The sequence below is a fragment of the Ranitomeya imitator genome, chromosome 6 (assembly GCF_032444005.1).
Source record: "Ranitomeya imitator isolate aRanImi1 chromosome 6, aRanImi1.pri, whole genome shotgun sequence".
NCBI classification, from domain to species: Eukaryota; Metazoa; Chordata; class Amphibia; order Anura; family Dendrobatidae; genus Ranitomeya; species Ranitomeya imitator.
Window position 1 is genome coordinate 318274992 of NC_091287.1, and position 72089 is coordinate 318347080.

Here is a 72089-nt window from a genome sequence, read left to right on the forward strand (position 1 = left end):
CAAAGTTTGGAGGAACTTTGGGGTAAAGATGGGGATGGAGTTGAAAAATGTAGCCTTGTTATGTCTATAAACAGATTCAAGATTCTAATTCGTTGCCTTCGGTTTGACGACAGAACTTCCCGAACCGAACGCAAAACACATGACCGACTTGCTCCAATTCGTGATATATTTCAAAGATTTGTTGTAAACTGTAAACAAAGTTATTACCCTGGAGAGAATCTCACTATTGACGAAATGCTCCCTGGTTTTCGTGGTAGATGTGCCTTTCGTCAATATATTCCATCAAAGCCAAACAAATATGGAATAAAAATGTATGCCCTTGTTGATGCCAGTAAGACCTACACTTACAACCTGGAAGTTTATGCAGGAAAACAACCAGAAGGTCCTTACTGTGTGAGCAACAAACCCATTGATGTTGTAAAAAGACTGGCTGAACCCTTATTTGGATCGGGTCGCAATATTACAGCTGACAATTGGTTTACAAGTTGTGATCTGATTGATTATCTGAAAATTCAGAAGCTGTCATATGTGGGAACTGTAAGAAAAAACAAAAGGGAATTGCCGCCACAGTTTGTAAGTGTGAAAGAGAGACAACAGTACAGCAGTATGTTTGCATTCCATAATGGAAAGGCTTTAGTTTCCTATGTACCACATGCCAAAAAAATCGTACTTCTTCTATCAACACTTCATGATGATGCTGCCATCGATCCTGGGACTGGGGCAGAAAAAACCCCGGAGATAATTACATTTTACAATGCCACCAAAGGGGGTGTGGATACAGCAGATCAGATGTGCTCCACTTTCAACGTCAGCAGAAACATCAAACGCTGGCCAATGGTCATATTTTTTGCTATGTTGAATTTGGGTGGTATAAATTCACAAGTAATTTATCTTGAAAACAAGCTTGAACCACTCCGTAGACGATTGTATCTGAAAAAATTGGCCCATGAACTAGTACTTGGAGAGCTACGCAGGAGAAGCGTGAAAACAATCGGTATCCCCTCTCGCCTTCAAGTTCAGCTCAAAAGGTTCCGCCGAGAAGATGATGGTGAAAAGTCACCATCTGCACCACCTCACAAAAGAAGGAGATGCACCACCTGCCAAACGGAAAGCGGAACCAGAAGGCTTTCAAATTATGAATGTCTCAAATGTCATAAAGCAATTTGCCTGACACATGCAAAAATGGTGTGTAATTCTTGCTATTTGCTCTGCAAGTGTGACTTTTCTGGGGAAACCTCAGCATCTACTGCTGATTGAATATGTTTTTAATAGTACTTAAGGTACCTTAAAATTAAGTTTGTGTTCAAAAATTTTCTTTGTACATTTTTTTGAGAGAGTCGAACTGGGGACTATTTGGCGGGAGTTTTGAAAAGTTTGTATTTCATAGTTATTAGTTTTATGTTAAGTAAATGTTTTTTTTTGCAACTGATTATGTGTAGTCTCTTTTATTACATCCCTATGAAGGTCACTTTTAGAGCACTGAAATTGCAAACATTAGATATTATAGGTATTTTTCCAGCAGGCGCCTGACAGGCACATTGTATGTGAACTCGTTAGTCCGAATATTGTATGTGACGGAGGGTTAAGCCTCGTTTCATTGGTCCATATAGGATTTCTGAGGTTCTTAATCCTGTGTCCAGGGCCGGCGTCAGCACCCGGCACTCTGGGCAAATGCCGGGGCCCTGGGGAGAGAGGGGGGCCCACTTACAGCTGGGAGAGCAGAGCAGGAGATAACATGCTCTCTCCGCCCACAATGTCACTGCTGGCTGCGTTCTCTTAACCCCTATGTGCCAGCTCTGACACAAGCATCTTCTCACTCAGTCAGTGCAGCCAGGCAGGCACACATAGGGGTTAAGAGAAGGCAGCCAGTGTGACTGTTTGTGGGCGGAGAGAGCACGTTCTCTGCTCTCCCCCCTGGGTGGCTGCAGACAGTGCTGAAGTTTATCAGGCAGATTCCGAGGAGCTCCATCCTACCAGTGCCTGAGTGAGTGTTATGGTATCCAGCAGTGGTTGAAGTTGTGGCTCAGTCTGCTGCTGTCTGTCTCTGCTGCCTAAAAATGTGGGTGATGTCTGGAGGAGCAGCTGGTGGGGTGCAGCCTGTAGCCACCCAGCTCTCCCAGAATACATGCATGCTGCACCAAACCTGCACCAGTGGGATAGCAAGAAGCTTAACCCCTTCCCATCTGTATAAAGGTTATTGCTAAACCTTAAAGATAACAATCCAACCCGCATAAATGGGGTTAACCAGATGCCAGGAGGAAGGGGAGCTGCTGCCATGCATAAAACTGAGCTGTGGGCTGTACGTTGGGGCCCTGTGGCCCCAGGCTGGTAACTGGAGGGACTCTGCCCAGTGCTGGCATGTGGGTGATTTCTGCTCCGGAGTCTCAGCTTCTCTCCTCCACATCACACTGTGCAGTCACAGCAACATTGGTTGTGTCTGTCCAGGTCCCAGCAGCTGCCACTGCTCCCACCAAGGACATGGCATCACTTAACCCTTCCCCTGCAGCCACTGGCAACAAATCCACATTATTCCTTGATTAAATCAGGTTCCAACCCAATAGAGGAGCAGACATTTCCTGCTGCCATTAGGGTCCGGGAGGGGGTGACATTGGCTGCCCTGCTACTCTGTAGTGGGGGGTGACAAGTGTAACATGGGGTAACGATGACGGAGAAATGCACAGGGTAATAGTGAGCGCGACAGAGGGCAGTGTATGGTATGGAGCAGTCAGGGGGTGGGCTGCAGGATCCCGCCATACTGTACATGACTGCCCGGGACAGGGAGGCGTTTAATGAGCTTCTAATGACAGGGCACTAATTGGGTCATTAGGGTTTGTGGAAAGGATTCAGCATCAGGTCCCTCATTAATGCCCGAGCCGCCTGTTACTTTGTAGCACAGATCTGTTGGGGCCGCAAAACCAAACAACGTTGTTTATGTAGAAAAGTCTTTGTTTCATAGAAAAACTCAAAACAGAAAAGCACCTCTCCTGTATATATACACTGCACAGCACCTTTCCTCCTGTATATATACACTGCACAGCACCTCTCCTGTATATATACACTGCACAGCACCTTTCCTCCTGTATATATACACTGCAGAATTTACAATAGCTGTCACTCATGTAAGAAGTGAAATCTGGCATTGTACTATACATTTCTCTGCCGTATCTGTGCATCATAAATCGGGGTATGTGTTAAAGGGGGGGCCCACTGAGACTCTTTCGCCCGGGGCCCTCGAAAACCTGGAGCCGGCCCTGCCTGTGTCTTTTCGTTTGACTCTTCCAGCTTCCTTTCCCTCCATAACGTGTTCCATAGGTCATTGTTGCGGAGATACGTGGCACCTGTGGTTCCATCTATTGATCCTCCTGCTCCGGTTTTGGTTGAAGGGGAATTGGAGTATATAGTGGAGAAGATTTTGGATTCTCGTGTTTCGAGATGGAAACTCCAGTATCTGGTTAAGTGGAAAGGTTATGGTCAGGAAGATAATTCCTGGATCTTTGCCTCTGATGTCCATGCTGCTGATCTGGTTCGTGCCTTTCATGTGGCTCATCCTGGTCGGCCTGGGGGCTCTGGTGAGGGTTCGGTGACCCCTCCTCAAGGGGGGGTACTGTTGTGAATTCTGTGACCAAGCTTCCTCCTGTGGTCGTGAGTGGTACTTCGGCTGGTTCTGTCTATGAGCTTCCTTTGGTGGATGAGAGTGGTACTGCGGCTTCTGAGCTTCCTTCCTCAGGTGATGAGGTTAAGTCGTTAGGTGCTGCTCTATTTAACTCCACCTAGTGCTTTGATCCTGGCCTCCAGTCAATGTTCTAATATTGGTCTTGCTTCCTCCTGGATCGTTCCTGTGGCCTGTCTATCCTGCATAAGCTAAGTTTTGCTTGTGTTATTTTTGTTTGCTATTTTTTCTGTCCAGCTTGCTATATTGGTTTTTCTTGCTTGCTGGAAGCTCTGAGACGCAGAGGGAGCACCTCCGTACCGTTAGTCGGTGCGGAGGATCTTTTTGCCCCTCTGCGTGGTTGTTTGTAGGTTTTTGTGTTGACCGCAAAGCTATCTTTCCTATCCTCGGTCTATTCAGTAAGTCGGGCCTCACTTTGCTAAATCTATTTCATCTCTGTGTTTGTATTTTCATCTTTACTCACAGTCATTATATGTGGGGGGCTGCCTTTTCCTTTGGGGAATTTCTCTGAGGCAAGGTAGGCTTATTTTTCTATCTTCAGGGCTAGTTAGTTTCTCAGGCTGTGCCGAGTTGCATAGGGAGCGTTAGGCGCAATCCACGGCTACCTCTAGTGTGGTGTGATAGGATTAGGGATTGCGGTCAGCAGAGTTCCCACGTCTCAGAGCTCGTCCTATGTTTTTGGTAATTGTCAGGTCACTTTGTGTGCTCTGAACTTCAATGTCCATTGTGGTTCTGAATTACCTGTTCATAACACAGAAGTAGTAAAACTGTATAAATTTGGGATTGTCATTATCTTATCGAAATGTAGACTAAAGATATGTCAGTTAGGTTTCTTTTTGTTCATTCCATCTCTCAAAACGTAAAATAAAATGTTGTTAAAAAGTCACCATCTTTTCTTCCTTTATTAACAAAAAATAAAACAAAAAAATTTGAGCATCACTATGTTTCTATTTCTTCTCTGAACGCAAAAAAGCACAGACTAACGAACAGCCCTTTATACTTTAATCGCTTTGTGACCACAGACGGTAGATAAACATTGGTGCTAGCAGGGCTTTGTGCAGTGACGATGTTTGTCTATGGTCAGCGGTTTAGTGCTCACCGGGACCCCCACGTATCTTATAATGAGAGGATTCTGGTGCACAATGCTTTCTGTGACTCCAGACCTTATCGAAACATGATTTGTTCAGGTCCCGATGATGTCAGCATCACACCAGCCAATGAGACAAATCACTTGGAAATTTAGTTGTAGCAACGAACTTTCCCAAGCAATTTGCCTCATAATAATGCTGTTTCTCCTCTAATCTCCTCTCAGTGAGCGATTAGAGGAGAAACAGTGTGACAAGTGCTGCTGGCAACAGCTGTGCCAGTCAGCGATGTTGTTATAAAGCAAAAAAAACGGTAAGGCAGGTTAGGGTTAGTGATAAAGTTAGGGTTAGTGTTAAGCTAAAGTTAGGGTTAGGGTTTATTCTAAAGTTAGGTTTAGTATTAGGATAAAGTTAGGGTTGGGGCTAAAGTTAAGGTTAGGGTTGGGGCTAAAGTTAGGGCTACGGTTGGAGCTAAAGTTAGGGTTAAGCTAAAGTTAGGGATAGTGTTAGGCTAAAGTTAGGGTTAGGATTGGGGCTAAAGTTAGGGTTATGGTTGGGGCTAAAGTTAAGGTTATGGTTGGAGCAAAGTTAGGGTAAGGGTTGGGGCTAGGGTTAGGATTGGGGTTAGGGGTGAGTTAGCATTAGGTTTATGGTTAGGGTTATGATTAGGGTTGGGATTATGGTTAGGGGTGAGTTGGGGTTAGGATTGTGGCTAGAGTTAGGGGTGGGAATAGGGTTAGGGGGTGTTGGTCTTAGGGTTGTGTTTAGGGTTATGGTTAGGGTTGGGATTAGGGTTAGGGGTGTATTGGGGTTAGAGTTGGAATTAGAATTTGGGGGTTTCCACTGCTTAGGCACATCAGGGGCTCTCTAAACGTGACATGGTGTCCGATCTCAATCCCAGCCAATTCTGCGTTTAAAAAGTCAAAAAGTGCCCCTTCGCTTCTGAGCTCTGCTGTGTGCCCAAACAGTGGTTTACACTCACATATGGGGTAGCAACATACTCAGGACAAATTGGACAACAACTTTTGGGGTCAAATTCCTCCTATTGCCATTGTGAAAATAAAACATTGGGGGCTAAAAGATCTTTTTTGTGAAAAAAAATGATTTTTTTATTTTTATGGCTCTACATAATAAACTTTAGTAAAACACATGGGGGTCCAAAGTGCTCACCACACATCTAGATAAGTTCCTTGGGTGGTCTAGTTTCCAAAATAGGGTCACTTGTGGGGGTTTGTACTGTTTAGGCACATTAGGGGCTCTGCAAACGCAACATGATGCCCGCAGACCATTCCATCAACGTCTGCATTCCAAAACATCACTACTTCCTTTTTGAGCCCCAACGTGTGCCCAAACAGTAGTTTTCTTCAACATGTAGTGTACCAGCGCACTCAGGACGAATTGGACAACAAAGTTTGGAGTCCAATTTCTCCTGTTACCCTTGTGAAAATAACAATAACATGGAAAAAATTCTGAGCCATTTTTTTTTCTGTGCACTCTTTTGTCTTTTTTTTCCTCTTGACATTTGGGTGGTGCAGGATTTGTGCTCTGGCATGGATGTTCAGGGTTTGTTTTCTCGTGTGGATCAACTTGCTGCAAGAGTACAGAGTATCCAAGATTATGTTGTCCAGACTCCGGCTTTGGAGCCTAAAATTCCTACTCCTGATTTGTTTTTTGGAGACAGATCCAAGTTTTTGAACTTTAAAAATAACTGCAAATTGTTTTTTGCTTTGAAACCCCGTTCTTCTGGTGATCCCATTCAGCAAGTTAAAATCATCATATCCTTACTGCGTGGTGACCCTCAGGACTGGGCATTCTCCCTTGAATCAGGGGATCCGGCATTGCTGAATGTAGACGCATTTTTTCAAGCGCTCGGATTATTGTATGATGAACCTAACTCTGTGGATCATGCAGAAAAAAACCCTCTTGGCCTTGTGTCAGGGTCAGGAAGCGGCAGAATTATACTGCCAGAAATTTAGGAAATGGTCTGTGCTCACTAAATGGAATGAGGATGCTCTGGCTGCTATTTTCAGAAAGGGTCTTTCTGAAGCCCTTAAAGATGTTATGGTGGGCTTCCCTACGCCTACTGGTTTGAGCGAATCTATGTCTCTAGCCATTCAGATTGATCGGCATTTGCGCGAGCGCAAAGCTGTGCACCATATGGCAGTGTCCTCTGAGCAGAGTCCTGAACCTATGCAATGTGATAGGATTTTGACTAAAACAGGACGGCAGGAATTCAGACGTCAGAATGGGCTGTGTTTTTACTGTGGTGATTCTGCTCATGTTATTTCTGATTGCCCTAAACGTACTAGGAGGGTCGCTAGGTCTGTTACCATTAGTACTGTACAGCCTAAATTTCTTTTATCTATGACCCTGATTTGCTCATTGTTGTCCTTTTCTGTCATGGCATTTGTGGATTCAGGCGCTGCCCTGAACCTAATGGACTTAGAATTCGCCAGGCGCTGTGGTTTTTCCTTGCAGCCTTTACAGAGCCCTATTCCTTTGAGGGGCATTGATGCTACTCCATTGGCCAAGGATAAACCTCAGTACTGGATGCAGATGACCATGTACATAGCTCCTGCACATCAGGAAAATTGCCATTTTCTGGTGTTGCATAACCTGCATGATGTTGTTGTACTGGGTTTTCCATGGTTACAGGAACATAATCCGGTGCTGGATTGGAATACTATGTCTGTGACTGGTTGGGGTTGTCAAGGGGTACATAGTGACGTTCCTTTGATGTCAATTTCCTCTTCCCCCTCTTCTGAGGTCCCTGAGTTTTTGTCGGATTTCCAGGATGTATTTGATGAGCCCAAGTCCAGTTCCCTTCCTCCACATAGGGACTGTGATTGTGCTATTAACTTGATTTCCAGGTTCCCTAAGGGCCGACTTTTCAATCTGTCTGTGCCAGAGCATGCCGCCATGCGGAGCTATGTTAAGGAATCTTTGGAGAAAGGGCATATTCGGCCGTCTTCGTCACCATTGGGAGCGGGTTTCTTTTTTGTTGCTAAGAAGGATGGCTCCTTGAGACCCTGTATAGATTATCGTCTTCTTAATAAGATCATGGTCAAATTCCAATACCCCTTGCCTTTGCTTTCTGAATTGTTTGCTCAGATTAAGGGGGCTAATTGGTTTACTAAGATTGACCTCCGAGGGGCATATAATCTTGTTCGTATTAAACAGGGTGACGAATGGAAAACTGCATTTAATACGCCCGAAGGCCATTTTGAATACCTTGTGATGCCATTCGGGCTCTCTAATGCTCCATCTGTGTTCCAATCCTTCATGCATGATATTTTCCGCAATTATCTTGATAAATTCATGGTTGTACAGTGGGGCAAAAAAGTATTTAGTCAGTCAGCAATAGTGCAAGTTCCACCACTTAAAAAGATGAGAGGCGTCTGTAATTTACATCATAGGTAGACCTCAACTATGGGAGACAAACTGAGAAAAAAAAATCCAGAAAATCACATTGTCTGTTTTTTTAACATTTTATTTGCATATTATGGTGGAAAATAAGTATTTGGTCAGAAACAAACAATCAAGATTTCAGGCTCTCACAGACCTGTAACTTCTTCTTTAAGAGTCTCCTCTTTCCTCCACTCATTACCTGTAGTAATGGCACCTGTTTACACTTGTTATCAGTATAAAAAGACACCTGTGCACACCCTCAAACAGTCTGACTCCAAACTCCACTATGGTGAAGACCAAAGAGCTGTCAAAGGACACCAGAAACAAAATTGTAGCCCTGCACCAGGCTGGGAAGACTGAATCTGCAATAGCCAACCAGCTTGGAGTGAAAAAATCAACAGTGGGAGCAATAATTAGAAAATGGAAGACATACAAGACCACTGATAATCTCCCTCGATCTGGGGCTCCACGCAAAATCCCACCCCGTGGGGTCAGAATGATCACAAGAACGGTGAGCAAAAATCCCAGAACCACGCGGGGGGACCTAGTGAATGAACTGCAGAGAGCTGGGACCAATGTAACAAGGCCTACCATAAGTATCACACTACGCCACCATGGACTCAGATCCTGCAGTGCCAGACGTGTCCCACTGCTTAAGCCAGTACATGTCCGGACCCGTCTGAAGTTTGCTAGAGAGCATTTGGATGATCCAGAGGAGTTTTGGGAGAATGTCCTATGGTCTGATGAAACCAAACTGGAACTGTTTGGTAGAAACACAACTTGTTGTGTTTGGAGGAAAAATAATACTGAGTTGCATCCATCAAACACCATACCTATTGTAAAGCATGGTGGTAGAAACATCATGCTTTGGGGCTGTTTCTCTGCAAAGGGGCCAGGACGACTGATCCGGGTACATGAAAGAATGAATGGGGCCATGTATCGTGAGATTTTGAGTGCAAACCTCCTTCCATCAGCAAGGGCATTGAAGATGAAACGTGGCTGGGTCTTTCAACATGACAATGATCCAAAGCACACCGCCAGGGCAATGAAGGAGTGGCTTCGTAAGAAGCATTTGAAGGTCCTGGAGTGGCCTAGCCAGTCTCCAGATCTCAACCCTATAGAAAACCTTTGGAGGGAGTTGAAAGTCCGTGTTGCCAAGCGAAAAGCCAAAAACATCACTGCTCTAGAGGAGATCTGCATGGAGAAATGGGCCAACATACCAACAACAGTGTGTGGCAACCTTGTGAAGACTTACAGAAAACGTTTGACCTCTGTCATTGCCAACAAAGGATATATTACAAAGTATTGAGATGAAATTTTGTTTCTGACCAAATACTTATTTTCCACCATAATATGCAAATAAAATGTTAAAAAACCAGACAATGTGATTTTCTGGATTTTTTTTTCTCAGTTTGTCTCCCATAGTTGAGGTCTACCTATGATGTAAATTACAGACGCCTCTCATCTTTTTAAGTGGTGGAACTTGCACTATTGCTGACTGACTAAATACTTTTTTGCCCCACTGTATATTTGGATGATATTTTGATTTTTTCCGATTTTTGGGAGTATCATGTGAGGCAGGTCAGGATGGTGTTCCAGATCCTTCGTGATAATGCTTTGTTTGTGAAGGGGTCTAAGTGCCTATTCGGAGTTAAGAAGATCTCTTTTTTGGGTTTTATTTTTTCTCCCTCGTCTATGGAAATGGATCCTGTTAAGGTCCAAGCTATTCATGATTGGATTCAACCCACATCTGTGAAGGGCCTTCAAAAAGTTTTGGGCTTTGCTAATTTCTATCGCCGTTTCATTGCCAACTTTTCCAGTGTGGTTAAGCCCCTTACTGATTTGACGAAGAAAGGCGCTGATGTGACGAATTGGTCCTCTGCGGCTGTTGAAGCCTTTCAGGAGCTTAAATGCCGATTTACTTCTGCCCCTGTGTTGCGTCAGCCAGATGTTTCTCTTCCTTTTCAGGTTGAGGTCGACGCTTCTGAGTTTGGGGCAGGGGCCGTTTTGTCTCAGAGGGAATCTGATGGTTCTTTGATGAAACCGTGCGCTTTCTTTTCCAGAAAGTTTTCGCCTGCGGAACACAATTATGATGTCGGCAATCGGGAGTTGTTGGCTATGAAGTGGGCGTTTGAGGAGTGGCGACATTGGCTTGAGGGAGCTAAGCACCGCGTTGTGGTCCTGACTGATCATAAGAATCTGATTTACCTCGAGTCTGCCAAACGGCTGAATCCTAGACAGGCTCGATGGTCCCTGTTTTTCTCCCGTTTTGATTTTGTGGTCTCGTATCTTCCGGGATCTAAGAATGTTAAGGTCTGATGCCCTCTCTAGGAGTTTTTCGCCTGATTCTCCTGGAGTCCTTGAGCCGGCTGACATTCTAAAGGAAGGGGTGATTCTTTCTGCCATCTCCCCTGATTTGCGACGGGTGCTTCCGGAATTTCAGGCTGATAGGCCTGACCGCTGTCCTGTGGGGAAGCTGTTTGTTCCTGATGGATGGACAAGTAAGGTGATTTCTGAGGTTCATTGTTCAGTGTTGGCTGGTCATCCTGGGATTTTTGGTACCAGATTTTTGGTTGCTAGGTCCTTTTGGTGGCCTTCCTTGTCACGCGATGTCCGTGCTTTTGTGCAGTCCTGTGGGACTTGCGCCCGAGCCAAGCCTTGCTGTTCCCGCGCCAGTGGGTTGCTTTTGCCTTTGCCGGTCCCTGAGAGGCCCTGGACGCATATTTCCATGGATTTTATTTTGAATCTTCCTGTTTCCCAGAAGATGTCTGTTTTCTGGGTTGTTTGTGACTGATTCTCTAAAATGGTCCATCTGGTACCTTTGCCTAAGTTGCCTTCCTCCTCAGATCTGGTTCCGTTGTTTTTTCAGCATGTGGTTCGTTTGCATGGCATTCCGGAGAATATTGTGTCTGACAGAGGTTCTCAGTTTGTCTCTAGGTTTTGGCGGGCCTTTTGTGCTAGGATGGGCATTGATTTGTCTTTTTCTTCGGTGTTTCATCCTCAGACTAATGGCCAATTTGAGCGTACTAATCAGACCTTGGAGACCTATTTGATTTGCTTTGTGTCTGCTGATCAGGATGATTGGGTGTCTTTCTTGCCGTTGGCCGAGTTTGCCCTTAATAATCGGGCTAGTTCGGCTACTTTGGTTTCACCTTTCTTTTGTAATTTTGGTTTTCATCCTCGTTTTTCTTCTGGGCAGGTTGAGCCTTCTGATTGTCCTGGTGTTGATTCTGTGGGGGACAGGCTGCAGCAGATTTGGACTCTGTGGTGGACAATTTGACGTTGTCTCAGGAAAGGGCTCAACGTTTTGCTAACCGCCGTCGGTGTGTTGGTCCCCGGCTCCGTGTGGGGGATTTGGTTTGGTTGTCTTCTCGTTATGTTCCTATGAAGGTTTCTTCCCCTAAGTTTAAGCCTCGGTTTATTGGTCCTTATAAAATTTCTGAAATTATTAATCCGGTGTCTTTTCGTTTGGCTCTTCCAGCCTCTTTTGCCATTCATAATGTTTTCCATAAATCTTTGTTGCGGAGATATGTGGTGCCCGTTGTTCCCTCGGTTGACCCTCCTGCCCCGGTGTTGGTTGAGGGAGAGTTGGAATATGAGGTTGAGAAGATTTTGGATTCTCGTTTTTCAAGGCGGAGGCTTCAGTATCTTGTCAAGTGGAAGGGTTATGGCCAGGAGGATAATTCTTGGGTTGTTGCCTCCGATGTCCATGCCACCGATTTGGTTCGTGCTTTTCACTTGGCTCGTCCTGATCGGCCTGGGGGCTCTGGTGAGGGTTCGGTGACCCCTCCTCAAGGGGGGGGTACTGTTGTGAATTCCGTTCTTGGCTCCCTCTTGTGGTTTCAAGTGGTATGGCTGCTCCTTGGATTTAGCTGTCTTCAGCTGCTTCCACTGATTGTCTTTTCTGCTCGGCTATTTATGCCTGGCTCTTTCTTCAGCCAGTGCCACTTTTAAATGGTTCCTGGTTGGATTCACATCTCTTTGGATTTCCCTGTTTTCCTGACCAGTTCAGCAAAGCTAAGTCCTTGCTTGCTCTTTTCTGTCCACAGGTTGTGGACTTATCCGTTCTGTGCTTGCTATGTTTGTCCAGCTTGTCAGTATGATTTAATTCTGTTCCTGGAAGCTCTGGGAAGCAGATTTACCCTCCACACCTTTAGTCAGGTGTGTAGATTTTTGTAATCTCTGCGTGGATTTTTGTAGTGTTTTATACTGACCGCACAGTATTCCATCCTGTCCTCTCTATCTAGCTAGACTGGCCTCCTGTGCTCATCCTGGTTTCATTCTGTGTATGTCTTTTTCCCTCTCCTCTCACAGTCATTATTTGTGTGGGGCTAATCTATCCTTTGGGGATTTTCTCTGAGGCAAGATAGCTTTCCTGTTTCTATCTTTAGGGGTAGTTAGCTCTTAGGCTGTGACGAGGTGCCTAGGGAGAGTTAGGAGCATCCCACGGCTACTTCTAGTGTTGTGTTGAGCTTAGGGACTGCGGTCAGTACAGATACCACTTCCTTTAGAGCTCGTTCCATGTTGCTCCTAAACCACCAGATCATAACAGAGTGCACTGTCACTGTGCATATTGCACAGTGACGAGATCATATTGAGCATACATTAGAATTGACAACCAACACATGCACAATAAAGCAGGGACAAGCTCAAACCCTGAAACAGACGTCACAGATGATTTTTTGTTTCAGTGTCCTCAACCTCTGCCCTCTGATAATGGCTCGTTTGAGCATCCCAGCATGAATTGGAAGTTCGCAAACAAAGTGTCATCAAACAGAAAGATAAAAAAACAAAAAAACTGTAAATATGTAGGTGAGGGAACAATAGAGGCTTTTTAATTAACCCCTTTCTGCCATTAGACGTACTATTGCGTCCATGTGGGGTGGGCTTTACTTCCCAAGGACGCAATAGTACGTCATATGCGATCGGCAGCGCTCACGGGGGGAGCGCCGCCGATCGCGGCCGGGTGTCAGCTGTTTATCGCAGCTGACATCCGGCACTATGTGCCAGGAGCGGTCACGGACCGCCCCCGGCACATTAACCCCCGGCACACCGCGATCAAAGATGATCGCGATGTGCCGGCGGTACAGGGAACCACCGCGCAGGGAGGGTCTCACCTCCCTCCCTGCTCCCTCCAGCCCCGGATCCAAGATGGCCGCGGATCCGGGTCCTGCAGGGAGGGAGGTGGCTTCACAGAGCCTGCTCAGAGCAGGCACTGTGAAGGCTGCAGCGCTGCATGTCAGATCAGTGATCTGACAGAGTGCTGTGCAAACTGTCAGATCACTGATCTGTGATGTCCCCCCCTGGGACAAAGTAAAAAAGTAAAAAAAAAAAATTTCAAATGTGTAAAAAAAATAAAAAAAAATATTCCAAAATAATGAAAAAAAAAAAAAATATTATTCACATAAATACATTTCTTTATCTAAATAATAAAAAAAAAACAATAAAAGTACACATATTTAGTATCGCCGCGTCCGTAACGGCCCGACCTATAAAACTGGCCCACTAGTTAACCCCTTCAGTAAACACCGTAAGAAAAAAAAAAAAAACGAGGCAAAAAACAACGCTTTATTATCATACCGCCGAACAAAAAGTGGAATAACACGCGATCAAAAAGACAGATATAGCTAACCATGGTACCGCTGAAAACGTCATCTTGTCCCGCAAAAAACGAGCCGCCATACAGCATCATCAGCAAAAAAATAAAAAAGTTATAGTCCTGAGAATAAAGTGATGCAAAAATAATTATTTTTTCTATAAAATAGTTTTTATCGTATAAAAGCGCCAAAACATAAAAAAATGATATAAATGAGGTATCGCTGTAATCGTACTGACCCGAAGAATAAAACTGCTTCATCAATTTTACCAAACGCGGAACGGTATAAACGCCTCCCCCAAAAGAAATTCATGAATAGCTGGTTTTTGGTCATTCTGCCTCACAAAAATCGGAATAAAATGCGATCAAAAAATGTCACGTGCCCGAAAATGTTACCAATAAAAACATCAACTCGTCCCGCAAAAAACAAGACCTCACATGACTCTGTGGACCAAAATATAGAAAAATTATAGCTCTCAAAATGTGGTAACGCAAAAAATATTTTTTGCAATAAAAGGCGTCTTTCAGTGTGTGACGGCTGCCAATCATAAAAATCCGATAAAAAACCCGCTATAAAAGTAAATCAAACCCCCCTTCATCACCCCCTTAGTTAGGGAAAAATTTAAAAAATGTATTTATTTCCATTTTCCCATTAGGGCTAGGGTTAGAGTTAGGGCTAGGGTTAGGGCTAGGGCTAGGGTTAGGGCTAGGGTTAGGGCTAGGGTTAGGGCTAGGGTTAGGGTTAGGGCTAGGGTTAGGGCTAGGGTTAGGGTTAGGACTAGGGTTAGGGTTAGGGCTAGGGTTAGGGTTAGGGCTAGGGTTAGGGTTAGGGCTAGGGTTAGGGCTAGGGCTAGGGTTAGGGTTAGGGCTAGGGTTAGGGCTAGGGTTAGGATTAGGGTTAGGGTTAGGGCTAGGGCTACAGTTTGGGTTGGGGCTAAAGTTACAGTTAGGGTTTAGATTACATTTACGGTTGGGAATAGGGTTGGGATTAGGGTTAGGGGTGTGTCTGGGTTAGAGGTGTGGTTAGGGTTACTGTTGGGATTAGGGTTAGGGATGTGTTTGGATTAGGGTTTCAGTTATAATTGGGGGGTTTCCACTGTTTAGGCACATCAGGGGCTCTCCAAACGCGACATGGCGTCCGATCTCAATTCCAGCCAATTCTGCGTTGAAAAAGTAAAACAGTGCTTCTTCCCTTCCGAGCTCTCCCGTGTGCCCAAACAGGGGTTTACCCCAACATATGGGGTATCAGCGTACTCAGGACAAATAGGACAACAACTTTTGGGGTCCAATTTCTCCTGTTACCCTTGGGAAAATACAAAACTTGGGGCTAAAACATATTTTTTGTGGGAAAAAAAAAGATTTTTTATTTTCACGGCTCTGCGTTATAAACTGTAGTGAAACACTTGGGGGTTCAAAGTTCTCACAACACATCTAGATTAGTTCCCTGGGGGGTCTAGTTTCCAATATGGGGTCACTTGTGGGGGGTTTCTACTGTTTAGGTACATTAGGGGTTCTGCAAACGCAATGTGACGTCTGCAGACCATTCCATCTAAGTCTGCATTCCAAATGGCGCTCCTTCCCTTCCGAGCTCTGCCATGCGCTCAAACGGTGGTTTCCCCCAACATACGGGGTATCAGCGTACTCAGGACAAATTGGACAACAACTTTTGGGGTCGAATTTCTCCTCTTACCCTCGGGAAAATACAAAACTGGGGGCTAAAAAATAATTTTGGGGGGAAAGATTTTTTTTTTTAATTTTCACGGCTCTGCGTTACAAACTGTAGTGAAACACTTGGGGGTTCAAAGCTATCACAACACATCTAGATGAGTTCCTTAGGGGGTCTAGTTTCCAAAATGGTGTCACTTGTGGGAGGTTTCTACTGTTTAGGTACATTAGGGGCTCTGCAAATGCAATGTGACACCTGCAGACCATTCCATCTAAGTCCTCATTCCAAATGGAGCTCCTTCCCTTCCGAACCCTCCCATGCGCCCAAACAGTGGTTCCCCCCCACATATGGGGTATCAGCGCACTCAGGACAAATTGGACAACAAATTGTGGGGTCGAATTTCTCCTGTTACCCTCGGGAAAATACAAAACTGGGGGCTAAAAAATAATTTTTGTGGGAAAAAATTTTTGTTTTATTTTTACGGCTCTCCATTATAAACTTCTGTGAAGCCCTTGGTGGGTCAAAGCGCTCAGCACACATCTAGATAAGTTCCTAAGGGGGTCTACTTTCCAAAATGGTGTCACTTGTGGGGGGTTTCTACTGTTTAGGTACATTAGGGGCTCTGCAAACTCAATGTGACACCTGCAGACCATTCCATCTAAGTCTGCATTCAAATGGCACTCCTTCCCTTCTGAGCCCTCCCATGTGCCCAAACAGTGGTTCCCCCCACATATGGTGTATCATCGCACTCAGGACAAATTGGGTAACAACTTTTGGGGTCCAATTTCTTCTCTTACCCTTGGGAAAATAAAAAATTGGGGGCAAAAAGATAATTTTTGTGAAAAAATATGATTTTTTATTTTTACGGTTCTACATTATAAACTTCTGTGAAGCACTTGGTGGGTCAAAGTGCTCACCACACCTCTAGATAAGTTCCTTAGGGGGTCTACTTTCCAAAATGGTGTCACTTGTGGGGGGTTTCAATGTTTAGGCACATCAGTGGCTCTTCAAACGCAACATGAGGTCCCATCTCAATTCCTGTCAATTTTGCATTGAAAAGTCAAACGGCGCTCCTTCCCTTCCGAGCTCTCCCATCCGCCCAAACAGTGGTTTACCCCCACATATGGGCTATCAGCGTACTCAGGACAAATTGTACAACAACTTTTGGGGTCCAATTTCTTCTCTTACCCTTGGGAAAATAAAAAATTGGGGGCGAAAAGATAATTTTTGTGAAAAAATATGATTTTTTATTTTTACGGTTCTACATTATAAACTTCTGTGAAGCACTTGTTGGGTCAAAGTGCTCACCACACCTCTAGATAAGTTCCTTAGGGGGTCTACTTTTCAAAATGGTGTCACTTGTGGGGGGTTTCAATGTTTAGCCATCAGGGGCTCTCCAAACGAAACATGGCGTCCCATCTCAATTCCAGTCAATTTTGCATTGAAAGTCAAATGGCACTCCTTCGCTTCCGAGCTCTGCCATGCGCCCAAACAGTGGTTTACCCCCACATGTGGGGTATTGGCATACTCAGGACAAATTGTACAACAATGTTTGGGGTCCATTTTCTCCTGTTACCCTTGGTAAAATAAAACAAATTGGAGCTGAATTAAATTTTTTGTGAAAAAAAGTTAAATGTTCATTTTTATTTAAACATTCAAAAAATTCCTGTGAAGCACCAGAAGGGTTAATAAACTTCTTGAATATGGTTTTGAGCACCTTGAGGGGTGTAGTTTTTAGAATGTTGTCACACTTGGGTATTTTCTATCATATAGACCCCTCAAAATGACTTCAAATGAGATGTGGTCCCTAAAATAAAATGGTGTTGTAGAAATGAGAAATTGCTGGTCAACTTTTAACCCTTATAACTCCCTAACAAAAAAAAATTTTGTTTCCAAAATTGTGCTGATGTAAAGTAGACATGTGGGAAATGTTATTTATTAAGTATTTTGTGTGACATATCTCTGTGATTTAATTGCATAAAAATTCAAAGTTGGAAAATTGCGAAATTTTCATAATTTTCGCCAAATTTCCGTTTTTTTCACAAATAAACGCAGGTACTATCAAATAATTTTTACCATTGTCATGAAGTACAATATGTCACGAGAAAACAATGTCAGAATCACCAGGATCCATTGAAGCGTTCCAGAGTTATAACCTCATAAAGGGACAGTGGTCAGAATTGTAAAAATTGGCCCGGTCATTAACATGCAAACCACCCTTGGGGGTAAAGGGGTTAAAGTATATTAGAAAAAAAGATACATAAATACTTGTTGTTGTACTTTAGACTAAAGTTGTACTTTAGTCAATTTATCTGTTTGATGACAACTTTGTGCACACGATAATGCTGTTTTATTTGCTTAATTGGTAAAGACCTTTGGTTAAGAACCTGGCCTAATAAAAAAGATAATCTGGGCCCAACTTTGTTGATGGACAGTACACAAAGAAATTACATAATTTAAAACCCTGAGGAGAATCAGTTTCACTCAATTAGCTCTTGAGAGTTTCATCTTTTTTGATATGTTTGAACAGGTTAGATTATTCTTCCTTCTTATTTGCTCATTTTGGAAGATAGTTTGAGGCTGACAAGCTCATTCATTTAGGTCTTCTTTTATTTCATCAAACGGCTACTGCCATCATGGTGTTCTAGAAGAGTTATCAGACATGAGCTTGTTGTATCCATTTTCAAAAATATACGGTTGACATACTGGCTGTGTAAGGGATAAACATGATCAGTCTTATGTTGCAAGATATTTAAAGTGCTTCAAAATATGTATACCTTCTTTATATAATTATATTGGCATTTGATTTAGGAAAATTTACAAACTAATTTTCCTAATGAAATAAAACTTTTTTCTTTATAATTTAAATTCTAATTAACTTCAATATAATATAAAAACATATGAGCAAATAACAGGTGGTTTTTTTTGTTCATCTACCAATACAATTTTCCCAGTCTTTAAGTGATTGTAATAGCAATTGACCATTTTAAATGGCCAAAAATAAACAATATAACGTAAAGATTTACTGTTCATATTGATTGTAAAGTGTTATGAGTTACTTTCCATCCACCAACTGTACGGATCATAATGAAAGAAATATTAATCAGTCCTTTACAAACATTTCAAACCTTTGGTCATTCAGCATAGACATTAAAGAGAAATGAGTCAACAGAAAATGACCTATTAGAAAAGGAACAATGTGGAATATATGTTTTCTGCTGATTTAGACTAAAATAGGCTTGCTGATTTCAAAACTGCGGTTAGTTTTCTTCTATCAAGTCAGATTTTTTTCCTCTACAGCTAATTTTAAAGTGATTAATCTAGGCTGGATATCAAAGAGAGTATCCTAGTCTCTCATCAGCCACCGTAGACATCCATTGAACTGAAATCCCAGTTTCGGTTTTCCTTGAACTTTCTTCTTTTCATGAACAGCATTATGGTGAAGAACAAAGTGACAGCAATGATGAACATTTTGAAATTGAAGATTTCTTCGTTCGAGAGGGATTTGACCAGCATGAGCTGAATAATTTGGCATGGGATTTGGGACTATGAAAAAAAGCTTCTGAACTCCTAGCATCAAGTCGGCATGCAAAAAAGTTGTTTGATAAACATAACATACATGGTTTAATTGATGAATTTGGAATTCTAATATATAGCTCAAATGAATGGTAACTGTTCATCAGTAGCTCAAAGCGTAGCTTAACCCCTTTCTGCCATTGGACGTACTATTCCGTCCATGTGGGGTGGGCCTTACTTCTCAAGGACGGAATAGTATGTCCAGAGCGATCGGCCACGCTCACGGGGGGAGCGCAGCCGATCGCGGCCGGGTGTCAGCTGCCTATCGCAGCTGACATCCGGCACTATGTGCCAGGAGCGGTCACGGACCGCCCCGGCACATTAACCCCCGGCACACCGCGACCAAACATGATCGCGGAGTGCCGGCGGTATAGGGAAGCATCGTGCAGAGAGGGGGCTCCCTGCAGGCTTCCCTGTGACCCCCTTACCTTCCTCCCTGCAACAGCCCCGGATCCAAAATGACCGCGGCATCCGGGTCCTGCTGGGAGGGAGGTGCAGGCGCTTGGTAAGCCTGCAGCGCTGTAAGTCAGATCGCTGATCATATCAGTGATCTGTGATGTCCCTCCCTGGGACAAAATAAAAAAGTTAAAAAAATGTTTCCACATGATTAAAAAAAATAATAATAATAATTCTTAAATAAAGAAAAAAAATAAATATATTTTTCCCATAAATACATTTCTTTATCTAAATAAAAAACAAACAAACAATAAAAGTACACATATTTAGTATTGCCGCGTCCGTAACCACCCAACCTATAAAACTATCCCACTAGTTAACCCCTTCAGTAAACACCGTAAGAAAAAAAAAACGAGGCAAAAAAACAACACTTTATTATCATACCGCCGAACAAAAAGCGGAATAACACGCGATCAAAAAGACAGATGTAAATAACCATGGTACCACTGAAAACGTCATCTTGTCCCGCAAAAAACGAGCTGCCATACAGCATCATTAGCAAAAAATAAAAAAGTTATAGTTTACTCAGAATAAAGCGATGCAAAAATAATTCTTTTTTCTATAAAATAGTTTTTATCGTAAAAAAGCACCAAAACATAAAAAAATGATATAAATGAGGTATCACTGTAAACGTACTGACCTGAAAAATAAAACTGCTTTATCAATTTTACCAAACGCGGAACGGTATAAACGCCTCCCCCAAAAGAAATTCATGAATAGCTGGTTTTTGGTCATTCTGCCTCACAAAAATCAAAATAAAAAGCGATCAAAAAATGTCACGTGCCCGAAAATGTTACCAATAAAAACGTCAACTTGTCCCGCAAAAAACAAGACCTCACATGACTCTGTGGACCCAAATATGGAAAAATTATAGCTCTCAAAATGTGGAAACGCAAGAAAATATTTTTTGCAATAAAAAGCGTCTTTCAGTGTGTGACGGCTGCCAATCATAAAATTCCGCTAAAAAACCCGCTATAAAAGTAAATCAAACCCCCCTTCATCACCCCCTTAGTTAGGGAAAAATTAAAAAATTTAAAAAAATGTATTTATTTCCATTTTCCCATTAGGGTTAGGGTCAGGGCTAGGGTTAGGGTTAGAGTTAGGGCTAGGGTTAGGGCTAGGGTTAGGGGGGTTAGGGTAAGGGCTAGGGTTAGGGTTAGGGTTAGTGTTAGGGCTAGGGTTAGGGCTAAGGTTAGGGTTGGGGCTAGGGTTAAGTCTACAGTTGGGGCTAAAGTTAGGGTTGGGGCTAAAGTTAGGGTTAGGGTTTGGATTACATTTACGGTTGAGAATAGGGTTGGGATTATGGTTAGAGGTGTGTCTGGGTTAGAGGTGTGGTTAGGGTTACCGTTGGGATTAGGGTTAGGGGTGTGTTTGGATTAGGTTTTCAGTTATAATTGGGAGGTTTCCACTGTTTAGGCACATCAGGGGCTCTCCAAAGGCGACATGGCGTCCAATCTCAATGCCAGCCAATTCTGCGTTGAAAAACTAAAACAGTGAACCTTCCCTTCCGAGCTCTCCCATGTGCCCAAACAGGGGTTTACCCCAACATATGGGGTATCAGCGTACTCAGGACAATTTGGACAACAACTTTTGGGGTCCAATTTCTCCTGTTACCCTTGGAAAAATACAAAACTGGGGGCTAGAATATATTTTTTGTGGAAAAAAAATATTTTTTATTTGCACGGCTCTGCGTTATAAACTGTAGTGAAACACTTGGGGGTTCAAAGCTCTCACAACACATCTAGATGAGTTCCTTAGGGGGTCTCCTTTCCAAAATGGTGTCACTTGTGGGGGGTTTCTACTGTTTAGGTACATTGGGGGCTCTGCAAACGCAATGTGACGCCTGCAGACCATTCCATCTAAGTCTGCATTCCAAATGGCGCTCCTTCCCTTCCGAGCCCTCCCGTGCGCCCAAACGGTGGTTCCCGTCCACATATGGGGTATCAGCATACTCAGGACAAATTGGACAACAACTTTTGGGGTCCAATTTCCTCTGGTAACCTTGGGAACAAAAATTGCAGGCGAAAAGTTCATTTTTGTGAAAAAATGTTTGTTTTATTTTTACGGCTCTGCATTATAAACTTCTGTGAAGCCCTTGGTGGGTCAAAGTGCTCACCACACATCTAGATAAGTTCCTTAGGGGGTCTACTTTCCAAAATGGTGTCACTTGTGGTGGGTTTCAATGTTTAGGCACATCAGTGGCTCTCCAAATGCAACATGGCGTCCCATCTCAATTCCTGTCAATTTTTCATTGAAAAGTCAAACGGTGCTCCTTCCCTTCCGAGCTCTCCCAAGCGCCCAAACAGTGGTTTACCCCCACTTATGGGGTATCGGTGTACTCAGGACAAATTGTACAACAATGTTTGGGGTCCATTTTCTCCTGTTACCCTCGGTAAAATAAAACAAATTGGAGCTGAAGTAAATTTTTTGTGATAAAAAGTTAAATGTTCATTTTTATTTAAACTTCCCAAAAATTCCTGTGAAACACCTGAAGGGGTAATAAACTTCTTGAATGAACCCTCCCTTCAGAGGTGGTGCAGGTACCCACCTGCGTTGGTGACTTCCTCCTCTGCCTCTACCTTGTGCTTCCAGTGAGCCTAAAATGTCAGGCAATAAAGGTGCTATTGGGTCAGGAGAGTCCCAGACACAGAAAATTTAAAGTAACTTTGAAACAAAATTGAAAAATAAATTCAAACTATCATAATAATAATAATAATTTTATTTATATAGCGCCAACATATTCCGCAGTGCTTTACAAATTATAGAGGGGACTTGTACAGACAATAGACATTGCAGCATAACAGAAATCACAGTTCAAAATAGATACCAAGAGGAGTGAGGGCCCTGCTTGCAAGCTTACAAACTATGAGGAAAAGGGGAGACACGAGAGGTGGATGGTAACAATTGCTTTAGTTATTTGGACCAGCCATAGTGTAAGGCTCGGGTGTTCATGTAAAGCTGCATGAACTAGTTAACTGCCTAAGTATGTAACAGTACAGACACAGAGGGCTATTAACTGCATAAAGTGTATGAGAACATGATTTGAGGAACCTGATTATGTTTGTTTTTTTTTTTTTTATGATAGGCCACACAGGGATCATTGGGTTAATGTGTTGAGGCGGTAGGCCAATCTGAACAAATGAGTTTTTAGGGCACGCTTAAAACTGTGGGGATTGGGGATTAATCGTATTAACCTAGGTAGTGCATTCCAAAGAATCGGCGCAGCACGTGCAAAGTCTTGGAGATGGGAGTGGGAGGTTCTGATTATTGAGGATGCTAACCTGAGGTCCTTAGCGGAGCGGAGGGCACGGGTAGGGTGGTAGACTGAGACCAGAGAGGAGATGTAGGGCGGTGCTGAGCCATGGAGTGCTTTGTGGATGAGGGTAGTAGTTTTGTATTGGATTCTGGAGTGTATGGGTAACCAGTGTAATGACTGGCACAAGGTAGAGGCATCGGTGTAACGGTTGGTGAGGAATATGATCCTGGCTGCAGCATTCAGCACAGATTGGAGTGGGGAGAGTTTGGTAAGAGGGAGGCCGATTAGTAGAGAGTTACAATAGTCCAGACGAGAATGAATAAGTGAAACAGTAAGAGTTTTTGCAGAGTGGAAAGTAAGAAAAGGGCGAATTCTAGAAATGTTTTTGAGGTGCCGACAAGAAGAGCGAGCCAGTGATCGGATGTGGGGGGTGAATGAAAGCTCGGAATGAAGGATGACCCCAAGGCAGCGGGCATGTTGCTTTGGAGTAATGGTGGAACCGCACACAGAGATGGCAATGTCAGGCAAAGGTAGGTTAGTAGAGGGAGAAAACATGAGGAGGTCAGTTTTTGACAGGTTCAGTTTCAGATAGAGGGAGGACATGATGTTAGAGACAGCGGTTAGACAATCACTGGTGATTTCTAAAAAGGTTTGCGTGATAACAGGAGAAGAGGTGTATAATTGGGTGTCGTCAGCATAGAGATGGTACTGGAAACCAAATCTACTGATTGTTTGTCCAATAGGGGCAGTATACAAAGAGAAGAGGAGGGGGCCTAGGACGGATCCTTGAGGAACCCCAACAGAAAGGGGAAGGTGAGAGGAGAAGGAACCAGCAAAACATACAGTGAAGGATCGGTCAGAGAGATAGGAGGAGAACCAGGATAGAATGGTGTCCTTGAGGCCAATGGAGCGGAATATATTGAGGAGGAGCTGATGATCCACAGTATCGAATGCTGCGGAGAGATCCAAGAGAATTAGCATGGAGTAGTGACCATTAGATTTAACTGTTAGTAGGTCATTAGAGACTTTAGTGAGGGCAGTTTCAGTAGAGTGTAAAGAGCGGAAGCCAGATTGAAGAGGGTCGAGAAGAGAGTTATCTGGGAGATAGTGGGTAAGACGGGAGTGGACCAGGCGTTCGAGGTGTTTAGAGATGAAGGGAAGATTAGAGACAGGTCTATAGTTAGCGGCACAGTTTTGGTCGAGGGATGGTTTTTTAAGTAATGGAAGTATGATGGCATGCTTAAATGAGGAGGGAAAAATACCGGAAGTGAGAGAAAGGTTGAATATTTTTGTTAGGTGAGAGGTGACAGCCGAGGAAAGGGACTGGAGGAGATGTGACGGAATGGGGTCACTGGTGCAAGTGGTTGGGCAAGAAGATGCAAGGAGCCTGATTACTTCTTCTTCTGTAACTGGTTCAAAGTCAGAGAGCGAACTAGATGCAGTGGGGGAGGTAGGACAGTGCATGGTATGAAGAGATTGGGAGATGATTTCCTGTCGAATGTGGTAAATTTTTTCTTTGAAGTACTTGGCCAGATCGTCAGCACGGAGATCCGTGGTTGGGGCCCGCACTCTTGGGTTGAGTAGGGACTGGAAAGTGTCAAAGAGACGTTTAGGGTTATTTGACAGTGAGGTGATGAGGGTGTTGAAATAGGTTTGTTTGGAGAAGTGAAGGGCAGAGTTGTATGTTTTTAGCATGAACTTATAATGGATGAAATCTTCGGGTAGGTTAGATTTTCTCCACAGACGTTCGGTGCACCTGGAGCACCGCTGCAGGAAACGTGTTTGCAGCGTGTGCCACGGTTGTCGCCATCTGTGTTGAGTTGTTTTATGTATAGGAGGTGCAGCTTCATCCAGAGCACTTTGCAGAGTTTCATTATAATGCTTCAGAGCAGAATCAGGACATGAGATGGAGGAAATTGGGGCCAATGAGGACTGCAAGTTCTTCATAAGTTTCTGGGTGTTAATGGCCAGTATGTTTCTATAAGTGTGGAAAGGTGGGGTGACCTGAGCAGGATGGCAGTTCTTCATAGAGCATGAAAGAAGGTTGTGTTCAGAGAGCGGGAGAGGGGGGTTTGTGAAATCATCCACTGAGCAAAGCCGGAAGAAGACCAAGTCAAGGAAGTTTCCATCTTCATGTGTTGGAGAGTTAGTATGCTGCGAGAGCCCGAAAGAGGAGGTTAGAGATAAAAGGTGAGAAGCAGATGGGGAGAGGAGAGAAGCAATGGCGATGTTGAAATCACCCATGATGAGGGTGAGGGTGTCACAGGAGAGAAAGTGTGGAAGCCAGGTGGCAAAGTGATCCAGGAATTGATGAGAGGGGTCGGGAGGACGATACACCACCACCACTCACATGGAGAAGGGGACGTAAAGTCTGACAGCATGAACCTCAAAGGAAGGGAAGACAAGTGAGGGCATTTGGGGGATAACTGGGAAGGTACATTTGGGTGAAAGGAGCAGACCAACGCCTCCACCTGCTCTGTTGTCTGATTTTGGGGTATGAGAAAAGTGTAGTCCACCATATGAAAGAGCAGCAGCAGCGGTGGTGTCTGACTGCTGGATCCAGGTTTCAGTAAGGGCCAGGAGATTGAGACAGTTAGAAAGGAAGAAGTCATGAATGAAGGAGAGTTTATTACACACAGAGCGAGAATTCCAAAGGGCACAATTGAAAGATACAGAAGACATGCATGGAATATTAATAAGGTTAGAGGGCTTTCTGAGTGTAGCAGTTGGGAGGTTTGACTGGCTATAACATGGGGGGCCGGGGTTGGGAGAGATGTCTCCAGCAACTAGGAGAAGTAGGATAGAAAAAGTGAGCAGATGGTTAAGTGATTTGTGAGAGCGTCTCTTGTGTAGGATGGTGGGACTGAATGGATCTGTGCTGTTAAGCAATGTGAACAGAGCATGAGTGCTATACATAGGAGAGGCAAGGACAGAGGGGCCGATATGGATGGAGTGTAAAGAGTTTATGCAAGGGCGGTGAATGTGAGTGAATGCGGCAGTCAGGATATATAATATACAAATACATATGGTGAGTATTTGTTCTGTTTCAAATGAATAGTGAATATATTTACAGTAGTTTACAGTGCCTACAAGTAGTATTCAACCCCCTGCAGATTTAGCAGGTTTACACATTTGGAATTAACTTGGCATTGTAACATTTGGACTGTAGATCAGCTTGGAAGTGTGAAATGCACTGCAGCAAAAAAAGAATGTTATTTCTTTGTTTATTTTTTTTTTAAATTGTGAAAAGTCTTTTCAGAGGGTCATTTATTATTCAACCCCTCAACCCACCAGAATTCTGTTTGGTTCCCCTAAAGTATTAAGAAGTAGTTAAGGCACAAAGAACAATGAGCTTCACATGTTTGGATTAATTATCTCTTTTTCCAGCCTTTTCTGACTATTTAAGACCCTCCCCAAACTTGTGAACAGCACTCATACATGGTCAACATGGGAAAGACAAAGGAGCATTCCAAGGCCATCAGAGACAAGATCGTAGAGGGTCACAAGGCTGGCAAGGGGTACAAAACGCTTTCCAAGGAGTTGGGCCTACCTGTCTCCACTGTTGGGAGCATCATCCGGAAGTGGAAGCCTTATGGAACTACTGTTAGCCTTCCACGGCCTGGACAGCCTTTGAAAGTTTCCTCCTGTGCCGAGGCCAGGCTTGTCCGAAGAGTCAAGGCTAACCCAAGGACAACAAGGAAGGAGCTCCGGGAAGATCTCATGGCAGTGGGGACATTGGTTTCAGTCAATACCATAAGTAATGTACTCCACCGCAATGGTCTCCGTTCCAGACGAGCCCGTAAGGTACCTTTACTTTCAAAGCATCATGTCAAGGCTCATCTACAGTTTGCTCATGATCACTTGGAGGACTCTGAGACTGACTGGTTCAAGGTTCTCTGGTCTGATGAGACCAAGATCGAGATCTTTGGTGCCAACCACACACGTGACGTTTGGAGACTGGATGGCACTGCATACGACCCCAAGAATACCATCCCTACAGTCAAGCATGGTGGTGGCAGCATCATGCTGTGGGGCTGTTTCTCAGCCAAGGGGCCTGGCCATCTGGTCCGCATCCATGGGAAGATGGATAGCACGGCCTACCTGGAGATTTTGGCCAAGAACCTCCGCTCCTCCATCAAGGATCTTAAGATGGGTCATCATTTCATCTTCCAACAAGACAACGACCCAAAGCACACAGCCAAGAAAACCAAGGCCTGGTTCAAGAAGCAAAAAATCAAGGTGTTGCAGTGGCCTAGTCAAGTCTCCTGACCTTAACCCAATTGAAAACTTGTGGAAGGAGCTCAAGATTAAAGTCCACATGAGACACCCAAAGAACCTAGATAACTTGGAGAAGATCTGCATGGAGGAGTGGGCCAAGATAACTCCAGAGACCTGTGCCGGCCTGATCAGGTCTTATAAAAGACGATTATTAGCTGTAATTGCAAACAAAGGTTATTCCACAAAATATTAAACCTAGGGGTTGAATAATAATTGACCCACACTTTTATGTTTAAAATTTATAAAAATTTAACTGAGCAACAAAACTTTTTGGTTTGTAAGATTTATGCATCTGTTAATAAATCCTGCTCTTGTTTGAAGTTTGAAGGCTCTAACTTATTTGCATCTTATTAAACCTGCTAAATCTGCAGGGGGTTGAATACTACTTGTAGGCATTGTATATATAGTAATATATTTAGTTTCATCAACATAAGCAGAAATATGTTACTTCAAAATACATAGAAGGTCAATGTCTGAGATTGACCAGCTTTAGAAATATTTCAATTTATTCAGTGCTGGGGTCTATGTGACCCCATGGTTCCACAGCAGGGTTAACTATGTTAAGTTGCTGGTCCACTCTGAACTTGACACTTGAAAGTCATGTCAAGGTACCTTGCTTTCTAATCCAATCATTCCTTATGACAAGACACAGGGTAGCTACATTTTTTAGGAAGAAACACAGTCATGTCCCTAGCTCTTTTATTTTGTAAGTATAATGCCAGAAGCAAAAGTAGCAACCATAGACCTCTTTTGGAACTTGTGTTTGAAGCATTACACTTTGCTACTGACTATTTTTTTTCAATTTATTGGTAACTAAGTTTTTTAACGGTCAAGAAACAAAGTTGTCGAGGACTACCATCACACTATGCCAAGGAGACAGTGAGTTCAAGCAGCTGCGTTTGCTTCTGTTTTCATCAAACTGACCTTCTAGTGATCTGCTTTAATATGTACACCTGTTGACAAGAAGCACAGATCTGGCACATGCAGCAAACATTACATCTTTTTTTATCTAACCACAAATTATTTTCGCTCTACAAACAACACTCAGTTAATCCAGATAGAATGTGACATGCTGACACTATAATAAAGCATGTAAATCAATTAGCAAAACTTAACAATTCAACCAAAAATCTCATTATTTCTAACTAGTCTTAAGTCTGAACTGTAGGTTCATGGCTGTTTCACTGCCAGATAGTTGTTTTAATTTAAAGCCATTGGTATTCATTCTGTTAAACAGCCAATGTTGCATGTGCTATGTAATTATAAGCTGCTTATGGTTCTAAAGATGTAATTGCCAAAACTGTTGAACTAGATTATGAAATTTTGTAGATAATGCTCAGAGGATTGTTCCACAAAAGGGTGCACAACATTTTTTGCTTCAAGGACCTAATTGCTAAACTGAGCCAATTCCATTACCACAAAAAATATAAAGGGATACTTGCATTAATACATAATCAGGACCACCATCAGTACCTTAATACATCACCAGAACCAAGTTTTGAGTATTTGAGGGAAATTTGGAGAGTTTCTTCTAAACAAAAATAAGTGTGCACACCCTAACTTAAACTGAGTTTTGGGAGCAGAAACTCATCAAATCTTCCTCATAATCTTAAATCTCTTAAGTTTTGAGCATTTTTAAAATTTTATCATAACCATGAAGAATGTTATGGATTGCTACATGTATTAAAAATCATATACCAAACAGAGACAAAGGTATGCAAAACAAAACGGGATCACCAACACAATGAAATGCTAGATAACAATTAGTTTATTGAGAACACACAAAGCACATTTTAAAAACATTTAAAAGGCCTCCACCACATAGGTAGAGGTGGCGGGTCCACACTACAGGTTAACAAACAGCAATATATTATACAAAAAGTACACTGGTGGGTCTTTATACATCAACAGTAGTCCTTAATCACAGTTCTAACATATATTAGGTCAAATGACCATATATAATGATTCAAATGGATACACATGCCACACAGTATCTCAATATACACAACAGGAGCAAATTAAATAGCCCAAATAGGCCTAACAGGCTATAGTACACAAAAATGGTCTAGAGAGGAGGCTCAGCAATGTGAAAAATATATAAGGTTGCCTCCTAACAACTGTACCATAATCTCCAATCACCCATTGTCGGATATGGACCACCAATAGTATGCAAAATATTGCTATAACACCTACAGCCGCTTGCATGGGCTTAACTAAGTGTATAGAGTAAACTCCAGCTATAAGCCCTGCAGGGTATCTCACCAAATAGACCTGTTAGCTCTCTGCTGTGCTGGGCATAATGTGTCCCTAAGACCCCATCAGTGTCCTGGACCAACGCGGTCTTAGGGACACATTATGCCCAGCACAGCAGAGAGCTAACAGGTCTATTTGGTGAGATACCCTGCAGGGCTTATAGCTGGAGTTTACTCTATACACTTAGTTAAGCCCATGCAAGCGGCTGTAGGTGTTATAGCAATATTTTGCATACTATTGGTGGTCCATATCCGACAATGGGTGATTGGAGATTATGGTACAGTTGTTAGGAGGCAACCTTATATATTTTTCACATTGCTGAACCTCCTCTCTAGACCATTTTTGTGTACTATAGCCTGTTAGGCCTATTTGGGCTATTTAATTTGCCCCTGTTGTGTATATTGAGATACTGTGTGGCATGTGTATCCATTTGAATCATTATATATGGTCATTTGACCTAATATATGTTAGAACTGTGATTAAGGACTATTGTTGATGTATAAAGACCCACCAGTGTACTTTTTGTATAATATATTGCTGTTTGTTAACCTGTAGTGTGGACCCGCCACCTCTACCTATGTGGTGGAGGCCTTTTAAATGTTTTTAAAATGTGCTTTGTGTGTTCTCAATAAACTAATTGTTATCTAGCATTTCATTGTGTTGGTGATCCCATTTTGTTTTGCATACCTTTGTCTCTGTTTGGTATATGTTATATGAGTATGCAATAGGTGATCCCATTTCTTTATATTGGATGGTGCCCGCTCTAACATTTATTGTCTGGATGTATTAAAAATCAGAACCACCATGAGCACATGAGTGTGGCACCAGAACCACCATTAGTACATGAATGCAGCACCAGAACCACCTTCAGTACATTAATGCAGCATCTGCATGTGTTTGAGGATGTGGAAGGGTTGCCAACAACTATGTCAATAATTTCTGAGTGTAGTAGGGCACTTCTTCATCCAGAACACTTTTGAGTATTATTTTGGTGGGAGATTGGAACAGGAGATTGAAAAGATTTGGGCAATGATGATAATAAGCTGCTGGGTGTTAAAGGCATGAAGATTTCTGTGTATGTGATATGTAAGGGAATTGTGAGAGTGGGGTGGCCAAAAATCTTAAAGACAAAGGAAAAAAGGTTGCATTCAAACAGGGGAGTTAGTAAGGTTAGCAAAGTGGGAAGAAGACCAGGTCCAATGAATTTCCTTCTTCATGTGTTGGAGAATTAATAGGTGTCTTTGTGAACAGAATTTGCTAGGCAAATATGGAGATTCAACTATGAACAAATAAATTAAACACACCATTGATGATAATTGGAAGGTCACAGTATAAAAAATGGATGAGCCAGGTTGAAAAGTGATACTGGAACTGGTGGGGTTGACCTAGAGGGTGGTATGACCACCTCTGAAAGGCAGAAGGGTTGGTAGAGTCTACAGAGTATGATAGATTGGATATAAAAGTAGGACAATGTGACTGAAGGTATTAGGAGATGACCAAAATGCATTTAGAATTTTATAAGTTCAATCTCAAAAGATCTATTTTAACTGTCCCAGTAATCTTTTCTAAAAGTCATCCTCATTTCTATGGTTACATTAAATAATACATAAGCTTTTTGGCATTCTTTAAAAGGAATTTGCAACAAGCTGTGATAAGCAGGAAAAGGAAAATTTTGATGTCGCCATCACAATTCTAATGCTGGTTGGAAAATAATTCAGTAATTACAATCTTTGTGCCCAGAAGTGTAGGAAATATTTACTGAGCAGCTATACAGTTATTATGTGGAAGATGGACAGACAATTTCTGAACAGATACAACATTATTGGGATCTTGACATCCAGTATCATTTTAATGTTTCCAAATATTCCTCTCCTATAATCCAGTGTTACTCAAACTCCAGCCCTCGCGGCCCCCAACATGTCATGTTTTCAGGATTTCATTAGAATTGCATAGGTGTTGGAGGTATCATCGAGTCTGAGCGATTGTCCTGAGCCAGAGTCAATGGGTAGAAATCATATCAATGGTCTATACAGCTTGTCTGATTTCAGTCTGACAGGAGACTCTCTAGCATACACCTTACTCTTGAATGTCCAGGACACAATAACAACTTTCCCAGTATCCTCTGATGCTGAGGTAACCTCTCCCTGTCTGCTATAACCATCTAACTCCTATAGTTGCTGCATGATTCTAAATCAACAGTTCAGCTTCTGTCACACTCTTCCCTACTACAGTATTTTAATGTCGTCCTTGACATTTGTCTTCTTTCTAGTTGGTCTGACCAACCCCTAGGAGTTATTCTCCCTTAACTGTACTTTTGGAAAAGGTGGTGAAAGTCATGTACAGTAACACTGTGTGTATGTTGAACACTGTTCAGTTAGCATTCAATTTAAAACATTACAACAATCTTATCCTTACTAACTTGCTTGTAGATCTCCTGCAAGAAATAAAACAACTTACACAATCAGCATCTCTTCAGCTGAAGCTTTTCATCCGTCTTTAACTAGCTAAGGTTAACTAGTCTTGAGTACTTTTATCATTCTTTGTTATTACAAAGTCTTTGAGTTTAAGTTAAGGCAAAGAATCTATTCACTCAGGTAAAGTCTTTTGTAAAGTACATCATTGAGAGATACCACTGAGGTTGGTTTACTTCGCCTGTAGGCAGCAATACCTGTTTCACCTTAACAGTCCTTGGTACTTTACTCAGTTAAACTAATGTATCATATGTCAGCATCACTGGTCTTCTTACTTCTCAAGTTGAAGTCCTCCTGAAGGTCTGTTCCTCTTAGGCTATGTACACACATTCAGTTTTTTTCGCATTTTTATCGCGGTAAAAATGCTATAAAAACTCATTAAAAAAGCATACATTATGCATCCTATCATTTAGAATGCATTCTGCATGTTTTGTGCACATGATGCATTTTTTTCCGTGAAAAAAACGCATCGCGGTAAAAAAAAGCAGCATGTTCATTAATTTTGCAGATTTTCTGTGTTTTTCCCGCTATTCTATGCATTTGGGAAAAAACGCATAAAAAAAGCACCAAAAACGCATCAAAAACTTGTGAAAAAACGCGGTAAAATCGCAGTAAAAACACATGCGGATTTCTGGCAGAAATGTCCGGTTTTTGTCAGGAAAATTTCTGCAAGAAATCCTGACATGTTCACATACCCTAATACTACAGATTCCTATGTTACAGGGGTTTCTTCCTCTTCATTCATTTCCGGTACTTCCTCCAATGCTCTTGTAACTACATTTGTAGCTTCTAGTTCTTCTGTCGAATTATCCTTTTCTGTATGGTCTGATGATTCCTCCAACCCTAGGTTTCTATAGATATCTTTGGCAACTGGTGTTTAATCATTAGATCTGAAATGAACCTTTGTTGTATTTCTTGGTATGATCTCTGGAGTTTCAGGGCTACGTTCACGTTCATGAGGATGGTAAGTTTCACTTCTTGTCGATCTGGTGTTCTTCAAATGGACTCTCAAGGTCACTGTCCACGTCAGAAGCTTCAGTTTGTGGTAGTCTCTCATTTGGTTTTGGTCAACGTTGATCCACTTCCGGAATGTCTTGTTGTGGTGGTAGGTAATCACAGGGAAGTAGAAAGTTCCATTGTACTATTTCTGTTTTGCTGTCTCCTGTTTCCAGTCTGATTTCAGAAACTGGCCTGTTGTCTGACTTCCTCTCGATGATTACATACTCCTGGACCACCTTTCTCACGTACCTTTTTGACTAGCTCACTACTTCCAGGCATCAGTTCCGCTCCATGACATTTCCGATCATAATATTCTTGGCTCTTGTGTTGCCCTTCCGTGACCACTTTTGATGCTATTTTGTATGCTTCTGCCATACGTTCTTTCCATTTCAAGTAGAAACTCAAAACACTGCACTCATCCAGTTCAGGTTTGCTAAAAGTGAGTATATTTATTGAAGACGTGGAGGTGGAGACGAAAAACAGTAAGGCAACAAATTTAACGTTTCGGCCACTCAGTGACCTTGATCACAAATGGTGCTGTAACAAAAATAGAGTATAAACATAACATATATATACAAAGTTCAAAGATTAGAAAATATATACAAGGCTATTTACAAAATCATAGGACAAAATGGAACACATGTGATGCATCCTAGAAAAACAGGTAACGGTTCTTGCAATCCTGTAAACTATGCTAGATACAAGGACATAAGAATAAAGGATGGGTTTGTAGAAAGATTGTGTATCTACATGGAGAAAGACACTACAGGAGGTAAAGACGGATTGACCTACCCTTAATAAATGTTCGTCGAGCGTCATGTGCAAAGTGGAGATTTATAGTGTATTCAAAGGTAGAGGTAATCCAGTTCTCCCCTGTTTGAGAAACATAGGGGAATATGTGGCGGTACCGCTATCCACATAGAAAAGAAGAATATAATTAACTTGGGTGTATACAGAGACCAATGTGGTCTGTAGAGTGAATTATATATACAGGTTCATGGCATATATATATATATATAAAAAGGTATTTACCCAAGGTAGTGAATGTAATGTCTTTTACTTTCAGTAGCTCCCGTCAAAGGACAGTCAATCTGTGATTTAGAGACATCTGTCAAAGGTAGACTGGCTGTAATACAAATAATATAGGGTGTATGTAGTATTGACGTCATAAGGTCTGGCAACAGGTTATGTATGGCATGAGAATTACTACCTTAATAATTCCTATATTTCATATGGTCCAGTGAACACAAGTCACAAAGGGGGAAGGTAATGGAGGCAAGGATACCAGCGCTGAGTCTGTCACCTTTAGTATAGGGTAAATGTACCTAGTGGAGACTATAAACCAGTATATATTATGCACAGAAAAGAGTCATGGAAACTTATCTGTTGGTACGTCCGTGGTCTCACATAAAATGGTGGCGTAGTGAGGGCGCAAACAGGGATCATGAAATCCGCATGCGCAAACAGGGATCATGAAATCCGCATTGGTGGTCCAGCGGGGAATGCCGACACAGCCTGTGTCCTGGCGAGGAGAGCGGTGGTTCTTTGTTTGAGCAGAGCGGCTCTATATGTGGCTCAGAACGGTCTTGTGACCGGAAGTACGGATGGACGCCGGCGCCTGCGCAGAGCCCCGTGTGCTGTGTATCTGGCTGGTATTTGCACACTGGGGAGAAAACCGGCGCATGCGCAGTATACACCGGGAGAAAACGGAGCCGGCCAAGCATAAAGTGGCTGCATCAGAGCTTGCGCTTGCATAGGAGATACTCAATGAGCGCCAGTGTTTTGTGAAAGTAACTACTGTGTGTCTTGATATCAAGCCCTAATGAAAATAAGGGTAAAGGCATAGCGAACACTTATATGGATGATAGGTGATATAATATAGTAAATATGTGTTGGGGGTATAGTAGAGGCTGAGCAGCAGACAGGTAGAGAAAACGAAAAAGAAAGAAAAAAAAGGGGGGGCTATACCGCAATGTCCCTATTACAAGACGCTAAACAGGGAACATCATAATAAATAGAAACAAGGCATGACAATAAAGTAGTAGGAGTCCAAACCAAAATTGATTATTCACAGTGAAGGAACCTTGAGTTGAATGGGTTAAAAGCAAAATACCAAGTAGTTAAATACATATAAATAAACGAAAACTGTAGAAAAAAAAGGAAAAATGAAAACAATGAAAAAAATGAAAAAAACTGAAATGAATGAAATGAAAAGAAACAAATGAAATGAATGAAAAAAATGAATGAAATGAAATGAATGAATGAATGAAAGAAATGGATGAAAAAAGTGGATGAAAAAAAAATAAAGTGGATGAAAGAATGAAGAAAATGAATGAAAAAAAATTGAATGAAAATGAATGAATGAAAAAATGAAAAAATGAAGAAAAAAATAGAAAAAAATAAGAAAAAAATGGGGAAAACTGTAAATGAAACTTGAGGGACTCCTAAAGGGTATGCGTCTTACCATCCTGTGGGAGTACGATACGAGTTCTACAAGTGCAGTGAGTTAGTTCGCCTAAGGCCGGGATCACACATACGCGAGATACGGCCGAGTCTCGCAGGTGAAAACCCAGCTGTGGCGCCGGCACTCCAGAGCGGAGCGTGCAGCTCCATGTATTGCTGTGCGGCTGCATGCTCCGCTCCGGAGTGCCGGCGTCAGAGCTGGGTTTTCACCTGCGAGACTCGGACGTATCTCGTGTATGTGTGGTCCGGCCTAAGGCCGGCTTCACACTCAGCGTATGAAAATACGGTCCGTATATTACGGCCGTAATACGCTGAAATGTCCCGAAAATAGTGGTCCGTAGCTCCTCCGTAGGCAGGGTGTGTCAGCGTTTTTTGCGCATGGCATCCTCCGTATGTAATCCGTATGGCATCCGTACTGCGTGGTTTTCTCGCAGGCTTGCAAAACCAACATACCGCTATAGAAGTGATCCATGTGTCCCAAAAAGAAAAAAATATATATATATACTGTCTATATATATATATATATATATATATATATATATGTCAGTAGACACATATATGTATATATATTAATATTTTTTCCAGCGCTATACAGCTTGAAAGCCGGTAATTCAATTACCGGCTTTTTCCTTCTCCTTCCTAAAACCCGACATGATTTGAGACATGGTTTACATACAGTAAACCATGTCTTCTCTCCATTTTTTTTGCAGATTCCACACTACTAATGTCAGTAGAGTGTATCTGCAAAATTTGGCCGTTCTAGCTCTTAAAATAAAGGGTTAAATGGCGGAAAAAATTGGCGTGGGCTCCCGCGCAATTTTCTCCGCCAGAGTAGTAAAGCCAGTGACTGAGGGCAGATATTAATAGCCTGGAGAGGGTCCATGGTTATTGGCCCCCCCCCTGGCTAAAAATATCTGCCCCCAGCCACCCCAGAAAAGGCACATCTGTAAGATGCGCCTATTCTGGCACTTGGCCACTCTCTTCCCAGTCCCGTGTTCTTCTTACCCCATATCCCACCGCTACACGGGAATGGGAAGAGAGTGGCCAAGTGCCAGAATAGGCGCATCTTACAGATGTGCCTTTTCTGGGGTGGCTGGGGGCAGATATTTTTAGCCAGGGGGGGGCCAATAACCATGGACCCTCTCCAGGCTATTAATATATGCCCTCAGTCACTGGCTTTACTACTCTGGCGGAGAAAATTGCGCGGGAGCCCACGCCAATTTTTTCCGCCATTTAACCCTTTATTTTAAGAGCTAGAACGGCCAAATTTTGCAGATACACTCTACTGACATTAGTAGTGTGGAATCTGCAAAAAAAATGGAGAGAAGACATGGTTTACTGTATGTAAACCATGTCTCAAATCATGTCGGGTTTTAGGAAGGAGAAGGAAAAAGCCGGTAATTGAATTACCGGCTTTCAAGCTGTATAGCGCTGGAAAAAATATTAATATATATACATATATGTGTCTCACTGACATATATATATATATATACCTATTCTATGTGTACACATTTATTCTACCTATTCTACTGTAAGCTGTCAGTGTGATTTTACTGTACACCGCACTGAATTGCCGGCTTTTCTCTCTAACAGCGCTGCGTATTTCTCGCAAGTCACACTGCTTGTCCGTGTGTAATCCGTATTTTTCACGCTTCCATAGACTTTCATTGGCGTATTTCTTGCGCAGTACGGTGACAAACGCAGCATGCTGCGATTTTGTACGGCCGTAGAAAGCCGTATAATACTGATCAGTAAAATACGGCAGATAGGAGCAGAGGCATAGAGAATAATTGTGCCGTATTTTTTGCGAGTTTTACGGACGTAGTTTCTGCGCTCTTACGTCCGTAAAACTCGCAAGTGTGAAGCCGGCCTAAGGGAGAGAAAATCTGGTTAAGTTAGCCAATCCAATTCCCTATTTAGACCTCTAGGGTGAAGGGTATCTAGCGTGTAAATCCAGAAGATTTCCCTCTGTTTGAGCAACTGGATGTGATTACCCCCTCTCCTAGGGCGAGGGACTCTTTCAATGACCTGAAAACGTAGTAGAGCAACTGTGTGTTGAGCTTCCTTAAAGTGGAGAGGTAGTGGCAGCCAGGTCTTCCCACACCTAATGGTGGATTTCTGGCTCAAAATCCTATTCCTAATGGCCTGGGTGGTCTCCCCCACATAAAGGAATCCACATGGGCAATCGGTTGGTTTTACATATAAATCCGTGCTCAAATTACCGGACATGTCTTTCAGGATTTTGGTGTCTAAAAATGCAAAGACATGTCCGGTAATTTGAGCACGGATTTATATGTAAAACCAACTGATTGCAATAGCTTATTGCTCTACAGTAGTTGTCACCCTAAATCTACCCGTGATAGCCTCCCCAGATCTCAATTCAAAAGGGTAGCTAGAATTGTCTCTAACTCAGTGACTAGGAACACTAGAGTACAGGAAATGGCTGACAAATTTAAGGCACATAATTATCCTACGAGACTCCTTGAGTTGGAATCTTCTAAAGCCCTTGACCACACTGAGGATACAGTTTTAACTACATGTAAGAACCCTAGACTTCTGTTTGTCCATAATCACCACCCGACTATGCACAGAATCCACAACCTCATCCGAGGACATTGGCCACTCTTGACAAAGGCCTACCCACATATTCCGATCTTCAGAGATCCTCCCCTGATGAGCATGAGATGACCTCGTAATGTAAGAGACAAGGTAGTACGAGCTGATCTAGGTACATCCAGAATTCCACCACTTAGAACACTCACAGGCCAGAAAAGAACTGGCACATTTCCCTGCCTTAACTGTATGTGTTGCTCAAACATTATAAAGGGCAGTGAAGTACTACACCCCCGCACCGGAAAGGCTTTTCCGATTAAAGAATACCACACGTGTGATTCCAACTTCGTGATATATATCATCAAATGCCCATGTGGATTGCTTTATGTGGGGGAGACCACCCAGGCCATTAGGAATAGGATTTCGAGCCATAAATCCACCATTAGGTGTGGGAAGACCTGGCTGCAACTACCTCTCCACTTTAAGGAAGCTCAACATACAGTTGCTCAACTACGTTTTCAGGTCATTGAAAGAGTCCCTCGCCCTAGGAGAGGGGGGAATCACATCCAGTTGCTCAAACAGAGGGAAACCTTCTGGATTTACACGCTAGATACCCTTCACCCTAGAGGTCTAAATAGAGAATTGGATTGGCTAACTTAACCAGATTTTCTCTCCCTTAGGCGAACTAACCCACTGCACTTGTAGAACTCGTATCGTACTCCCACAGGATGGTAAGACGCATACCCTTTAGGAGTCCCTCAAGTTTCATTTATAGTTTTCCCTATTTTTTTCTTATTTTTTCTATTTTTTTTCTTCATTTTTCATTTTTTCATTCATTCATTTTCATTCAATTTTTTTCATTCATTTTCTTCATTTTTTTCATCCACTTTATTTTTTTTTAATCCATTTTTTCATTCATTCATTCATTTCATTTCATTCATTTTTTTCATTCATTTCATTTGTTTCTTTTCATTTCAGTTTTTTTCATTGTTTTCATTTTTGCTTTTTTTTCTACAGTTTTCGTTTATTTATATGTATTTAACTACTTGGTATTTTGCTTTTAACCCATTCAACTCAAGGTTCCTTCACTGTGAATAATCAATTTTGGCTTGGACTCCTACTACATTATTGTCATGCCTTGTTTATATTTATTATGATGTTCCCCCTTTAGCGTCTTGTAATAGGGACATTGCGGTATAGCCCCCCCCTTTTTTCTTTCTTTTTCTTTTTCTCTACCTGTCTGCTGCTCAGCCTCTACTATACCCCCAACACATATTTACTATATTATATCACCTATCATCCATATAAGTGTTCGCTATGCCTTTACCCTTATTTTCATTAGGGCTTGATATCAAGACACACAGTAGTTACTTTCACAAAACACTGGCGCTCATTGCGTATCCCCTATGCAAGCGCAAGCTCTGATGCGGCCGCTTTATGCTTGGCCGGCTCCGTTCTCTCCCGGTGTATACTGCGCATGCACTGGTTTTCTCCCCAGTGTGCAAGCGCCAGCCAGATACACAGCACACGGGGCTTTGCGCAGGCGCCGGGGCATCTGTCCGTACGTCCGGTCACAAGACCGTTCTGAGCCACACATAGAGCCGCTCTGCTCAAACAAGGAACCTCCACTCTCCACGCCAGGACACAGGCTGTGTCGGCATTCCCCGCTGGACCACCAATGCGGATTTCATGATCCCTGTTTGCGCCCTCACTACGCCACCAATTTATGTGAGACCACGGACGTACCAACAGATAAGTTTCCATGACTCTTTTCTGTATATAATATATACTGGTTTATAGTCTCCACCAGGTACATTTACCCTATACTAAAGATGACAGACTCAGTGCTGGTATCCTTGCCTCCATTACCTTCCCCCTTTGTGACTTCCGTGTTCACTGGACCATATGAAATATAGGAATTATTAAGGTAGTAATTCTCATGCCATACATAACCTGTTGCCAGACCTTATGATGTCAATATTACATACACCCTATATTATTTGTATTACAGCCAGTCTACCTTTGACAGATGTCTCTAAATCACAGATTGACTGTCCTTTGACAGTAGCTACTGAAAGTAAAAGACATTACATTCACTACCTTGGGTAAATACCTTTTTTTGTATACATATATATATATATATACACAACCTGTCTCCTCCATACATCTGTGACCTCGTCTCCCGGTACTTTCCTGCACGCAACCTCCGATCCTCACAAGATCTCCTTCTCTACTCCCCTATTATCTCCTCTTCCCACAATCGCATACAAGATTTCTCTCGTGCATCCCCCCTACTCTGGAATGCTCTACCACAACATATCAGACTCTCGCCTACCATCGAAACCTTCAAAAAGAACCTGAAGACCCACCTCTTCCGACAAGCCTACAACCTGCAGTAACGACCGATTGACCAAACCGCTGCACGGCCAGCTCTACCCTCACCTACTGTATCCTCACCCATCCCTTGTAGATTGTGAGCCCTCGCGGGCAGGGTCCTCTCTCCTCCTGTACCAGTTGTGACTTGTATTTTTCAAGATTATTGTACTTGTTTTATTATGTATACCCCTCCTCACATGTAAAGCGCCATGGAATAAATGGCGCTATAATAATAAATAATAATAATAATAATAATAATAATAATAATATATGTATGCCATGAACCTGTATATATAATTCACTCTACAGACCACATTGGTCTCTGTATACACCCAAGCTAATTATATTCTTCTTTTCTATGTGGATAGCGGTACCGCCACATATTCCCCTATGTTTCCCAAACAGGGGAGAACTGGATTACCTCTACCTTTGAATATACTATAAATCTCCACTTTGCACATGACGCTCGACGAACATTTATTAAGGGTAGGTCAATCCGTCTTTACCTCCTGTAGTATCTTTCTCCGTGTAGATACACAATCTTTCTAGAAACCCATCCTTTATTCTTATGTCCTTGTATCTAGCATAGTTTACAGGATTGCAAGAACTGTTACCTGTTTTTCTAGGATGCATGACATGTGTTCCATTTTGTCCTATGATTTTGTAAATAGCCTTGTATATATTTTGTAGTCTTTGAACTTCGTATATATACCGTATTTTTCGGACTACAAGACGCACTTTTTCCCCCCAAAAAAAGGGGGGAAAATTGGGGGTGCGTCTAATAGTCGCAAAGCAGGCTTACCATGGCGGCCGAGGTGCGGGGATGAGGAGGCGCAGTAAGCAGGGTCCCTTTCTCCGGTGAGGTGACGCAGCAGCCCGGTAAGCAGCAGAGCTGGGTGAATCCTGTTGTTATCTGTGGGGGCGGCCATCTTCCTGAAGCCGCGCGTGCGCAGATGAAGCGCTCTGCTTCCTGGGGCTTCAAGAAAATGGCCGCCACGATCTCTATCTGCGCACGCGCGGCCTCCCGCGGCCATTTTCCTGAAGCCCCGGGAAGCAAAGCGCTTCATCTTCGCATGCGCAGCTTCAGGAAGATGGCCGCCCCCACTGATAACAACAGGATTCACCCGGCTCTGCTGCTTACCGGGCTGCTGCATCACCTCACCGGGGAAAGGGACCCCTCTCACACCATACCTCTCACTGCGCCTCCTCATCCCAGCACCTCCTCATCCAAGCACCTCCTCATCCCAGCACCTCTGCCGGTAATCACTGCTGCAACCCTCCCTTGGACACCAGGCCGTGGCATCGCCCACCTAAGCAGGAAGGGACCCTGCTCAGGTGCACGCCACACCGCATCACCCCACCTCTGCCAACACCATGCCTCCTGTGACCCTGCTCTGCCACCGCCAGCCCTCAGGTAAGATACTGTACATTCGCACAATAAGACGGACCCCCATCTTATAAAAAATCTTTTTTTCTGCAATTTTCACCCCAAATTTGCGTCTTATGGTCCGGTGCGTCTTATAGTCCGAAAAATACGTTCCATATCCATATGTTTAGCAACAATATGGAGACTATTCTTGCTACTTGCATAGTCATTTTATTTATTGACAGTATTACACTAATAATGTGTCAAGAATTGTATTATCATGCACAAAAATGACCTTACAGCTGCATTTATTTGATACATAATAGATTGTACAATCCTTGAAGGGGAAAGGCAGATATCTTTAAAGACAAAGCAGCATCAAAGGCACGCACACATCCAAGAAACTTGCTGGTGGTTGTGGTGGGGGGTAAGGCGCTGGCACAAAACTTGACCTTGTTTTCCTAGTCCTCTACTTAACTCTCCTCATGTTATCCGTAAGCTGTGCAGCATCTAAACTCTCTTTACTCAGTCAGTATACCATACAATTAAATCATATTGCCATGCATTATATTTTGGTAACAGGGCCTAGCATGCATTTTGAAATTAAAGGCTAACCGACATTTTATTTTTGATTTCACAAATTAATAGTATACATGAAAATAAGCAAATCCTCTTAGAATGATCATTTACTTTCAATTCATGGGTAAAATCAATAAAATTTGTATTTACAGATATTTATATCACTGAGATAGGAGTTGGTATACTAAAATTCTATGAAAAGAGGGAAGAGCTAGAAGCAAAGACATTCTGCTGCAAGTTCTGTTAAATGACACTTCACCATAGAATGGTATGAATATCAACACTCATCTCCTAATTCATCAACAGGAAAATGTGTATTTACAGAAGACCTATGAATTAAGAATATTAACAATGAATGATCAGTCATGGAGGAGAATGAAGAGGATTGCTCTGATAAGATATATTACAAAGTGTCTTATTTCCCTGTGTACTATTGATTTATAAAACAAAATATTGTGCTATCAAAAGTAATCATTGCTTTAATTTTGAGTATGTTTTGTATATTATTTTATTAATATTTAAGAAATTATGTTTGCCTGTCAGCGTCCTTGGACTATAATGCATTAAGTAGTTTGTTTGCTGTGTATAATCTGAAATCGGATTTGTCAGTAGAACCCTATAAAGTGATAATATCTGTGAACCAAGGATTATCAGGGAGGAGAAATATGTGTACGCATGCGACATGTCTGCTGGCATCTCGTAAATGTAAATCCTAACCTTTTCTTTTACACAATAAGGCTTGTGAAACTTTAGAAGCTACGAGAGAATTGGAGTCTAAAAAGTCTCGAGTGTGTATCTCTATTTAAAGGCACAAAGAGACATAACTGTTAAAGGGGTCATCTAACGTAAGAATTAGAAATACCTGCTAAAGCATAGAAATCTTTAATAGCAGCAGAAGTTGCACATTAGAAGGAGTAATCTCTCTAGTAATTAAAGCTGTGTTGATTAAATTCATCAAATACATATGCAAGTGGAGTAGCCAGTTTGACTTATTTATAGAAGTGAAATGTGTGGTTGTATAATTTAATAGAAACAAATGCTAAAATGTGATATTGCAAATACTGCATATAGTAAAACTCTTACAAGCAGTTCTGTTTGAAGGCAGTTTATCAAATCCACTGTACCATTTTGGGAATGAGCAGAGGTTCAAGAGTCTAAGGAAGACAGATTTGTCCGGTGTTGGTTGCAGGTGCAATGGTATTATTCATTAAAAAACAGATTAAATTGTAACTTTTATTATGACTTTTCAACTTTTTCACAGCAGTATAAAATGGGTTTATCCAATATTTAATATAAAAAAACTAAATGTAAATTTTAAAAGTTAACAAAAAAATACACAAACTTAGGCAATCCAGTATAGGGCATGTGATGGCTGCAGAGATCGCATGCTATACAAATTGCATATTGGGTCCGATGTCTGAGTATGGCAAGTGACCTCTGTGACTACTAATTGGTGAAAAAGATCAGGGGGACTGCTGGATAAACTTCAATGAATTGCCAGGTTAATGAAGAGGACAGTAGTTATCTATTTAATTATTTTATCACATTTACATCTTGAGATATAAATTAAAAGTTTGAGAATCCCTTGCCAAAATTTAAGGATGAGAGATGGGGTGAGGTTTTGTCCCGAGGAAGAGGTCCTGCATGACCTCAAAACGCGTTGACTATTAACCTGTTTGAAATGAAGCTTTGAAGAATATCTTCCGTCATCCATCTTTATCAGCAGTGCAGAATTGGACACATACGCCCGTTTTCACCACTACATGCTGAGAACACAATTTAGTGATACTACTCTGGCAATGAAATTTAAAAAAAACACTGAAGTGGTTCTTTAAGATTTGCAACGTATCTGTAAAAATCAGAAATGTCTGATGTTCACTTGGACACTAGAGACATAGAGAAAGAACAGACCGGAATATCATGGATCAATCATGCTCTGATCCATGTAAGTATTTGATACACTGCTGATTTTGCGAATTTTCCCACCTACAAATAATGGAGAGGTCTTTAATTTTTATTGTAGGTACACTTCAATTGTGAGAGACAGAATCTAAAAAAAACTGAAAATAACATTGTATAATTTCTAAATAATTAAATTACAAAGCACTCCTGTGAAGTGAAAACGATTCCCGGTGACTACCTCTTGAAGCTCATCAAGAGAATGCAAAGCAGTCATCAATAATAATAATAATAATAATAATTTTATTTATATAGCGCCAACATATTCCGCAGCGCTTTACAAATTATAGAGGGAACTTGTACAGACAATAGACATTACAGCATAACAGAAATACAGTTCAAAACAGATACCAGGAGGAGTGAGGGCCCTGCTCGCAAGCTTACAAACTATGGGGAAAAGGGGAGACACGAGAGGTGGATGGTAACAATTGCTTTAGTTATTCGGACCAGCTATAGTGTAAGGCTCAGGTGTTCATGTAAAGCTGCATGAACCAGTTACCTGCCTAAGTATGTAGCAGTACAGACACAGAGGGCTAATACTGCATAAAGTGTATGAGAACATGATGCGAGGAACCTTTTTTTTTTTTTTTTTTTTAATTATAAATAGGCCACACAGGGATCGTTAGGTTAATGCATTGAGGCGGTAGGCCAGTCTGAACAAATGAGTTTTTAGGGCACGCTTAAAACTGTGGGGATTGGGGATTAATCGTATTAACCTAGGTAGTGCATTCCAAAGAATCGGCGCAGCACGTGCAAAATCAATGCAAAAGGTGGCTACTTTGAAGAACCTAGAATATAAGACATATTTTCAGTTGTTTCACACTTTTTTGTTAAGTATATAATTCCACATGTGTTAATTAATAGTTTTGATGCCTTCAGTGTGAATTTACAATTTTCATAGTCATGAAAATACATAAATATCTTTAAGTGAGGTGTGTCCAAACTTTTGGTCTGTACTGTGTGTATATATATATATATATATATATATATATAACATAGTAACATAGTAACATAGTTAGTAAGGCCGAAAAAAGACATTTGTCCATCCAGTTCAGCCTATATTCCATCATAATAATTCCCCAGATTTACGTCCTTCTACAGAACCTAATAATTGTATGATACAATATTGTTCTGCTCCAGGAAGACATCCAGGCCTCTCTTGAACCCCTCGACTGAGTTCGCCATCACCACCTCCTCAGGCAAGCAATTCCAGATTCTCACTGTCCTAACAGTAAAGAATCCTCTTCTATGTTGGTGGAAAAACCTTCTCTCCTCCAGATGCAAAGAATGCCCCCTTGTGCCCGTCACCTTCCTTGGTATAAACAGATCCTCAGCGAGATATTTGTATTGTCCCCTTATATACTTATACATGGTTATTAGATCGCCCCTCAGTCGTCTTTTTTCTAGACTAAATAATCCTAATTTCGCTAATCTATCTGGGTATTGTAGTTCTCCCATCCCCTTTATTAATTTTGTTGCCCTCCTTTGTACTCTCTCTAGTTCCATTATATCCTTCCTGAGCACCGGTGCTCAAAACTGGACACAGTACTCCATGTGCGGTCTAACTAGGGATTTGTACAGAGGCAGTATAATGCTCTCATCATGTGTATCCAGACCTCTTTTAATGCACCCCATGATCCTGTTTGCCTTGGCAGCTGCTGCCTGGCACTGGCTGCTCCAGGTAAGTTTATCATTAACTAGGACCCCAAAGTCCTTCTCCCTGTCAGATTTACCCAGTGGTTTCCCGTTCAGTGTGTAATGGTGATATTGATTCCTTCTGCCCATGTGTATAACCTTACATTTATCATTGTTAAACCTCATCTGCCACCTTTCAGCCCAGGTTTCCAACCTATCCAGATCCATCTGTAGCAGAATACTATCTTCTCTTGTATTAACTGCTTTACATAGTTTTGTATCATGTGCAAATATCGATATTTTACTGTGTAAACCTTCTACCAGATCATTAATGAATATGTTGAAGAGAACAGGTCCCAATACCGACCCCTGCGGTACCCCACTGGTCACAGCGACCCAGTTAGAGACTATACCATTTATAACCACCCTCTGCTTTCTATCACTAAGCCAGTTACTAACCCATTTACACACATTTTCCCCCAGACCAAGCATTCTCATTTTGTGTACCAACCTCTTGTGCGGCACGGTATCAAACGCTTTGGAAAAATCGAGATATACCACGTCCAATGATGACTGATTAGATTGGTTTGACAGGAGCGATTTCTCATAAACCCATGCTGATATGGAGTTAAACAGTTATTCTCATTGAGATAATCCAGAATAATATCCCTCAGAAACCCTTCAAATATTTTACCAACAATAGAGGTTAGACTTACTGGCCTATAATTTCTGGGTTCACTTTTAGAGCCCTTTTTGAATATTGGCACCACATTTGCTATGCGCCAGTCCTGCGGAACAGACCCCGTCGCTATAGAGTCCCTAAAAATAAGAAATAATGGTTTATCTATTACATTACTTAGTTCTCTTAGTACTCGTGGGTGTATGCCATCCGGACCCGGAGATTTATCTATTTTGATCTTATTTAGCCGGTTTCGCACCTCTTCTTGGGTTAGATTGGTGACCCTTAATATAGGGTTTTCATTGTTTCTTGGGATTTCACCTAGCATTTCATTTTCCGCCGTGAATACCATGGAGAAGAAGGTGTTTAATATGTTAGCTTTTTCCTCATCATCTACAACCATTCTTTCCTCACTATTTTTTAAGGGGCCTACATTTTCAGTTTTTATTCTTTTACTATTGATATAGTTGAAGAACAGTTTGGGATTAGTTTTACTCTCCTTAGCAATGTGCTTCTCTGTTTCCTTTTTGGCAGCTTTAATTAGTTTTTTAGATAAAGTATTTTTCTCCCTATAGTTTTTTAGAGCCTCAATGGTGCCATCCTGCTTTAGTAGTGCAAATGCTTTCTTTTTACTGTTAATTGCCTGTCTTACTTCTTTGTTTAGCCACATTGGGTTTTTCCTATTTCTAGTCCTTTAATTCCCATAAGGTATAAACCGCTTACAGTGCCTATTTAGGATGTTCTTAAACATTTTCCATTTAATATCTGTATTCTTATTTCTGAGGATATTGTCCCAGTCTACCAGATTAAGGGCATCTCTAAGCTGGTCAAACTTTGCCTTCCTAAAGTTCAGTGTTTTTGTAACACCCTGACAAGTCCCCCTAGTGAAAGACAGGTGAAACTGTACAATATTGTGGTCGCTATTTCCTAGATGCCCGACCACCTGCAGATTTGTTATTCTGTCAGGTCTATTAGATAGTATTAGGTCTAAAAGTGCTGCTCCTCTGGTTGGATTCTGCACCAATTGTGAAAGATAATTTTTCTTGGTTATTAGCAGAAACCTGTTGCCTTTATGGGTTTCACAGGTTTCTGTTTCCCAGTTAATATCCGGGTAGTTAAAGTCCCCCATAACCAGGACCTCATTATGGGTTGCAGCTTCATCTATCTGCTTTAGAAGTAGATTTTCCATGGTTTCTGTTATATTTGGGGGTTTGTAACAGACCCCAATGAGAATTTTGTCACCATTTTTCCCTCCATGAATTTCGACCCATATGGACTCGACATCCTCATTCCCTTCGCTAATATCCTCCCTTAAAGTGGACTTTAGACAAGACTTTACATAGAGACAAACCCCTCCTCCTCTCCGATTTTTACGATCCTTTCTAAACAGACTGTAACCCTGTAAGTTAACTGCCCAGTCATAGCTTTCATCTAACCATGTCTCGGTTATTCCCACTATGTCAAAGTTACCTGTAGATATTTCTGCTTCTAGTTCTTCCATCTTGTTTGTCAGGCTTCTGGCGTTTGCGAGCATGCAGTTTAGAGGATTTTGTTTTGTTCCAATCTCCTCGCTGTGGATTGTTTTAGAAATGTTCTTACCTCCCTTCTGAGTATGTTTTCCTGGGTCTTCTTTGTTCGAGTCTAATGTTTTTCTTCCCGTCCCCTCTTCTAGTTTAACGCCCTCCTGATGAGTGTAGCAAGTCTTCTGGCGAATGTGTGTTTCCCAGGTTTGTTGAGGTGTAGTCCGTCTCTGGCGAGGAGTCCATCGTACAACTAATTCACACCGTGGTCCAGGAATCCGAATCCTTGTTGTCTGCACCATCGTCTTAGCCAGTTGTTCGCATCAAGGATCCTGTTCCATCTCCTGGTGCCATGCCCGTCTACTGGAAGGATAGAAGAAAAAACTACCTGTGCATCCAGTTCCTTTACTTTCTTCCCCAACTCTTCAAAGTCCTTGCAGATTGTCGGTAGGTCCTTCCTTGCCGTGTCATTGGTGCCAACATGTATCAGAAGAAATGGGTGGACGTCCTTGGAGCTGAAGAGCTTTGGTATCCTATTGGTCACATCCTTGATCATCGCACCTGGAAGGCAGCATACTTCTCTTGCAGTTATGTCCGGTCTGCAGATGGCTGCTTCTGTGCCTCTCAGTAGTGAGTCTCCCACCACCACCACTCTTCGTTGCTTCTTGGCTGTACTTTTTGCTGTCACTTGTTGCTGTGTGCCCTTTTCTTTTATGCTTGCTGGTATTGCTTCATCCTTAGGTGTGCCATCTTCATCCTCTACAAAGATTTGATATCGGTTCTTCAGTTGTGTGGTTGGTGATTTCTCCATGGTCTTCTTGCTTCTTTTGGTCACATGCTTCCACTCATCTGCTTTTGGAGGTTCTCTGACACTTTTTTCACCTTCTGTGACCAGTAGAGATGCTTCTGTTCTGTCTAGGAAGTCTTCATTCTCTTTGCTGAGTTTCAAAGTTGCTATTCTTTCTTCCAGACCCCGCACCTTTTCTTCTAAAAGGGCCACTAGTCTACACTTCTGACAGGTGAAATTTGATTCTTCTTCTGGTCGATCTGTGAACATGTAGCACATGCTGCAGCTCACCATGTAGGTTGTCACATCTGCCATGTTGCTCCTAGATCCTGCTGACTTGCTGTGTGTTTTCCTTCTTGTGTAATCTACTCTGCCAAGCTCTCTTGCAATAATGTCCTACAGGCAAAAATTTGCGCGCCGTAAGGCGCACGGTTTGGTGATGCTTTCCAAGCAGCTGGTCCCGGCTGTACCCAACGATCTTCTAGCTGAGGGAAACTCTTCGCTTTTCCCAGAAGGCACCTGGAATATGCAAATTAGCCTCCTCAAGCTTGAATCCCTGGTTTGGTGATGCTTTCCAAGCAGCTGGTCCCGGCTGTACCCAACGATCTTCTAGCTGAGGGAAACTCTTCGCTTTTCCCAGAAGGCACCTGGAATATGCAAATTAGCCTCCTCAAGCTTGAATCCCTGGTTTGGTGATGCTTTCCAAGCAGCTGGTCCCGGCTGTACCCAACGATCTTCTAGCTGAGGGAGACTTTTCGCTTTTCCCAGAAGGCACCTGGAATATGCAAATTAGCCTCCTCAAGCTTGAATCCCTGGTTTGGTGATGCTTTCCAAGCAGCTGGTCCCGGCTGTACCCAACGATCTTCTTGGTTAGGGAGACTCTTCGCTTTTCCCAGAAGGCACCTGGAATATGCAAATTATCCTCCTCAAGCTTGAATCCCTATATATATACCGTATATACTGTATATATACCGTATTTTTTGCTTTATAAGACACACCAGATTATAGGACGCACCCCCAAATTTGGTGAAGAAAAAGAGAAAAAAATATTTTTTTATGTTAAATGGGGGTCTGTCTTATAATGCCAGTGTCCATCTTACAAATCATATGTCCCTCATCCCGGTATCTATATAACCCCCATCCTTGTGCTGGCACATGCCCCCTGTGTTGCTGTCAGGCACATGCCCCCCTGGTCACTATATGCCCCCCTGTGCTGCTGGCAGACACATGCCCCCCCTGGGTCACCATATGCCCCCTGTGCTGCTGGCAGGCACATGCCCCCTGGGTCACTATATGCCCCCTGTGGTGGCAGACACATGCCCCCTGGGTCACTATATGCCCCCCTATGCTCCTGACTGGCACATGCCCCCCTGGGTCACTATATGCCCCCTGTGCTGGCAGGCACATGCCCCCTGGTCACAATATGTCCCTTTGTGCTGCTGGCAGGGACATGCCCCCTTGCTGCTGGCAGGCACATGCCCCCCATGCTGCTGGCAGACACATGCCCCTGCCGTGCTGCTGGCAGACAAATGCCCCCTTGTGCTGCTGACAAACACATGCCCCCCTGTGCTGCTGGCAGACACATGCCCCCCTGTGCTACTGGCAGGCACACGCCCCCCCTGTGCTGCTGGCAGGCACATGCCCCCCTGTGCTGATGGCAGGCACATGCCAACCCTGTGCTGCTGGCAGACCCATGCCCCCCTGTGCTGCTGGCAGACACATCCCCCCCTGTGCTGCTGGCAGACATATGCCCCTCTGTGCTGCTGGCAGACACATGCCCCCCGTGTTGCTGACAGGAACATGCCCACCTTTGCTGCTGGCAGACACATGCCCCCATGTGCTGCTGGCAGACACATGCCCCTGTGCTGCTGGCAGACACATGCCCCCCTGTGCTGCTGGCAGACACATGCCCCCCTGTGTTGCTGACAGGAACATGCCCACCCTTGCTGCTGACAGGCACATGCCCCCCCCGTGCTGCTGGCAGACACATGCCCCTGTGTGTTGTGAATTCTGTGGCAGAGTTCACTCCTGTGGTCACAAGTGGTACTTCGGCTGATTCTCTCTGGGATCTTCCGTTTGTGGAGGAAAGTGGTACTGCAGCTTCTGAGTTTCCTCCCTCAGGTGATCTGGTGAGCTCGTTAGCTTCTTCTCTACTTAACTCCACCTGATGCTTTGATCTATGCTTCCTGTCAATGTTTCAGTGTGGGACTTGTTTTTTCCCTGGATCATTCCTGTGGCCTGCTGCTCTGCAAAGCTAAGTTTTGCTTATGTTATTTTGTTGCTATTTTTCTGTCCAGCTTGCTTTATTGGTTTTTCTCGCCTGCTGGAAGCTCTGAGACGCAGAGGGACCACCTCCGTACTGTTAGTCGGTGCGGAGGGTCTTTTTGTCCCCTCTGCGTGGTTTTTTATAGGTTTTTGTGCTGACCGCAAAGTTATCTTCCCTATCCTCGTTCTGTTCAGCTAGTCGGGCCTCACTTTGCTAAATCTGTTTCATCTCTATGTTTGTGTTTTCATCTTACTCACAGTCATTATATGTGGGGGGCTGCCTTTTCCTTTGGGGAATTTCTCTGAGGCAAGGTAGGCTTATTTTTCTATCTTCAGGATTAGCTAGTTTCTCAGGCTGTGACGAGGCGCCTAAGTTCTGGTCAGGAGCGCTCCACGGCTACCTTTAGTGTGGTTTGATAGGCTTAGGGATTGCGGTCTGCAGAGTTCCCACGTCTCAGAGCTCGTTCTATTATTTTGGGTTATTGTCAGTTCACTGTATGTGCTCTGACCTCCATGTCCATTGTGATTCTGAATTGCCTTTCATAACACCTGTGCTGCTGGCAGACACATGCCCCCCTGTGCTGCTGGCAGACACATGCCCCCTCTGTGCTCCTGGCAGGCACATCCCCCCCATGCTGCTGGCAGACACATGCCCCCCGTGCTGCTGGCAGACACATGCCCCCCCCGTGCTGCTGGCAGACACATGCCCCCTGTGCTGCTGGCATACACATGCCCCCCTGTGCTGCTGGCAGACACATGCCCCCCATGTGCTGCTGGCAGACACATGCCCTCCCATGCTGCTGGCAGACACATGCCCCCCGTGCTGCTGGCAGGCACATGCCCCCCTGTGCTGCTGGTAGGCACATGCCCCCCCCCCCGTGCTGCTTGCAGGCACATGATAAAATAACAAACACTTAACTCACTTTCTGATGATGGCTCCATGCTCACAGCTCCTAGCTTGTGCTTCCTTTTTCCTAGGCACCTGATCATGTGACCTGGGCACACAGTGATGTCATCACTGTGCTGTGCCGATCACATGATCAGATGTCAGCACAGACACAGGAAGCACAACCAAGTAGCTGTGAGCACGGAGCCATCATCAGAAGGTGAGTTAAGTGTTTGTTATTTTATCATGTGCCTGCCAGCAGCACAGGGGGGGGGCATGTGTCTGCCAGCAGCACGGGGGGTATGTGTCTGCCAGCAGCACAGGGGGTATATAAGAGTGACCGGGAGCCATATCCATGATGAGAGGAGGGGAGATGCAGGCACATGTAATATTTGCTGCTCCCCTGTGAATCAACTGGCGCAGCTTCAGCACTGAGGTGATGGACTGTAGGTGCAGTGAATATTACATGAGACTAATGAGCGGGAGCACAGGACCTCCCGCTGTCTATGCAGCATGCAACCAGCCCACTCCAGCCCCCTGAAATCACTCCAGAGCCGCCCCCCTCCTCTACAGCACAGCACACAGTTTTGGATTATAAGATGCACCCCCCTCTTTCCCCAAAAATTTTGGGGTACAAAAGTACATCTTATAATCCAAAAAATATGTTATATATATATATATATATATATATATATGTACATATATATATATATATATATATATTTCATCTATCCTGTTATATATGTTCCTCTTCCTGGACTCATCCTGGTATATAAATCCCCCATCCTGCTATGTATGTTCCTTACATATAAGTATAAGTATATATACAGTGGGGCAAAAAAGTATTTAGTCAGTCAGCAATAGTGCAAGTTCCACCACTTAATAAGATGAGAGGCGTCTGTAATTTACATCATAGGTAGACCTCAACTATGGGAGACAAACTGAGGAAAAAAAATCCAGAAAATCATATTGTCTGTTTTTTTATCATTTTTTTTGCATATTATGGTGGAAAATAAGTATTTGGTCAGAAACAAACAATCAAGATTTCTTGCTCTCACAGACCTGTAACTTCTTCTTTAAGAGTCTCCTCTTTCCTCCACTCATTACCTGTAGTAATGGCACCTGTTTAAACTTGTTATCAGTATAAAAAGACACCTGTGCACACCCTCAAACAGTCTGACTCCAAACTCCACTATGGTGAAGGCCAAAGAGCTGTCAAAGGACACCAGAAACAAAATTGTAGCCCTGCACCAGGCTGGGAAGACTGAATCTGCAATAGCCAACCAGCTTGGAGTGAAGAAATCAACAGTGGAAGCAATAATTAGAAAATGGAAGACATACAAGACCACTGATAATCTCCCTCGATCTGGGGCTCCACTCAAAATCCCACCCCGTGGGGTCAGAATGATCACAAGAACGGTGAGCAAAAATCCCAGAACCATGCGGGGGGACCTAGTGAATGAACTGCAGAGAGCTGGGACCAATGTAACAAGGCCTACCATAAGTAACACACTACGCCACCATGGACTCAGATCCTGCAGTGCCAGACGTGTCCCACTGCTCAAGCCAGTACATGTCCGGGCCCGTCTGAAGTTTGCTAGGGAGCATTTGGATGATCCAGAGGAGTTTTGGGAGAATGTCCTATGGTCTGATGAAACCAAACTGGAACTGTTTGGTAGAAACACAACTTGTCAAGTTTGGAGGAAAAAGAATACTGAGTTGCATCCATCAAACACCATACCTACTGTAAAGCATGGTGGTGGAAACATCATGCTTTGGGGCTGTTTCTTTGCAAAGGGGCCAAGACGACTGATCTGGGTACATGAAAGAATGAATGGGGCCATGTATCGTGAGATTTTGAGTGCAAACCACCTTCCTACAGCAAGGGCATTGAGGATGAAACGTGGCTGGGTCTTTCAACATGACAATGATCCAAAACACACCGCCAGGGCAATGAAGGAGTGGCTTCGTAAGAAGCATTTCAAGGTCCTGGAGTGGCCTAGCCAGTCTCCAGATCTCAACCCTATAGAAAACCTTTGGAGGGAGTTGAAAGTCCGTGTTGCCAAGCGAAGAGCCAAAAACATCACTGCTCTAGAGGAGATCTGCATGGAGGAATGGGCCAACATACCAACAACAGTGTGTGGCAACCTTGTGAAGACTTACAGAAAACGTTTGACCTCTGTCATTGCCAACAAAGGATATATTACAAAATATTGAGATTAAATTTTGTTTGTGACCAAATACTTATTTTCCACCATAATATGCAAATAAAATGTTAAAAAAAGCAGACAATGTGATTTTCTGGATTTTTTTTCTCAGTTTGTCTCCCATAGTTGAGGTCTACCTATGATGTAAATTACAGACGCCTCTCATCTTTTTAAGTGGTGGAACTTGCACTATTGCTGACTGACTAAATACTTTTTTGCCCCACTGTATATATATCCGTCATCCTGGTATATATGTTCCTTATTATGCCTGGGCCCCATCCTAGTATATATATATATCACTCATTTTGGGCCCCATTCATGTATATGTCCCCCATCCTGGTACATGTCCCCTGTTCTGCCTTTTTTTAATGCATAGAAATAAATAAACAATTACATTCCCATCCCATCTGCTCCCATGCCTTTCGGCACCTTCTTCTTCAGCGTTCAAGTGACGGAAGCGCATGATGTCACTGCCATGCGCCCTTAGTCACATCAGCTGCTGGCTTCTGATTGGCCGGAAATGTCTATTGCTGAGCACGGACTCGACGGGTCTTTGCGCCGCAATACAATTCAGTTGAATGTGCATCCGATTGAAGTTTTTGCTGGCATCGGTAGGCCCCACCCGCATGGACCCGGTGACTACCTCTGTGAATGCGATCGCTACTAGTGATGAGCGAGTATACTCATTACTCGGGTTTTCCCGAGCATGCTCGGGTGGTCTCCGAGTATTTTGGCGTGCTCAGAGATTTAGTTTTTGTTGCCGCAGCTGCATGATGCATGTCTGAATTCCCTAACAAACAGGCAACACCCACATGTATTCAGGCTGTCTAGCAGTCATCAATCATGCAGCTGCGGCGATGAAAACTAAATTCCCAAGCATGACAAAATACTCGGAGACCACTTGAGCATGCTCAGGGAAACCCAAGTAACGAGTATACTCACTCATCACTAATCGTTATACAACTGGTGCTAAGCTTGGTGGGAGTTTCTGCATATCACAATAAACATTTTCACAATAATGATCCAAAGAACATAAAGATAAAAATTTTAAATAATCTTTATTGCATTTCATTTTGTCATTAATTATATCATTCAAGCTTCTAGCCATAGCAGACCTTGACAAAGCAAATTACAAAAAAGGATATTTAAAAAGACATATTTTACCATTACCTGTGCCATGGATCTTCGCTGTGACTCTATAGTAACAGTGCACTCAGAAACTGTAAAAATAAGAAATCTAAAGGAATATTATGAATCTCTTAGATGTCACTCTAATCACATTTATTTTGACACATGACAAGCACTTTGCCAACACGTGTGATACATTATATAGTCTTTAGTGAGGAACATAGCCTGAGGCTAGCACATAACTTAGTTTAACAATATGCGCTATATCATGTAGCTATTAAAAGTATCTGTACCCGGAGACTTCTACAAATAACATGTAGGCGCTGGCTTTGTAGGAACTACAGTGAAAAATTGCCTGTTCTTGGAATAGACGGCAATAAAAAAAATGAAATACGACATACCAACACTTAAGTCACTATATGTTCTGGTTAATTTCTTTTCAAGTTAATAAAGTGAACTTGATATTTGTAATGAATCACAAGATTATATAAAAATTTATTATTTTCAGTTTACCTGAGACCCAGCAAAAATAAAAACTAAAACTCAGGATAATTCCAAATTTCTCTTGCGGGTAAACAAATTTTAGGCCCCCTTCACACATCATTGTTTACGGTACGTGTGGTGACAGCTTTCACATGTACTGCAGACACTTTCACACATGTCAGTGTGTTTCTGCGGACTGTGTGTCCGTGGGCAAAGTACGCTGACACGTGTTTTTTATCAGCAGCTTAGGCCGCAAAACGTTCCGCACATATGCACACTGATGACACACGGATGACATCAAGGTGTCATCAATTTGACACAAATTGGTACCTGAGAATCAGTTTGCGCTATTCCATAGCGCAGGCTACTGGAGGCAGCTGGCATTATTGTCTGCTGCTCGCGCTGACCGCAGGGAGAGCAGGTGACAATGACGAGAGCTGTCTTCAGCACCCGGCGCTTGAGAACAGCACAAACTGTGCTCGCTTTTCTTAGGCACCGGTTCGTGTGATACTGCTGAGGCACACGGGCGGCACACAGTTGACACACATTTTCCACATGTATGAAATACACAAACATGGAAATCTCTAGTACAGGTTTTTCCTGTACCGGAAATATCAGGACATGTGAAGGAGGTCTATTGGGTACAGTTTTCTCATAGATTTGCAATAGATGTTGAAAATCCACAGGTAAAAAACCGCATATGCATTTTTAGTGTGTATCCACGGCAGAAACACATGAAAAATGCATATAATCCACACATGACTGTATTAATAAAGTTTTGTTTAAGCCAAAACCAGGAAGTATCGAAAATAAAGTAGCTTTGTTTAAAACATGACATCCCAAGAAGAAAGAAAAAACACAGCCATAATAATGAGATAAAACACATACCTCCGAACTTTTGAAGCAGGGAAAGAGGGACAAAGTTTGCAGTGCGGAAAATTTTAGGCCACGCCTCTGACCACACCCATTTCACAACTAGTCACACCCATATCCACATCCCAGCCACACCCATTTAGCACTGCTGATCGCACTGTTTCATAAACAATAATTATAAACAAAAAAAAGACCACACAGTGCTCCATACTGTATAATGGCCATACATGATGCTCAATACTGTATAATGGCCCCACAGTGCTCCATACTGTATAATGGCCACACATGATGCTCAATACTGTATAATGGCCACACATAGTGCTTAGTGATGAGCGAGTATACTCGTATGACCTCCGAGTAATTATGACTGCTTGGAGATTTAGTTTTCATTGTGGCAGCTGAATGATTTACAGCTACTAGCCTGCTTGATTACTTGTGGGGGTTGCCTAGCAACCAGGCAACCCCCACATGTACTCAGCCTGGCTAGTAGCTGTAAATCATTTAGCTGCCCTGATGAAAACTAAATCTCCAAGCAGTCATAAATAGTTGGAGGTCACTCAAGCATGCACGGGAAAACCCGAGCAATGAGTACACTCGCTCATCACTAATAGTGCTCCATGATGTATAATCGCCACACAGTGCTCTATACTGTATAATGACCACACATGATACTGCGTACAGTATAACGGCCACAGATGGTTACTCCTACACATGCGGCTGCACTCCATACACCTCGCACACACATGGCTCTGCTCCGTACACCTCGCACACACACTGCTCCGCTCTCTACACCTCATACACACACAGCTCTGCTCCGTACACTTCATACACACCTGGCTCCACTCTGGACACCTCGCACACACACGGCTCCGCTACGTACACCTATGCATACACGTGCCTCCGCTCCATACACCTCGCACACACCCGACTCCGCTCCGTACACCTCGCATACACCCGGTTCCGCTTCGTACACCTCGTACACATACGGCTTCTCTCCGTACACCTTGTGCACACAGGGCTCTGCTACATCCACACTGAAAACCCATCCTGACCCCACACATAAGCTTACCCTCATCTAGCAGTGAGTACCATGACAGCACAGCAGAGTCTTGCATGTATACACTTAGATCCCAATCATGTGATTCCTGACTCCCCCTTCCTGTGACCTCATCACAGGTCATGTGCGCACAGAGCAGCGGCAGCCATAAATGTGGCAGCGGCTCTCTGTGGGTGGAGGTATCTGTGGCTCTGCAGTGCCGGACAAGTATGGTCCCGCCCGTGATCACAGGGCAGACTGTCAAAATCGGGATTGCCCCACAGAATACGGGACAGTTGGGAGGTGTGAAAACGCAAGTAGAAAAACCTCACTCAAAAACACAATGAAAAAAAAACGAAAGTAATCTAATTTACTTATAAGGTGCAGAAATTATGCCAAAAATATGCTACATCAAAAACTCATCAAAAGCTCATGGTGAGAATGTAGCCTTAGCCCACGGTCACACGTTCAGTATTTGGTCAGTATTTTACATCAGTATTTATATGCCAAAACCAGGAGTGGAACAATCAGAGGAAAAGTATAATAGAAACATATGCACCACTTCTGCATTTATCACCCACTCCTGGTTTTGGCTTACAAATACTAAGGTAAAAAACTGACAAAATATTGAATGTGTGAATGGGGCCTTATTCTTCACCTTCAATTAAAAATCACCCTAAGTTAATTTATACTGTGGAAGAAATTGTATGATATTGTTATTTGCTGCAGATCTTTGTGGATCACAGCTTTTTTTGGTCCTTTTTTTTAAAATACCATTACTTGTTTTTGATAAGGTAAAAGGAAATAGCGAAGAAAATGCACTGAAATGTAACACAATGCATTTTTTAAAATAAAAGAAAAATTTTCTTAAGGTCTGTGGGTGAAGTACATGAATAAATTCTCCTTAAAAGCTCTGTACCCAGTGCAAGCTGCTTTTAACGAAGTAGTACGACTGACCATAAAAATGCTACTAAGACAGCACATGCAAAATGCATTTTATTTATTGTATGTATTATTTTTGATCCCAATGGTAAAAACACCAGTAAAAGCATGGTGTCTGTTAGAAAAATGTGGTGTGTGAAAGCATCTTTAGTGAGACATTTCAGCATATGCTTGCAGCAAGAATTAAAGCATTTTTGTAATAAATGTCACAAATGCCTTTGATATGTGATTTTAAATCCTTTCATTGCATCCATGTTCAGTGAAATAGAGCAATGTCACCCACTGGTGGCAGAGCCAAATACCAAATTAGGCTACATTCCCACAATGAGCATAAATGGTGCATTTATGACGTTGCAGAAATTCTGCACCATTTCTGCACCTATTATTTAAATTCTTTCAGTTTTTCATTGCGTTTTTTTATTTGCACTTTTATCATGTTTTTGATGCTGTGTTTTTTGTCATGCTTTTAAATAAAGCTGCTTTATTTTTTAAACTACCTAGTATTTGGCTTTTTGTTGTAATTCTGGTATTTGGCTTTGACATAACTTTATTGATATAATAGGGGCAGATTACATGCATTTTTGAGTCGTATCTGACATGGGAATGCACTAAAAAGGAACATGTGTTTTTTACCCGTAAGAGAATTTGACATGTTATGGACTTGAAATACGCACCGCAGGTCAGTTTACACTGAGTAAGAAAGAAGCACAGTGGGCGTGAGATTTCTCTCAATCCCATTTACTTTGCTGGAACTATAATATGCTGCATTTTTGGAGCAGCATAAATGCGCAGCTTAAAAAACGCACCAAAAGACCATTGTGGGAACATAGCCTTAGCTAAATTAATTTACATGTATTTTTAATAATTGCATTTTTTAGTGCATTTTTTACATGCGTTTTCGACACTGCAATTTTTCTCTCTTATTGATATGCCATGTTTAAAATATCACTGCTTGATTTTGGATACGTCCTGTTTCTTAGCAAAGATATAATTTCATTAATAAAGTCATATGCAGATTGCGCGCATTGTTTACCAATTAAGTTTTCTCTTCTCATTCAAGTATATGTGGAAAATCCACAAATAAAACGCAAACTTGTCAAGTTTCACCATTAAGTTATTTACAAAAAAGTTGCTGGTGCCTAATGTGATTCTGTGACCTGGTTGAGTAGCTGCACAGAGCAAAGCAATTTTTTTGTCACTTAAGTTATAACTAATGATATAATGTAAGGCTAGGGCTAGACATTGTAGTTGTGAAATGGATATGATGCAGTTGATCAAAAAACACTTGCAGTTGAAAGTATCCGGTTTTGCATAAAGAATTTCTGATTATATGTTTAATAATGTCATTATTATAGTTGTTCCACATTAAGAAAGTTAACCTTATTAAATTTGGGTCAACCAATTAAAAATAAATGATTTTTTTTTACCACATCCATTATGTCATGGTTGCTTCAAAACTGCACTGTTGGGCCTTACCCCAAATTCCTCTCTTCAATTTTGCTGTGCTCCTAATTAAGCAGAATATTTACTATATTTTTTTTTTGCTTAAAATTAGTGATGAGCGAATACATTCGGTACTATCCGTCCACTTTCCATCCTACACTCTGCTGCCCGACTAATCCACCTGTCCCCCTGCTATTCCCCAGCCTCTCCCCTGTGTCAAGCCCTTCACCGGCTTCCTATCGCCCAGAGACTCCAGTTCAAAACCCTCACACTGACATACAAAGCCATCCACAGCCTGTCTCCTCCATACATCTGTGACATGGTCTCCCGGTACCTACCTACACGCGACCTCCGATCCTCCCAAGACCTCCTTCTCTACTCCCCTCTCATCTCTTCTTCCCATAACCGCATCCAAGACTTCTCCCGTGCTTCCCCCATACTATGGAACTCTCTACCCCAACACATCAGACTTGCGCCTACCATAGAAACCTTCAAAAACATGTAGACTCATCTCTTCCGACAAGCCTACAGCCTGAAGTGATCCTCAACCTACTGAACAGCCGCACAGCCAGCTCTTCCCTCTCCTAGTGTATCCTCACCCACCCCCTGCAGACTGTGAGCCCTCGCGGGCAGGGTCCTCCCTCCTTATGTACTCGTGTGCCTTGTTATCTGCTCATGGTTAATGTAATTGTCTATATTTGCCCCGTATTCACATGTAAAGCGCCATGGAATAAATGGCGCTATAAAAATGTATAATAATAAATAATAATAAAATACTATTCATTATTCGCACGAATAGTATGCTATTCCAGCTGATTGTTACTCGGCGAGTAATTTGTTATTCACCTCGGTATACTTGAGTGACCCGCCCAGAATGTGAGCATAGTGTGAGCATAGGGAGAGTAAAAGGAGCATATAAGGTGATGTTTTGATTCCAAAAAGCTCTTTTAAGAGCTCATGAGGGGGGAGATTAGTTCTTAATCATGTGGAGACACCATAGGCAGAGATTTAATAGGAGGGATAGTAAAGAGGCAGGCACCTGGGTGTTATCACTATCAGTTCACATCGTTGCAAGTACATGCTGGAGATCTCCGCTATTTTGCATTGTGTGTTGTATACTTTAGGATTAGGAGCAGAATGTGGGATTAGGGATAGATAAGCAGACTTTATTATTATTATTATTATTATTATTATTAATAATAATAATTTCAACCACTACCATAATATACAAATCAGCTCTTTTTAGTCACAAATAATATTAGGTAGTACCAGCCAAATACAAAACCAAATTATTTGGCGCTACATAGTATTCCTGTGTAGCAGCATATAATTTTTTTTACAGCTAAATAATATTCCTCAGTGCCAGAATACAGTAAACATATAGTAAAATTCTTTTTAACAGCTAAATGGTAAATAATATGCTTGAACTATTGCTTAAATGGGTAAAATGGCGCAAAACCTGCTGCGCTATGGAAAAATCACTATTTACCAGTAATTTCCCTTAGTCTGCTTTTGATGTGTCTCATAAAGGTGATCTAAAAAATGGAAAAAAAAATTCTATTGGTTAAATAACTAGAGTATTGCTATCTAGCAGTTGTGCGACTGGCGCAATCCATGCAGAGATAAGCAAACGTCACAATTTACCAGTGGCAAAAATTTTCATTAGTCTGCTGTTGCAGTGTGTCAGCAAGGTGATATAAAAAATACTAATTTTCTATTGGTTTAATAAATAGCATATCTTTATCTACCAGTTGTGCAACTGGTGCAATCCAGGCAAACGTCACAATTTACCAGTGGCAAGAATTTTCATTAGTTCACTGTTGCAGTGTGTCATCAAAGTAATATAAAAAATACTACTTTTCTTTTGGTTTAGTAAATAGCATATCTTTTTTTTACCAAGAACATCAAGAACATGTCTTATTCCTGCCTGCAGAAGGTTTCTTTTATGTATGTACATATAATCATTATGCAAACTAGGGAGCAGGTCACTGAGGGATCACTGATCTGTAGAGATGGGTGAACCTGATCAGTAAAGTTTGGCATCCATATCAAACAACTACTGTTTGGGCACGGACACCGAACACGGACTTCACCAAGTGTTTGCCATGCTATCATGTGCATAACAGCACAGCAAACACTGCTTCTCATTGGTGGTGAAAACATCCCTGCCATCAGAGAGCGGTGGCTCCCACGCTGTCAAAAGACAGCATGAACCCTCAGCTGTAATCGGAGGTATAAAGTTTACCGCCGCTCACTGATGTCAGCTGATGGGACTACAGCTCCCATCACCTGACATTTGCTGCTGCTATTAACAGCAAGAGCAGGAGCGTCAGATGGGAGTATTCATTAGCCGGCTCCTCAAGCCCACGACTCAGTATTGGAGAGACGTCTATTATACACCTATCCATTATTAATCCTATAATGGTATGGTAAATTAACACACAGCAAGAATAAAGTCCTTTATTAGAAATAAAACAAAACACACTTTTACTTTTTTATTTAAAAATAGCAAACTCAGTTATACTCACAAAACGCCTATTCCACCAAAGCCCTAGTTCTCCTGCAATCAAACTAAAATAAAATAAAAAATATCCCTTGCCTATCCGTGCTAATGTGTGTTGGTCATTCAGTAATTTATTGCCACACTGTTTGACACTCAACCTGTGTTGTCTGAGCAGTGTTCTGTCCACGGGGAGAGGCCGCTGGAGTTCAGTGGTATGAGCCCTGGTTCATGCAGTCTTTCTAAAGTGGATGAGAGCACCCACTGTGTCCCTACATATTGTAGCAGCAGTGGGATACTACTCAGCCTGGCGGATCCGGGGGGCTGCAGGGGACTGGTGTTCTCAGACATCGTGCAGTGCTCCACAACCAGGGAGGCATACAGACAGACAGCCAGAGCAAAGGTGAGGCATACACAGCAGGTTTCTGACACCATCATACCCAACCCCACCAACTCGGTCTTGGGAAAAGGACCAGAGTGGATGTATAGCCACAACAACTACAGAAGCTGTGCCAGCTTCGACGGATTGAATACCGGACTTCCAACACTTGGTCGTATTTGATCAAGGAATTGGTTTGTTGGGATGCCCAGAACATCATGAAGGATGATGAAAACTCTGCTGACCTTTACCCACAGGAATTGGCAAAGCAAGGACCCAGTGCCAGTCTGGAATCAATCCAGTCACCAGCAGCCCAATTCCAGGAGTTTTTGCTTACATTGGGACCTGAAGCTTCAACTGTGGAAAAGGCTTGTGTTATGGAATCAGTTTTCGGAGTTCCAGTACCCCTACAGCCACCACCGGACCCTACCCCCATTATAGTCCTCCACTAAGAAACTCAGCTCCGCTACAGAGACATGCCAATGAGTCCAACACAGACATTGATGAACATCTGCAAGATTTAGACACTCTAATACTGATGCACCAGATGCCCACAGCTGATTGAGCTAAATACCTGTCGCCTAGTTTGACTGTTCGGGCATGGGATGCTGCCTGGTCACTTGGGCCTCAAAAATGTTTTTTTTTCAACTTTTTTTATTTGCACAAGGGTAAAAGGAAAAAATTGCACCATTAAATTGGATGCACAATTTCTTCTGAGAATGCTGACACCCCATATGTGGGGGAAAACTACTGTTTGGGTGCATGGCAGAGCAAAGGAAAGGAAGGAGTGCAATTTGACATTTTTAATTCAAAATTGGATGAAATCATTAGTGGACTCCATGTCGAGTTTGGAGAGGCCCTAATGTGCCTAAACAATAAAGAAAAACATTTTGTAAGCCAGACCCCTCAATGAATTTATATAGACGTGTGATGAGTACCTTAAACCCCCAGAAGCTTCACAGAAGTTTATAAAGTTTATAAACTGTAAAAATAAATTTTTCCCTGCAAAAATATTGGCTTTGCCCCAAATTTTTCACAAGGATAGCAGGAGCAAAAAGGACCATACAATTTGTTTTGCAATTTCTCCTGATTACAATGATATTCCATATGTGGTCAAAACTACTTTTGAGGCACAGTACAAAGCTCAGAAGGGAAGAAGTGATATATTGGAGTTTAGATAATGCTGGAATGGTTTAAGGGTACAGTGTCACATTGACATAGCCCCTGTGGTGCCTGAATAGCAGAAAACCCCCGTATTTATGTCATTTTATAAACTACACTTCTCAATGAAATCATCTAGGGGTGCAGTGATCATGTTGACACCACATGTCCCTCACAGAATTTTATACCATTGGGTGGTGAAGAGAGAATAATTACATTTCTACCTCTAAAATATTGTTTTAGCCCCAAAGTTGTATTTTTATAAGAGATAATAAGAAAATTTGACCTGTCAGTTTGTTGTGCAATTTCTCCTGAGTATGCCAATACCCTACATGTAATTGTAAACTATTTTTGAGGCACAGTGCAAAACTCAGAAGGGAAGGAACGCCATAATTTAGTGCAGATTTTACTGCTATGGTTTGCAGTGCTATGGCCCATTGGGAGAGTCCCTGAGGTGCCAGAACAGCAGAACTCCCCCATAAGTGGCCCCATTTTACAAACTACACCTCACAATGAATTAATATAAGGGTGCATTGCTATTATTGACACCATGGGTGTGTCACATAATTTTATACCATTCTGCAATGAAGAAAAAATAATTACCTTTTTACCACAAAAATTTTGGTGTAGTCCCAGAGTTTACATTTTCAGAAGGGGAAATTCATATAAATGGCTCCAACATTTGTCACATAATTTCTGCGGAACTTTTTCCAAGAATTGTTTGCAGACTCCATGTACAGAGCTGCTAACTGCTAGAAAAGCAAAATACCCACTCAAGTGACTCCATTTTGGAAGTTGGTGTTTTCCAGAAACAAGCAGCAGTGGATGTTTCAGAGTAAAAATTGCAAATCTGCTATTGTAGTGCCCATACATTGGAGTGATGATCAGTACGTTGTAGTGCACAGTAAGTTTTACCCAGCTCGTGCTTCTGTAAATATGCACCCATAAATTTAGCAGGTTCTCATCTCTACAGAAATGCCAAAAATGTGGGCACTGAATATGGTGTAGGCACAGTGTGGGGCTCAGAAGGGAGAGGGGCATTTGAATTTGGGAGAGCAGATTACGCTGGATTTCATTTAGGGGGTAAGAAGCCATAGCGCTTTTCCAGAGCACGAGTCTCGCACCTCAATACCCGTCACTGCTGCTGGCATTCGGGACCAAAATACACTGCTGCATGTATTTCTATGCAGCTGAACGCTCAGGTCCGAGTGCCAGTGGCAGTGCTGGGTATTGAGCTGCGAGACTCTTGCGAGTTTCTCACAAGTGTGACCCCGGCCTAAGGCAGATTTTTTCTATCTATAGATATTCACTTATATTTGTTTTGTGTGTGTAAACATTGTATGTGAACATGGTATGTGATGATATTATGGTCTTCAATGGAGTATGCAAAAGAAGAGCTTGGACAAAGAAATTAAATTACAATTTTTTTTTTTTGTTAAATAATAGATCTTTATTTAGCTTACAGAAACGCATACAAATCCGCATGAAAATCCGTATCAAAAATGCTTGAAAAACGGATCAAAAACGCATTAAATCAGCATGTATTTTTACCTGCGTTTTCTGCCAAGAGAGGAAGAATCTGCACAGAAAATTCCACATGCAAATTCACAACGTGTGCCTATACCCTAATTATGTCCCTCCACTTGGCAACATAAAGGAATTATTTTTGTTCCTCACACTCACCCCCATACAGTAATTATATTACCCATCTTTGCCCCTTCCTGTCAGTATGTCCCCAATCCTGGTCCTCTTTCTGTAATTATGTCCACATCCTGTGCCCCTTCTTGTAATAATGTATTCTATCCTGGGTCCCTTCGTATAATAATGTCCCACTTCCTGGTCCCTTTTCTGTAATAATGCCACCCATCCTGGGCCTCTTCTGGTAATAATGTCTCATCCTGGGCCCCATATAATGTCCCATCTTGAGCCCATATGTCGCAATTTGTAGTTCAGCTTCAGAAAGGATGAGGATAGGTCATTCTACCTTCCTGTAGAGCACAATAGGCTAACCCAAATAATCATTAGGGAAACTACAGGATGTTAAACCCATGTATAGAGAAGCTGAGCTCTACTTTGCCAGTTCAGATGTGGAAGGGACGTGGACTGTTATGACCTGGTGGTAAGGACAATAATGGACCTAGTGGGTAAGAGCACACGGAATGACCTGATAGTTACTAATAATATAGGACGAGCTCTGAGACGTGGGAACTCTGCTGACCGCAATCCCTAATCCTATCACAGACACTAGAAATAGCCGTGGATTGCTCCTAACGCTCCCTATGCAACTCGACACAGTCTAAGAAACTAGTTAGCCCTAGAGATAGAAAAACAAAGCCTACCTTGCCTCAGAGAAATTCCCCAAAGGAAAAGGTAGCCCCCTACATATAATGACTGTGAGTAAAGATGAAAATTACAAACACAGAGATGAAATAGATTTAGCACAGTGAGGCCCGACTTACTGAACAGACAGAGGATAGGAAAGGTAACTTTGCGGTCAGCACAAAAACCTACAAAAAGACCATGCAGAGGGCGCAAAAAGACCCTCCGCACCCACTCACGGTGCAGAGGCGCTCCCTCTGCGTCCCAGAGCTTCCAGCAAGCAAGTCAAAATCAAAATAGCAAGCTGGACAGAAAAATAGCAAACCAGAGAAAAACAAGCAGTAACTTAGCTTCAGCTGGGAAGACAGGTCACAAGAACGATCCAGGAGAGAGCTAGACCAATACTGGAACATTGACAGGTGGCATGGAGCAATGATCTAAGTGGAGTTAAATAGAGCAGCCAGCTAACAAATTAACCTCATCACCTGTAGAAGGAAACTCAGAAGCCGCAGCTCCACTCACAACCACCAGAGGAAGCCCATGGACAGAACCAGCCGAATTACCATTCATGACCACAGGAGGGAGCTTGACAACAGAATTCACAACAGTACCCCCCCTTGAGGAGGGGTCACCGAACCCTCACCAGAGCCCCCAGGCCGACCAGGACGAGCCAAATGAAAGGCACGAACCAGATCGGCAGCATGAACATCGGAGGCAAAGACCCAGGAATTATCTTCCTGACCATAACCCTTCCACTTGACCAGGTACTGGAGTTTCCGTCTCGAAATACGAGAATCCAAAATCTTCTCCACCACATACTCCAACTCCCCCTCAACCAACACCGGGGCAGGAGGATCAACGGATGGAACCACAGGCGCCACGTATCTCCGCAACAATGACCTATGGAATACATTATGGATGGCAAAAGAAGCTGGAAGGGTCAAACAAAACGACACAGGATTGAGAACCTCAGAAATCTTATACGGACCAATGAAACGAGGCTTAAACTTAGGAGAGGAAACCTTCATAGGAACATAACGAGACGACAACCAAACCAAATCCCCAACACGAAGTCGGGGACCCACACAGCGCCGGCGGTTAGCGAAACGTTGAGCCTTCTCCTGGGACAATGTCTAATTGTCCACCACATGAGTCCAAATCTGCTGCAACCTATCCACCACAGTATCTACACCAGGACAGTCCGAAGACTCAACCTGCCCTGAAGAGAAACGAGGATGGAAACCAGAATTGCAGAAAAACGGCGAAACCAAAGTAGCCGAGCTGGCCCGATTATTAAGGGCGAACTCAGCCAAAGGCAAAAAGGACACCCAATCATCCTGATCAGCAGAAACAAAGCATCTCAGGTATGTTTCCAAAGTCTGATTAGTTTGTTCGGTTTGGCCATTTGTCTGAGGATGCAAAGCCGAGGAAAAAAACAAATCAATGCCCATCCTAGCACAAAAGGCTCGCCAAAACCTCGAAACAAACTGGGAACCTCTGTCCGAAACGATGTTCTCCGGAATGCCATGTAAGTCTACGTTCACATTAGCGTCGCGTCGCTGTTGCGTCGGAGACGCAGCGGCGACGCAGCGGCGACGCGCCCCTATGTTTAACATAGGGGACGCGTGCGTCTTTTTGCACGCGTTTTCCGACACGTGCGTCGTTTTAGACGCTAGCGTCGGACGCAAGAAAACGCTACAAGTTGCATTTTTCTTGCGTCCGATTTCGGCAAAAAACGACGCACGTGTCGCAAAACGCGCGCGTTTTTGCGCGCGTTTGCGCGCGTTTTTCCGTGCGTCGCCGCTGCGTCGCCGACGCAACAGCGACGCGACGCTAATGTGAACGTAGCCTAAACGAACCACATGCTGGAAAAACAATGGCACCAAATCAGAGGAGGAAGGCAATTTAGACAAGGGTACCAAATGGACCATCTTAGAGAAGCGATCACAAACCACCCAAATGATCGACATCTTTTGAGAGACAGGGAGATCCGAAATAAAATCCATAGAGATATGCGTCCAGGGCCTCTTTGGGACCGGCAAGGGCAAAAGCAACCCACTGGCATGAGAACAGCAGGGCTTAGCCCGAGCACAAGTCCCACAGGACTGCACAAAAGAACGCACATCCCGCGACAAAGACGGCCACCAAAAGGATCTAGCCACCAAATCTCTGGTACCAAAGATTCCAGGATGACCAGCCAACACCGAACAATGAACCTCAGAGATAACTCTACTAGTCCATCTATCAGGGACAAACAGTTTCTCCGCTGGGCAACAGTCAGGTCTATCAGCCTGAAATTTTTGCAGCACCCGCCGCAAATCAGGGGAGATGGCAGACAAAATTACCCCCTCTTTGAGAATACCCGCCGGCTCAGGAACACCCGGAGAGTCGGGCACAAAACTCCTTGACAGGGCATCAGCCTTCAAATTCTTAGAGCCTGGAAGGTACGAAACCACAAAATCAAAACGGGAGAAAAATAGCGACCAACGAGCCTGTCTAGGATTCAACCGTTTGGCAGACTCGAGATAAGTCAAATTCTTGTGATCCGTCAAGACCACCACGCGATGCTTGGCTCCTTCAAGCCAATGACGCTACTCCTCGAATGCCCACTTCATGGCCAACAACTCTCGATTGCCAACATCATAATTGTGCTCAGCAGGCGAAAACTTTCTAGAAAAGAAGGCACATGGTTTCATCACCGAGCCATCAGAACTTTTTTGCGACAAAACAGCCCCTGCTCCAATCTCAGAAGCATCAACCTCGACCTGAAACGGAAGCGAAACATCTGGCTGGCACAACACAGGGGCAGAAGAAAAACGACACTTCAACTCCTGAAAAGCTTCCACAGCCACAGAAGACCAATTGACCACATCAGCACCCTTCTTGGTCAAATCAGTCAACGGTTTAGCAACACTAGAAAAATTACTGATGAAGCGACGATAAAAATTAGCAAAGTCCAGGAACTTTTGCAGACTCTTCACAGATGTCGGCTGAGTCCAATCATAAATGGCCTGGACTTTAACAGGGTCCATCTCGATAGTAGAAGGGGAAAAAATGAAACCCAAAAATGAAACCTTCTGAACTCCAAAGAGACACTTTGACCCCTTCACAAACAAAGAATTCGCACGAAGGACCTGGAACACCATTCTGACCTGCTTCACGTGAGACTCCCAATCATCCGAGAATACCAAAATATCATCCAAATATACAATCAGGAATTTATCCAGGTACTCTCGGAAGATGTCATGCATAAAGGACTGAAATACTGATGGAGCATTGGAAAGCCCGAATGGCATAACCAGGTACTCAAAATGGCCCTCGGGCGTATTAAATGCTGTTTTCCATTCATCGCCCTGTTTAATACTCACAAGATTATACGCACCACGAAGATCTATCTTGGTGAACCAACTAGCCCCCTTAAACCAAGCAAACAAATCTGACAGCAGCGGCAAAGGGTACTGAAATTTGACTGTGATCTTATTAAGAAGGCGGTAATCAATACAAGGTCTCAAAGAACCATCCTTCTTGGCCACAAAAAAGAACCCTGCTCCCAATGGTGACGACGACGGGTGAATATGACCCTTCTCCAAGGATTCCTTTACATAACTCCGCATAGCGGCGTGCTCTGGCACAGATAAATTGAACAGTCGGCCCTTAGGAAACTTACTACCAGGAATCAAATTGATAGCACAATCGCAATCCCTATGAGGAGGTAGGGCACTGGATTTGGGCTCATCAAATACATCCCGGTAATCCGACAAAAACTCCGGGACTTCAGAAGGGGTGGATGATGAAATAGACAAAAATGGAACATCACCATGTACCCCCTGACAACCCCAGCTGGACACAGACGTAGATTTCCAATCCAATACTGGATTATGGACCTGTAGTCATGGCAACCCCAAAACGACCACATCATGCAGATTATGCAACACCAAAAAGCGAATATCCTCCTGATGTGCAGGAGCCATGCACATGGTCAGCTGGGTCCAGTACTGAGGCTTATTCTTGGCCAAAGGCGTAGCATCAATTCCTCTCAATGGAATAGGATACTGCAAGGGCTCCGAGAAAAAACCACAGCGCCTAGCAAACTCCAAGTCCATCAAATTCAGGGCAGCGCCTGAATCCACAAATGCCATAACAGAATAGGATGACAAAGAGCAAATCAGAGTAACGGACAAAAGAAATTTCGACTGTACCGTACCAATGGTAGCAGACCTAGTGAAACGCTTAGTGCGCTTAGGACAATCGGAGATAGCATGAGTGGAATCACCACAGTAAAAACACAGCCCATTCCGACATCTGTGTTCTTGCCGTTCAGCTCTGGTCAAAGTCCTATCCCATTGCATAGGCTCAGGTCTATGCTCAGATAATACCGCCAAATGGTGCACAGCTTTACGCTCACCCAAGCGTCGATCGATCTGAATGGCCAAAGACATAGACTCATTCAGACCAGCAGGCACGGGAAATCCCACCATGACATCCTTAAGGGCTTCAGAGAGACCCTTTCTGAAAATTGCTGCCAGGGCACATTTTTTCTACTGAGTGAGTACAGACCACTTCCTAAACTTCTGACAATATATTTCTACCTCATCCTGACCCTGACACAGCCAGCAAGATTTTCTCTGCCTGATCCACTGAATTAGGTTCATCATAAAGCAATCCGAGCGCCAGAAAAAACGCATCAACATCACGCAATGCCGGATCTCCTGGCGCAAGGGAAAATACCCAGTCTTGAGGGTCGCCACGTAACAAAGAAATAATGATTTTCACTTGTTGAACAGGGTCGCCTGAGTAGCGAGGTTTCAAAGCAAGAAACAATTTACAATTATTTTTGAAATTCTGAAACTTAGATCTATCCCCAAAAAACCAATCAGGAATTGGAATCCTAGGCTCTAACATCGGATTCTGAACCACAAAATCTTGAATGTTTTGTACCCTTGCAGTGAGATTATTCATACAAGAGGACAGACCTTGAATGTCCATATCTACACCTGTATCCTGAACCACCCAGAGGTAAAGGGGAAAAGAGAGACAAAACACACTGCAAAGAAAAAAAAATGGTCTCAGAACTTCTCTTATCCCTCTATTGAGATGCATTAATACTTTGGGCCACCTGTACTGTTATGACCTGGTGGTAAGGACAATAATGGACCTAGTGGGTAAGAGCACACGGAATGACCTGATAGTTACTAATAATATAGGACGAGCTCTGAGACGTGGGAACTCTGCTGACCGCAATCCCTAATCCTATCACAGACACTAGAAATAGCCGTGGATTGCTCCTAACGCTCCCTATGCAACTCGACACAGTCTAAGAAACTAGCTAGCCCTAGAGATAGAAAAACAAAGCCTACCTTGCCTCAAAAAAATTCCCCAAAGGAAAAGGCAGCCCCCCACATATAATGACTGTGAGTAAAGATGAAAATTACAAACACAGAGATGAAATAGATTTAGCACAGTGAGGCCCGACTTACTGAACAGACAGAGGATAGGAAAGGTAACTTTGCGGTCAGCACAAAAACCTACAAAAAGACCACGCAGAGGGCGCAAAAAGACCCTCCGCACCGACTCACGGTGCGGAGGCGCTCCCTCTGCGTCCCAGAGCTTCCAGCAAGCAAGACAAAATCAAAATAGCAAGCTGGACAGAAAAATAGCAAACCAGAGAAAAACAAGCAGTAACTTAGCTTCAGCTGGGAAGACAGGTCACAAGAACGATCCAGGAGAGAGCTAGACCAATACTGGAACATTGACAGGTGGCATGGAGCAATGATCTAAGTGGAGTTAAATAGAGCAGCCAGCTAACGAATTAACCTTGTCACCTGTAGAAGGAAAC